The following is a 72,089-nucleotide window of genomic DNA, read 5'->3' as shown; positions in this document are numbered from 1 at the left end:
ATCTATTCTGGATGTGCGACGGCTGTGCTGACTTATTCTCGAATGATAATTTCCGTAGAATGGCTTCGCGTTGTTGCGACATAGTGCCTGACAACAATTCTCTGAAATCTATAAAGAACGACATAGCTGATTTGAAAGATGTCGTCAAAGCTCTCTCGGTTAAAGTTGACTCAAAACCGCTATCCCCAACTATAACGCCTTGGAATCGAATTGCTGAATATAATCCAGTTTCAAACACGCCTAAGCGCAAACGGGAAGATGATTCGCTCAAAACAAAAATTCCAAATATTCGTGGATCCAAAGCTGCGTTTGAAACAATAAAAACAATTTCACCACCTGAGGAGCTGTTATGGGTTTACTTGTCAGCATTCGATCCCAGCACGACGGATGATGAAGTTTCTACCCTTGTGAAAGATTGTCTGGGGGAGAATCTGCAACCGAGAATAGTTCGTCTAGTTCCTAAGGACAAGGATCTCTCAACTTTGAGCTTCATTACTTTCAAAGTTGGCGTTAGCAAATCATACAGGGATAAGGCTCTGTCCAAAGACTCTTGGCCGGAGAACATCTACTTTCGTGAATTTGTGACCAATTCAAAAATCCAACGACCTATCATCAGGATTGCGGCGGAGAAGAATCCATCTGGTGGTGGACAGTAGCGCCAAGCTGTTCCGGATAAACTCATCTGTCCAACTTCTTGTATCCCGGCGAGCGATTTAGGTTTACCTGGCGAATCGGCGACTTCTTCTGTGTCAGGTAAAGCCAAGAAGGGTATATGTCCTTCCGAAGCAATACAAGATGCTGCACGCCCTCAATGTAAATTTCACTTACAGTCTGCTGAACACAACTCTACCGCCGCTGTGAATCTTCAATGTCAAAAACAAAATTTGGATCCCATCGTAACGAGCACGTCTCTTCATGGCACATTCGGCTCTACAACGATCACAGAAGGACTAAGCACTCTATGCTATGCTGGTATGACTCATCGCACCCTGGGACGCACTGCAGCTAGCACTATGGAAGCCCTAGATCCCCCTGCCATAGTCGAGCCATTGCAGCCAGCGTTCACCAGTCGTCCCGGTCCTGTGTGCAGGAGTGGTGAAGGGGTCTTCCAAATCGATACCAACGGCAATCAATCGCGGCATTCAAACCTACAAATATATTACCAGAATGCCGGTGGTATGAATTCAGTAATCGAAGATTATTTGGTAGCAAGTTCGGATGAATGCTTCGACATAATCGCCCTCACAGAGACGTGGCTTAGCGATAGCACTCTGTCAGTGCAAGCATTTGGTGCCAACTACGATGTTTTCCGAACTGATCGCAGCTCACGTAACAGTCTCAAGGCTACCGGCGGCGGGGTACTTGTGGCTATCCATCGTCGATTGAAAGCGCAACTGATTGACGATACTTTGGGGGTCTGTGTCGAGCAGGTGTGGGTGCGATTCAAACTGGCTGGCTACGCACTTTTTCTTTGCTTGGTTTATCTTCCACCGGACCGCACTCGCGATTCGACATTGATTGATTCACATAATGAGTCACTGGAACGGATTTCCGCTCAAGCAAGCCCGGTTGATGAGATCCTGATTGTTGGTGATTTCAATTTCTCCGGATTAAAATGGCGCTCTGCTTCTGACGGATTTATGTTCGCTGATCCCGAATTGTCATCTTTTCATGCTGGTATCACCAGTTTGCTTGACTGCTACAGTCTAAATCTGCTGCGCCAAACGAATAATGTGGTGAACGAGAACAACAGAATCCTTGATCTCTGTTTTTCGAGCAAATCTGACTACGCGCCAAAAGTTACCGCAGCACCGTTCCCCCTGGTAAAGACTGTTAGGCATCACCCTCCCCTGCATATATTGCTTGAAGCGATTCGAGTGAAGCATGACTGCAATGCTTCTGACACCGTCAGCTATAATTTTAGAAAAGCCAACTATAATAGCATTATTGACTTCCTGTCGAATATCCACTGGACTGAAATTCTCGACAATGATGATGTCAACGTTGCAGTGCAGACCTTCTCCAATGTTATGAGCTATGCTATCGATCGCTATGTACCCAAAAGAAGTGGCCTTCAATCTAAGCACCCAGCGTGGCAGACTGCCGAGCTGAGACGGTTAAAAGCGACTAAAAGAGCCGCTCTGAAGAAGTACTCCAAGTTTGGGGGCTACGTGCTGCGACAACACTACGTTCATGTTAACCAAGTCTATAAAAAGACATCGAAGCGTTGCCATGCCGATTACTTGCGAAACGTGCAACGTAAGTTGAAGTCCGAACCTAAAACATTCTGGAAGCATGTAAACGAGCAAAGAAAGGAATCCGGGTTGCCTTCAACGATGAGCTATGGAGGACGTATGAGCTCTAGTTTACAGGAGATCTGCCAACTATTCTCTGAAAAGTTCGCGAGTGTTTTCTCCAACGAGAAACTGACATCGACCCAGGCTTCACGCGCGGCTCTCAATGTACCTCAATCATATCAGTCTTTGAACTCTATCAATATCGACAATAATATGGTACAACTGGCGATTAGCAAAATGAAGGCTTCAACCTCGGCAGGCCCAGATGGTATACCAACTATTATTCTAAAAAAATGCTCTGTCGGTCTAATTGAACCTCTTTGTCATCTGTTTCAATTGTCGCTATCAACCGGAGTATTTCCCGAACTCTGGAAATCCTCCTTCATGTTTCCAGTTCACAAAAAAGGTGATAAAAAGGTAGTTGACAATTACCGTGGTATTACAACGCTAAGCGCAGTTCCTAAGCTGTTTGAAATGGCTGTGTTGGAACCCATCTCCAGCCACTGCAAACAGTATATCTTCGAGACTCAGCATGGATTTATGCCGAAACGTTCAACATCTACGAATCTTCTGTCGTTCACAACATATGTTACAGATGCTATGTCGGACGGCCTTCAAACTGACGTTATCTACACGGATCTTTCCGCTGCTTTTGACAAGATAAATCACGCTATTGCAGTGGCAAAATTGGATAGACTTGGCTTTGGTACTAATATTCTCCGTTGGATGCAATCGTATCTCAGTGATCGTCGTCTAGCAGTCAAGATAGGTGATTGTGTATCCGAAGAGTTCTTTGCTTCATCTGGTATTCCGCAAGGCAGCCATCTCGGTCCATTGATTTTTCTTCTGTATTTCAACGACGTTAACTTTTGTTTAGAAGGACCACGGTTGTCTTTCGCCGACGACCTCAAGTTATACCGTAGAATACGGAATACTGATGATGCAGCTTTCCTTCAACGCCAACTGGAAACCTTTGCGGAATGGTGCGAGATCAACCGAATGACCCTAAACCCCAAGAAATGTACGGTCATTACGTTCTCGAGGAAAAAAACGCCAATTCGATTCAATTACTGTCTAGCTGAATCCACAATTGACAAAGCGAATTGCGTCAAAGATCTTGGAGTTTTTCTCGATGAACAACTGACGTTTAAACAGCATATCAGCTATATTGTCGCAAAGGCATCACGCTGTTTGGGGTTCATAATGAGAATATCTAAGCACTTTTCAGATATTTACTGCTTGAAATCTCTCTACTGCTCACTCGTTCGATCAACTCTGGAATATTGTTCAGTTGTGTGGAACCCTCATTATCTCAACGGTGTCCATCGAATTGAGACAGTACAGCGCAGATTTGTTCGGTTTGCCCTTCGTCGATTGCCTTGGAGCAACCCTCACCAGCTGCCAAGTTATGAAAGCCGGGGTTTGCTTATTGGACTCGATACATTGCAAGTGCGACGGGATCTATTCCGTGCTATGACGATTTCGGATATTTTGCAAGATCGAATTGACTGCCCCGAGCTTCTCAGTGCGATAAATTTGAACGTTCGCCCTCGCGCCCTTCGCAATAATTTATTCCTCCGATTACCTCTTCGCCAGACTAACTATGGAGTAAACGGTGCCATCATTGGTTTGCAGCGGACCTTCAACAGAGTGTCATCCGAGTTCGATCTTCACATTCCACGTAGCAGATTACATGTTGACTTTTTAAATAGATTAAGAAATTATTATTAGGACCATACTGTGTCTGTTGATATTAATTAATTATAAATAAATAAATAAAGTGTGCAAAATTTCATTCAAGTATCTGAAGTAGTTTTTGAAATAAAAGAAATTGAAAAAAAAAAAAAACAATTTTACTGTTTTCAAAAGTATAAAAGCCCATAATTTAAACAAAAAAGCAATTTTGCAAATATATTTATATCAAAAATTACTTTCCATGTCCCCTACACAAAAAAAATATTTTTCATGAAAATCGGTGATTTTGTAGAAATTTCGAGGCCCACTTGACGTGGTTTGACTCTATTAGATAATATGTAGTTCCGAATTCGAATTCATAAAAATTATACGAATAATATTCAACAGTAGCCATGTGAAGATTGAATGCAGCAATTTTGCTTGGAGAACACTTTCTGTGACACTTTTGGACTCATATCAGGCATAAATATTTTTGATTGAGCGCAAGTTTGCAAGCTACGCCCATGACTGACAAGTTGGACAGATGGAGTTCAAGAGCAAATTTTGTTTTTATCCGTAGTTCCCAGTCTTATACGAAGGCGCAATTTGATTTTATCTACGAGCAAATGCCCACGCATTACAACTACCTGAAAAGAACTCAGGGGCAGTCGCTGTTGTTTGGTCGATACACCCTGAAAAGTGTGTGTTCAAAAGAAGTTCAGTTCTTCACTTTCGTCAGTCGAGTATTCACTATTAGCAGTTCCAATTGCACTGACATTTTTTTTTATAAAATAGAGATAGAATATCAAGGTGTTCAGTGGAGTTATTACAAAATGCCTGTTCTACAACTTTGTAGAAGACGCTTAATTTATATCTCTCTCCGTTCAAAAATTAGTGTTTGCGCCCTCTATGTAGTCACACTTGAAACATACATTTTCTAACCAAAACATAATTCGTATTATGTACCAAAACTCTTCTGAACATACCATTGAGCTAAATCTAACCATTATTTCACAAAAATGGATAGTTCATGGGAATGGAGTATTGATACACAACCATGCACAGCTAGTCCCCATGCAAAACTGACTCAGACATAACTTCGTTAAAAGATTAATAACTTCTTTTAACAAAGCCGGATTTTCTAGCAGTCTTTAACAAAGTTGTAGACAATTAAATCATCTTTCTTATTTTCACTTACGGTGATATAGGATGCATACAGTGCCACCTAGCGGCGAAAATACGAGCTAGTGGGTTTTCTCCATGTAGTTTGTCGAAAAATCCCATACAAACTTCAGGTCGTTGGTCCGGTAGCTAGACTTGCCCGATTTGCTTCAAATTCGGAGCAAATACTCCTGGTGGGACTATAAATCGACTCCGGGGTGGGCCGATAGGGGTCATTTTTTGTCACTCTATTGCATAAGTTTCTATATTAAAATGGTTTCTGCAATATTTACGAACAACAAATCCTACAATATTTTTGTTACATTATAATTGTATAGTTAAACACATAACCTAGTTAAAAATATGAGTCTATATTAGTACTTTGAAAACTGTCACTATTACTATAGACGCTGACCAACACTAATAGTTGAACCTATACGAAAATTTGTTATATTAAAAGTATAATAATTATTTACAATTCCGTCATTCACATTAATTTTTGACTCTAACGGATAAAATCAATTATCTATAATATCCTACATACAGATACTGACAACCCAGCTTCTAGTTTGAATTTACACTGAGGGAATATTTTTTAAATCTGCTGCGAATAGGTTTCGTACAGAAAACTTTCGTAAAACAAACGAATTTTTCGCACATATGATGAATCATTCGTAATTCTACGGAAGCACTTTTATTTTTATAACCAGTTTTCGTAAATACCACGGAACGACTTTCGTAGGCTTATTACGAATGTAATTCATTAGCCAAACGAATTGTTTGATGAAATATAGGAAAGCCTTTCTAATATTTACGAGCATCTTTCATAATATAAACAATTTTTTGGAGGAATCCTTAAAATTATTATGCACAAAAAATCTATTCGCTGAACGAATTTATTCGTAAATCTGCTACAAATAGGTCCAACCACGGATCCGAGCATTTTCGTGCATTGTAAATAGTTGGTTTCGTTCATTTCACGAACTAAACATGGTGACTTGAACAACAATTTTTTTGTAATTTTTCGTATTTAGTGTTCGCAGAAAAAATTTGTAGAATGAAAATAGATGTAAAATTAAATCATTCCACAAATACATGTACTTTTTCAACGGATTTTTATATAATTTTACACGTTGATTGAAAATTACAGTTTGATTAACTGAATGACCAATTAATTTTATTTCAATATGATTGAAAAATATGTTACCTGGAATATTATACGGATAAAAGTGAAAAATCACATGTTTTTATGCTTTATTTATGTGCATTGATTTTAATTTGATTTTCAATCATATTTTCGATCAAGCAATATTTGTTTACAACCAAGGCAGTTTACAGGTTGTGTAAATTTCATCATTTTTTGTGTGTATATTACACGAAATTTATCGTCGAAGACGAAACTATTTCTCGTGATTGAAAAAAAAGATGGGTGGGTAATGTCAGAGACATAACCGGAGTGAAGTAGAATACACTTTAGACCGGTAAATTCTGCTCTGGAATAAGCAATTTCTATGCGATTTTGTCGACTTTAGCACATTCATAGTTTATTTTGAGTATTTTTGGAATTATCAAGTTGACAATTTGCAACATTCTTTGAAAATATTGTTGAACTTTTATGAATGAAGGCACGCAAACGAGCGTTTGACCGTCGTCCTACTACCAGCATCAGAGAAGTAGCAGATCAGCATTTTCGCTACATGACCTGTACCAAACAAACCGCTCGTAAGTCCACCGGAGGAAAGGCTCCCCGCAAGCAGTTGGCAACAGCCCCCTTGCAACCCTATACCATCATATGGAGTTTGACAGCGACCGACATATATGGGGCGTTATAAAGCCCCAAACAAAGAATTATGTTCGGCACTATGCTCGATATTCAAGCATTCCACACGACGTTTTGCATCTTGTGGGATGATTTAATATCATATCATTCAGAAAATCGACATTTTGTAACTAAATACAGCTTCTAATCATTCGGTTCAAAATCAATGTTTTGCCTTTCGTGGCAGTGATGCTGGCTGTACAAAGACGTCGTCCTTGACAGGGGGCTGGTTGGCAACGAAGGCCGTGTAAAAGTGCCCCAGTCACGGTTGGCGTTAAGAAGCCTCATCGCTACCGAACAGAAACTGTCGCCCTGCGAAAAATTCACAGCTATCAGAAATCGAGCGGGCTTAAATTGTGACCCAAAATAAACCACATTATTATTATAGTGGAAAATTTAGGTTTGCGCGTTTTTCCCAAGTTTTTTAGCTGTGCTGTTTTCAAGGAAGTTGTAGTTGAATTCAAAATAAAATAGTTTATTTCTATTGTCAGAGATGGACCTTCCAACGAAAACTAGTCTGGCTCGCTTTGAATCGAATTGTATGGACCAACCACTGCTTTCACAAAATCTGTTATTTTCAGTAATTGAACATTCTACACAACTAGTCACAACTATTTCCAATCAGCGCAAAAATCGAAGGTTTTCATTCAGTACAATAGCAGATTTTCACTTTTAGAAAAACAGGCAACATTCTGGCCGAAAATTTTGAAACGGAGCACCTATATCGAAACGTTAGAAAACGTTCGATTTTTGTAAACAACCTGTCTACAAATCACACAAATAACATTTTTTATTTTGTGCCATTCTACTTGAAACCAACGATATTGTTCACAAGTGGCTCACTTACCATCCAACGCTCTTGGCAAGCCACTTTCTGATGCTTGTAATAACAAAACTTCAATTCGATTCTTTGTCGATAAATTGATGGACCTGAAAAGGGCCTGTTGTTTGGGCAGTGTTCGAAATTTACTTGGAGCTGGTGTATATGGTAATAGTTTTGGTGCCATCTGAGACGGCGTGCTTGGCCAACTCTTCTGACAGCAGCAAACGGACGGTGGTTTGAATTTTGCGGGAGATGCTGCAAACGAACTGCTGCATGCTGATGCTGCAAACGAACTGATCGTGAACAACAGCATGCTAAGTTTTTATACCTGACTACAGCACAATGTAAGCTCGTCCTTTTTTGTGTTGTCCTCAATATGTGTTCTTCGTAGCTCCAGCCCTTCGTTGGTCGACCACATATTTTTGATAAAGAACAAAATTGAAATTGTGTTTCCAATACGGAAATTATCGAACACTCATGGTAAAAAGAGTAATGTAATACGGCACCTTGGTAAAATGTTTGAGAATTGAAACTTTTTTTGAATGCGCCTAGTAAAAATGTTTTCCACTTCACTCCAGTTTGTTTCTGACCATATTTGCAATTTGCGTACTGAAATAAATCATAATTTAGGGTTTAACCCAAATTGCTCTCCAGGGAGAAACAGTCCATGAAACAGAAAATGCAAACTTATTCTTTGAAATGATTTTGGCGGCCCTGAAAAGGGCCTTTTTATAATGATACAAGTGAGTTCTACCTTTTCAACTTCCAAATCCATACAAAGTGCGTCCCTGCCGCTTCAGAGTATAGACGACATTCATTGCGGTTTTGCGCTTGGCGTGTTCAGTGTAAGTCACGGCATCTCGGATGACATTTTCCTGCACACCATCAGCATTCGTAGATTAAATCGGAGATGCATTTTACACCACCACGACGAGCCAGACGCCGAATGGCAGATTTGGCGATTCCCTGGATTTTATCACGAAGAACCTTGCGATGACGCTTGGTACGGGAACGTAAACATGATACCGCTCATTGTAGCGTCCGGACGAGCATGTTGCTGATACAAAACAAGCTCGCGTGACCTGTATATATAACATTCCCGTATGTAATGAAACGCTTACATGCTCCTTTTTGACGGCTCTGCGTGGGATATGCTGGCAAATTGCGCATTTTCCTCGCTGTTTCCGAAGGATTTTCTGAAAATCCTTATTTTGGTTTATTTATAGTAATCGCAGTAATTCCGAAATTTAATACGTGCACAAATTTCCGATCAGATAGTGCAAAAATATTGCGATTTCGTCTAGTAGAACGGAAGATATTCGCATTTCAAACCTGGGAAAATTTCTCAACTGAAATTTTTGAAACGGGACCCCATATTGAAACGTTAGAAGTATTCTACTTCAAAATGTCCGATCTCGAAGTCGGTTTGTATACGATACGCGGCCCTCCAGACCAGGATTAGGTTGACGATTTCCAGAGTTATTGCAAAACGTTTCTATATGAGAAAGGCAAAATGATTGTTCCGGCCTATATGGAAGTTTCATATGTAACCGGACGATTCAGTCTATATTTCCGGAACAATATAACCGATCCGTACAAAATTTTGCGGCAGTCTTTGAAGGTATATCATTTGAGATTAATTTTGTGAACATCGGCCCAACCATATTCGAGAAACTGACATGAGTTTGGTAATTTTGAGAAATGGCCTTTTTCCAGGGTCTGCAAGGACCTTTTATAATCGTCAATATGACCAACGAGATTTCGAGATGGAGGTGAAGGTATGACCTGGGGTGCACCAGCCATATTTTATGCTTCTATTTCATGCTTGGTTTGTGATGTGAAAATCGGTTCAACTATCGCCGAATAGCTGGTATGGGTTTAGTTTTGGAATATGCCCGATACCTGGGACTTCCGGAATTGTCGATAGTGGACAATAACTTCAAAGAATCTTTGATTGGCCATCACTGGTCTAGAACTGCAGATCGAAGTTTGTAAAAGTTTGTTTGTAAAAAGTTTGTAAAAATCGATCAATAGGTGTGACATTAACTTGCAAGTAAGCAAGTTCCCTGGGGGCATCAAGAACAGAGCTTAAAAACATTGACCTCCCTGCCTGAACTTGAAACAGAAACGAAATTCAATTCATGCCCGCCGCGATTTCCTTCGTCATTCGTTTTCCCGATACAGCGCATTCTGGTTCGGATATGTCCGGTTTCAGAAGCAAACTGAATTTTGTTTCTATGATAGCGATGAGAGGGATTATATTGAGCAAAAGTGCACCAGATATAGATTACGCAGTTCACTTAGGCTTCGAAAATGTAGAAGATGTCATCTTCTGTCTTCAAACTGTCCACATAATAACAAATAAATGCTTCGGTTTGTTGTATTTCCCTTGCACTCGAGTGTTCGATTTTGCATGAAATTTCAATCAAGTGGAAAGTCAATGAATGAGGGAGGCGGTGAATCTGAATGTTGGTTTCGGTAAATACAAGCAGAATTAGGAAACTGATTTTAAAATTCAGCAGCACTGATCAAGAAGCGTCATAAGTGGTCATTGTGATCAAAGCTACTTCGATTGGTCATTAGGGATGTAGACTCGCAAATTCAAGTAATGTCGCACATATTTTAATGTGTATTACAACGTTTGGACTTCATGGTGGACTCTTTTATATGAGAATATGATGTGTTACAGCTTTCTTCAACCCGTAACCCAGGGACCGCAATTCCGATTCAACACAACCGATCGGAAGGTTGCACTTTTCATTTGTGTGAATAGGTCCAGGCATCTATGAGAATCAAAGGTGACATTATTTTCCTCATGCACACATACATACACATATGGACATTTTCCGATCTCGTCGAACTGAGTTGATAGGTTTATGAGACTCGACCCTCCGGGCCTTTGTTAAAACTTCAGTGTTTAGAGCTATTGTATAAGCTACACGAGAATGGCAAAAATATCACAATCATTCTAGTACTCAATTGTTCTGAGCTATAAAACCGATTTTGTTAGATTGATCTCTTACATATTAAACCTTTTTAAATCCACCTAGTGGTGCAATTGTGCCTTTCTCATATCACCAAACTCTGATTCCATGGCTGGTTATGTTCAATAAAATTGTAGAAATGTCCATTAAATTCTTAGTACACCTTGCACCTATATACAATGGCTCGCCAGCCACGAATTTGATAAACTAAATGTCGACGCTGTAACATTCGAAACAAAAAATATCATAGTTAATTAGCCTAATTAGCATTACCGTCAAACGGGGTAACTTGCAACAGCGGAGCAACATGTTTCTGTTCCGATGGACAGCCCTAGTAACAATTCAATAACAATACCGCAAAGGGTAGTTTTATAGCCACCGATAAAACATAGATTGCATATGTAGCATGCTATAAAACTATAAATGTTACTTGGGAGACAACGCTAATAATAATGTTTACAATTTAGCTCCACTTCAATGGTAAGAGCATATCATTAGTATCCCTTACGTACAGATCGAGTATAAAACAGTAAACGTTACCGTTAGATATATGATTGCTAACCAACTCAAATATACGCAAGATAACGATTTAACTATATAAACGATTCATGTGGGGTAACATGCAACAGTAATTTGCGTTATTACCAATACACCTTGAGTCTGCTGACTGATACAGCGATTAAAATAATCGAATTTATATTGTTGTAAATCACATTTTGAACGTTTAAACTGTAGAACTAGAATAAGGGGCTTACTAACTGCCAAAACTCTCTTAAAGGATTCTATAACATTTTCCCGAAAACCATCTCTCAACAAATACAATTTCGAAGCTTTTTCCTTAGAAATACATTTACCAGAATACATCAATTCCCAGAAAACTAATTTCCAGAAAGTACCAAAGCCCAGAAAATTACTTGACTGAAAATTCAATTTTCTCAACTAAATTTCTAACAAACGTTTCGTTTAGATTTTATTCACTTAAATGCTTATTGTGATTACAAAAGTAATGAGAATTTAAACAAAGTACACACACCTAAATATTTGAATTGTTATTATTCTGTTGATTGAGTTATTTTAAGAATTGTTCAGTTGTCACTTATATATAAATGTGGTGGTTATGTTTTCGCTAATTCTCAATGTGCTATTCAGAAAGAACTTTTCTATGGCTGAATAGTTCCTCGGGTTCGGGGAAAGCGTTTTTTAGTGTAACAACACGTTTCAGATGGTGAATCGGATTATAAATTGTTTGAAACAGTTACATGAAGTAGCAAATTACGTGTTACGACCAAAATTTGGTCCACTTAAACGTGATGCATTTCATTTAAACATTTATTTAAAACCCCTGCGTACCTCTTATCTTGTCATCCATAAATGACGTAGCTTTTTTAGTGAGGAATTTTTAACACTCCCCCCGCCCCCTACCCCATCGTAGCATTTCGTCACAAAATTCTAAATACCCCCTGGTAATTACGTAGCTTGACGGTAACTCTCCCCCCACCCCTTGTCGCCGTAAAAAATAAAAAAAGTAAAGAACGATGTTAGTTAGACGAAACGGGTAAGGTTGTCGTGACATCAGGTTAACACATTCCTCTTTAAAAAAGCTACGTAGCATGACATGACCACCTACCCCCCTGTCGTCACACATCATCACAAAATACAAAACTCTCCCCTCCCCCATATAATGTTAAGTCATTTATGGATGGTTTATAGGAGTGTGCAGAATTTTACCCCTATTCGATTTTACCGTTTGCTCTTCAGTTATAAAAATGGTCTTCAAGCAAGAGGAGCAAAGTTTTGCTCGAGCATTGCGAAAATCCGACCAATTTGCACGAAATTGGGGAGATCGTAAAAGTATACATATGTATCAACAGTCACCAACGTATTCATGTGTTTGAGAAATGTTTGTTGATAGCCAAAATGTGTAGATTGGGGGGAAGTTAGAAATTGCAAACATTTTCAAACAAATGAAATTGTCCAAGATCAATAAGAAATGTCTGGTTTGGCAGCCTATCTGCACCTGTTGTTTGAAAGGCAGCATTTTGATTGCGAGGGCAACCGTCAGCTAGGAATTTCTGGGGAATGAATATCTGGTTATTTGTTAAATTTGGGTAATACTTTTCTGCGAAAGGAAATATTGTTTTCTAAGAATTGGTACTTTCCAGGTAATGGTTTGTTGGAGAATAGTTCTTTCTGCGGAACAACTTCGGTGTTTTAGTTTCTTGATGAAAACTGACTTATAGAATTTCCGGTGCTCTTTCTGCATTAGTACTACAATACTTTGCCGAATTTTTATTCTGATACGACATACTTCAGCGCCATATTTCTATATAGAAAAACCCAGAGCCAATTCGAAGGGTTTTCAATGTTTATTTGTTTACTCTTTTTAATTTGGATAGATCGAGCAAAATTGACAGACAAGTGCAGACTATTGCATACAACTCATTGTTTTTTATTTTTGATGTATTGCCTTCAATTTTACAGATATAAATGTATGATGCGAGAATTCGGTCATCTTACCTATTATCGTATGTGAGGACTTCCACGAAGATCCGTCCGAAAATCTCCAAAATCGTGACGACTATTTTATATTCCGATGAAACTTTACAAGCTTCACAGGCATGGAAGTCTAAACATTTTCAACAACCAATAAGCTTATTTTGACTCAAGCGCAATTTTTTAAAAGGGCGTAGATGTTTCTACGTGCATTAATTTCAAAATTTTTTGTTCAGTTACTCTATTTTATACAGCAAAACGAGTTACAGGGAATGAATACTCCTTCACGAAAAAAATCACACCGAAAAAAAATTGTGTCATTTTTCACAAAACCAGAAAATTATATTAAAAATTTAAAATGCAAAAAACCCATTTTTTAATTTTTTTATATTTTGTCAACAAAAATTTAAAGAGAACAGAAACATTTTGAATGTGATTGCATGATGGAGAACTTTTCAGTGAAAACTTTACACATGTTTTCAAATTTCATACTAATTGCCATAGAAAAAAACTGTAATTTTATTATGCTATATTTCACCCTAAGGAGGAAAATTTGGTAAAAACCAAAATTTCTCACTAGGGTGAAAATTTGTTGGTAAAAACCAGTCTTTGTACAGGAGGGCACAAATCCTTATTTCATACTATGTTGCGTTTCGGCTTCGCCTCTTCAGAAACCGACACTAACGTATTGTCGGAATAGATTAGCGCCGGCTTGACGCAAATCCCTTAAAACTAAAACACACTATGTGTTTCAATCAAACGACTGATCAAACGTGATGTCCCGTTCGAGCAGAAGTTCTGTTTATGCCGATGAGACACAAGTGAAGCCGAAACTTGTCTTGGCTTAGCAGGCCTATGCGAAAGCACTATGCTATATTTCACCCTAAGGAGGAAAATTTGGTAAAAACCAAAATTTCTCACTAGGGTGAAAATTTGTTGGTAAAAACCAGTCTTTGTACAGGAGGGCACAAATCCTTATTTCATACTATGTTGCGTTTCGGCTTCGCCTCTTCAGAAACCGACACTAACGTATTGTCGGAATAGATTAGCGCCGGCTTGACGCAAATCCCTTAAAACTAAAACACACTATGTGTTTCAATCAAACGACTGATCAAACGTGATGTCCCGTTCGAGCAGAAGTTCTGTTTATGCCGATGAGACACAAGTGAAGCCGAAACTTGTCTTGACTTAGCAGGCCTATGCGAAAGCACTATGCTATATTTCACCCTAAGGAGGAAAATTTGGTAAAAACCAAAATTTCTCACTAGGGTGAAAATTTGTTGGTAAAAACCAGTCTTTGTACAGGAGGGCACACATCCTTATTTCATACTATGTTGCGTTTCGGCTTCGCCTCTTCAGAAACCGACACTAACGTATTGTCGGAATAGATTAGCGCCGGCTTGACGCAAATCCCTTAAAACTAAAACACACTATGTGTTTCAATCAAACGACTGATCAAACGTGATGTCCCGTTCGAGCAGAAGTTCTGTTTATGCCGATGAGACACAAGTGAAGCCGAAACTTGTCTTGGCTTAGCAGGCCTATGCGAAAGCACTATGCTATATTTCACCCTAAGGAGAAAAATTTGGTAAAAACCAAAATTTCTCACTAGGGTGAAAATTTGTTGGTAAAAACCAGTCTTTGTACAGGAGGGCACAAATCCTTATTTCATACTATGTTGCGTTTCGGCTTCGCCTCTTCAGAAACCGACACTAACGTATTGTCGGAATAGATTAGCGCCGGCTTGACGCAAATCCCTTAAAACTAAAACACACTATGTGTTTCAATCAAACGACTGATCAAACGTGATGTCCCGTTCGAGCAGAAGTTCTGTTTATGCCGATGAGACACAAGTGAAGCCGAAACTTGTCTTGGCTTAGCAGGCCTATGCGAAAGCACTATGCTATATTTCACCCTAAGGAGGAAAATTTGGTAAAAACCAAAATTTCTCACTAGGGTGAAAATTTGTTGGTAAAAACCAGTCTTTGTACAGGAGGGCACAAATCCTTATTTCATACTATGTTGCGTTTCGGCTTCGCCTCTTCAGAAACCGACACTAACGTATTGTCGGAATAGATTAGCGCCGGCTTGACGCAAATCCCTTAAAACTAAAACACACTATGTGTTTCAATCAAACGACTGATCAAACGTGATGTCCCGTTCGAGCAGAAGTTCTGTTTATGCCGATGAGACACAAGTGAAGCCGAAACTTGTCTTGGCTTAGCAGGCCTATGCGAAAGCACTATGCTATATTTCACCCTAAGGAGGAAAATTTGGTAAAAACCAAAATTTCTCACTAGCTAATCTATTCCGACAATACGTTAGTGTCGGTTTCTGAAGAGGCGAAGCTGAAACGCAACATAGTATGAAATAAGGATTTGTGCCCTCCTGTACAAAGACTGGTTTTTACCAACAAATTTTCACCCTAGTGAGAAATTTTGGTTTTTACCAAATTTTCCTCCTTAGGGTGAAATATAGCATAGTGCTTTCGCATAGGCCTGCTAAGCCAAGACAAGTTTCGGCTTCACTTGTGTCTCATCGGCATAAACAGAACTTCTGCTCGAACGGGACATCACGTTTGATCAGTCGTTTGATTGAAACACATAGTGTGTTTTAGTTTTAAGGGATTTGCGTCAAGCCGGCGCTAATCTATTCCGACAATACGTTAGTGTCGGTTTCTGAAGAGGCGAAGCCGAAACGCAACATAGTATGAAATAAGGATTTGTGCCCTCCTGTACAAAGACTGGTTTTTACCAACAAATTTTCACCCTAGTGAGAAATTTTGGTTTTTACCAAATTTTCCTCCTTAGGGTGAAATATAGCATAGTGCTTTCGCATAGGCCTGCTAAGCCAAGACAAGTTTCGGCTTCACTTGTGTCTCATCGGCATAAACAGAACTTCTGCTCGAACGGGACATCACGTTTGATCAGTCGTTTGATTGAAACACATAGTGTGTTTTAGTTTTAAGGGATTTGCGTCAAGCCGGCGCTAATCTATTCCGACAATACGTTAGTGTCGGTTTCTGAAGAGGCGAAGCCGAAACGCAACATAGTATGAAATAAGGATTTGTGCCCTCCTGTACAAAGACTGGTTTTTACCAACAAATTTTCACCCTAGTGAGAAATTTTGGTTTTTACCAAATTTTCCTCCTTAGGGTGAAATATAGCATAGTGCTTTCGCATAGGCCTGCTAAGCCAAGACAAGTTTCGGCTTCACTTGTGTCTCATCGGCATAAACAGAACTTCTGCTCGAACGGGACATCACGTTTGATCAGTCGTTTGATTGAAACACATAGTGTGTTTTAGTTTTAAGGGATTTGCGTCAAGCCGGCGCTAATCTATTCCGACAATACGTTAGTGTCGGTTTCTGAAGAGGCGAAGCCGAAACGCAACATAGTATGTAATTTTATTACAGAATAATAATTTTTGTCATGAGCTTTTTAATTTAATTTTTTTTTTTCCTATTTAAAAAATTATTTTGGCGGCAAATAGTATGAATTATAAAAATATGTCGAAAGTTTTAGTTAGGAAAACTTTGTTTATTAAAAGCTTCTCCATGATCCAAACACACTGAAATTTTTTTGTTTACGTCTTTAAAACGACAAACATTAGAATGTTGATATTCTAAAAAGGCATAATTACACAAATTTATTGTTTTTGTTGGAGCAAAATTCCAAATATCTCGAAAACTATTCCATTTTGGAAGATTTTTGTTAAATGAATTTTGATTTAAAATGATACTTAGAATTATATTCTGTAATAAAATCACAATTTTGTACGTCAATTAGGACGAAATTTAAATACATGTATAAAGTTATTGTTTGAAAAACTTTTTATCGATAAGTTCTCCTTCATGCAATTACATTCGAAATGTTTATTTTCTCTTTAGGTTTTTGTAGACAAAATTTAAAAAATAGAAAAAAACGTTTTTTTTTGGAATTTAAGTTTTTAATATAAATTTTCGGTTTTGTGAAAAATGACACAACATTTATTTCAGTGCATATTTTTTTCTTATAGAAGTATTCTTTCCCTGTAACTCGTTCTCAGATAGTTTTGTTGTATAAAATAGGGTAATCGACCAAAAAAATTTGGAAGTTATTGCACGTAGAAACGTCTACGCCCTACTCTTGCATCCAAATATTGGAATTGCCAGAAAATGTATGGGGATTCATAAACCGAACACAGCTGTAAAGATGCGTTCGAATCGATTTTGAGGTCGGCCGGTCTCTCATGGAATCCCCCAGGAAGAACCTCATGAAATTTCAGAAATCGAATTCGTATTTTTGATGCCAAACATCTTTGAAATGTATGAAACGTCGAGATTTTATGTTATCTAAAAAAATTGTTTGATGAAAATCGATTTTTTGGGACTTTGCCGATTTCGCACCTTTTGTCTTTCTCTTAAAAAGAAAAGCTATGCAATCAATGTAAAAATCAATTTTTTAAACGAGACCCGGAGGGCTGAGTGTCATTTACCATTCGATTCAGTTCGTCGAGATCGGAAAAGGTCTGTGTGCAGATATATGTGAGTGTGTCATTTGAACTCACACAATTTTCTCAGAGATGGCAGAACCGATTTTCACAAACTTAATTTTATCTTAAAGGTATAATACTCCCATAAGTTGCTATTGAATTTTGAGTTGGTCCGACTTCCGGTTTCGGAGTTACGGGTTGAAGATTGCGGTCACATAACAAATTCCCATATAAACTGGTACAACTATGATGTAAAACATATTAAAGTGGGTTGCGGGTCTGAATCACTATTGATTAATCAAGACAGCTTTGGCCACATTGACCTCCGGTGGAACTCGCCAAGTTCCTAACCCAAGTAACAATTGAAGTTTTATAGCACGCTGCAAGTGCAATCTATATTTTATCAGTGCCTATAAAGCTATCACAAAACTACATTTGTTACTAGGGTAAGCTAATATCACACCTATTTCCCAGCAAATTTTCTACCGATTTTTGCAAATTTATTTTCAAATGAAAGATACAGTAACACCTTTGACAGCAGCTGAGTTTCATTCGGCTGTGATTCTTGGTTCCGAAATTACAGGTTGATTAATAAGGTTACACTGGAATTTCCCATATAATTCGTTACAATCGTAATACCTCAGAGGCTAAAAACTATTGAAATGGTCACCAAATTACTTCGATTCACACGTCTAGGTTAATGATTGGCAATCAAAAATTCTTGGAATATATTGTTCACTGTCGACGACTCCGGAAGTCCCAGATTCCTGGCATATTGCACAATTGAAGTCACTGAAGTGATGACTGAATCGATTTTCTCATACCAAGTCTCAAATGGAAGGCAAAATTTGCAGTTGAGTATTGTTTCGCCATCCATCCTTCCCTCCCCTTGCCCTTACACCTCTCTCCGTCATCACTCCTCTCCCTGTGGACCATCCTCATACGCGAATTTCCTTCGTCCACCCCATATACCGAAATAAGATGAAGGATTTCTGGCGCATCATCCACTCCCACTCTACCAACCCCCTACCTCCATCACTTCCAAACATATTCCATCAACATTTAAGTGGGTCATGCTGATTAAGCTAATTAAATATTATACTTTGTTGTTGCTAAGTATAATAAGAATGTAATACACATTTCCACAATTTTCTTGAACAAAACCAGCTAAGTTTGGATAAATGAGATAGGATCAATCGTACCACTAGGTGGATTAATACAGGTTTTCTTCTAAATTATTCATGTTACCCCATCATAAAAAGTTAATAATCTAATTTTTATCACTTTAAAAGCGTAGAAATTTTGTGTATTCATGGAGAAGCTTTCAATAACAATGTTTTCATAACAACTTTCGACATATTTCTATAATTGATACTATTTGCAGTCAAAAATACAATTTTCTTTTGAATATAATTTTAAACGCCATTTTAAATCAAAATGCCCATAACAAAAATTTTCTGAAATGTAATAGTTCTCGAAATACTTTAAATTTTGTTTAAACAAAACAATTAATTTATTTTATTACGACCTTTTCAAAAGTTATTTGCATTTTTATATCAACAACAATTGGTTTTTCTAAAGGCTTGAAAAATTTCCTGTAACTTTCTCTTTGACATCACAACGATTTTGTAAACCATTTGCAAGTTATAGGAAAACAACCAAAATATTATTCAACTATATAGTTAATGGTTGAAAAATATACTGATTGTTTTCGAATAACTTTCAAATGGTTTACAATATCGCCTTGACGTTGATGAGAAAGTTCTAGGAAATATGATGCATCTTTTTTAAAACTTATTGTTGTAGATGTAGAAACGCAAATAACTTATGAAAAGGTCAAAATTAAATAAAACAACTGTGTTGTTAAAACAAAATTTTAAATATCTCGAGAACTACCACATTTAAAAAAATGTTTGTTATTAAAATTTTGATTTAAAATGACGTATATAATCAAATTCAGAAAGAAAATTGTATTTTTGACTGCAAATAGTATGAATGATAAAAATATGTCAAATGTTGTAAGGAAAACTTTTTTTTATTGATTTACGTTGAGATTTTTTCACCTCAGAAAAATCTCAACGACCTCGGCTGGAATTGAACCCAGGCCAACTGGAATGAGTGGCGGTCACGCTTACCACTCAACCACCGGCGCCGTCAAAAATGACATTGAGAATTGTATTCTGTAAAAAACTACAGTTTTGTATGTCAATTAGTTGAAATTAAAAAAACATGCATAAAGTCATTGTTAGAAAAAAAAAATTACCAATAAGATCTCCATCATGCAATAGCATTCAAAATGTTTCTTAACTCTTTAGATTTTTGTTAGCAAAATATAAAAAATTTAAAAATGGGATGTTTTTGCAATTTAAATTTTTAGTATAAATTTTTGTTTTACTGAAAACTGGCAACATTTTTTCACTGTAATTTTTTTTCGTACAGAAGTATTCATTCCCTGTAACTCGTTCTCAGATTGCTTTGCTGTATAAAATAGAGTAGTCGAATTTCTTTTTGAAACTAATGCACCTAGAAACGTCTACGCCCTATTGAAAAATTGCTCTCGTATCAAAATGCTGCAATTGACAGAGAAAATTATGGAGATTCATAAACCGAACACAACTGCAAAATATCGTTTGAATCGACGAAGATAACATTTTGCGGTCGACTGGTTTCTCATGTCTAGAACACATTAAAATTGCTGAAGGAGTCCGTATAGAACGCGTTCCATGTGTTTTCAATTATACTTAATTCCAATCGACTCCATGCTACTCCTTTCCAGACAACAATGATCAACATTTGCTTGTTCGGACATGCCGTAGACTCAGGTGATTCGCATTTCTAATGCCAAAAGACCCTGACCACTACGGCAGCAGACAAAGGGTTAAGTCGCCGGTGAGCTCTAAGCTTGCATATATGATCCTTCCACGCTTTTCTAAACTTTCTCCTTTCAACACCTTGCTCTCCCTTGAGTACTATGGCTCTAAATATTGAAAAATATACTTCACCTTCCAGTCCCTTGCTAATTAAATGCCGAAAAAAACTGTTGACAAATTAACTCAATAGGTCGTTAACAAAAATGGTTAACAAAAAAATGGTAAAAATAGAACTTACCGTGATGGGGATTCATCGTTGCAGCGTTGGGTGAAAGCTGCCGACACCGTGCAAATCAGCAACACATGTGACCATATTGTCACACACGCTGAGCCAGTCACAATAGTCGATAAAATAAAATCACTCAGGCAGGCAATTGGTGAGGGAACAAACAAAAACTGGCTCATTCAATGAGTTTCAACGTCGCAAATGCTTAGTGTGGAAGTTTACCGTGACTTAACTTTTTGTCGGTTCCGACAGCATGAAGTAACAAGTTACTTTACGCTTGTTCGGACATGCCGTAGACTCAGGTGATTCGCATTTCTAATGCCAAAAGACCCTGACCACTACGGCAGCAGACAAAGGGTTAAGTCGCCGGTGAGCTCTAAGCTTGCATATATGATCCTTCCACGCTTTTCTAAACTTTCTCCTTTCAACACCTTGCTCTCCCTTGAGTACTATGGCTCTAAATATTGAAAAATATACTTCACCTTCCAGTCCCTTGCTAATTAAATGCCGAAAAAAACTGTTGACAAATTAACTCAATAGGTCGTTAACAAAAATGGTTAACAAAAAAATGGTAAAAATAGAACTTACCGTGATGGGGATTCATCGTTGCAGCGTTGGGTGAAAGCTGCCGACACCGTGCAAATCAGCAACACATGTGACCATATTGTCACACACGCTGAGCCAGTCACAATAGTCGATAAAATAAAATCACTCAGGCAGGCAATTGGTGAGGGAACAAACAAAAACTGGCTCATTCAATGAGTTTCAACGTCGCAAATGCTTAGTGTGGAAGTTTACCGTGACTTAACTTTTTGTCGGTTCCGACAGCATGAAGTAACAAGTTACTTTACGCTTGTTCGGACATGCCGTAGACTCAGGTGATTCGCATTTCTAATGCCAAAAGACCCTGACCACTACGGCAGCAGACAAAGGGTTAAGTCGCCGGTGAGCTCTAAGCTTGCATATATGATCCTTCCACGCTTTTCTAAACTTTCTCCTTTCAACACCTTGCTCTCCCTTGAGTACTATGGCTCTAAATATTGAAAAATATACTTCACCTTCCAGTCCCTTGCTAATTAAATGCCGAAAAAAACTGTTGACAAATTAACTCAATAGGTCGTTAACAAAAATGGTTAACAAAAAAATGGTAAAAATAGAACTTACCGTGATGGGGATTCATCGTTGCAGCGTTGGGTGAAAGCTGCCGACACCGTGCAAATCAGCAACACATGTGACCATATTGTCACACACGCTGAGCCAGTCACAATAGTCGATAAAATAAAATCACTCAGGCAGGCAATTGGTGAGGGAACAAACAAAAACTGGCTCATTCAATGAGTTTCAACGTCGCAAATGCTTAGTGTGGAAGTTTACCGTGACTTAACTTTTTGTCGGTTCCGACAGCATGAAGTAACAAGTTACTTTACGCTTGTTCGGACATGCCGTAGACTCAGGTGATTCGCATTTCTAATGCCAAAAGACCCTGACCACTACGGCAGCAGACAAAGGGTTAAGTCGCCGGTGAGCTCTAAGCTTGCATATATGATCCTTCCACGCTTTTCTAAACTTTCTCCTTTCAACACCTTGCTCTCCCTTGAGTACTATGGCTCTAAATATTGAAAAATATACTTCACCTTCCAGTCCCTTGCTAATTAAATGCCGAAAAAAACTGTTGACAAATGATCAACATTCTCAGTTTATTAGTTCTAGGTCATTTATAGTCACGAAATATGCATTTGTTTTAAATGCTTACTCCTATCAGCTTCTGAACCTTGGAGCGAAGTGACCATAATTCAAGATAAATCAAATACTACCGGAATATGGATATGGGTACCAAATTACCTATTTTCGTAAACCTTTATTACTTGTAGTAATAAATAGTAATGTGGGTCGAGACTTCATTCGTGTAATGTCCCGGCATATGTTCAACCGCTACACGTTCGATGAGCATGTGCGACTTATTGGGCTTGCAGAGAATAGTCTGTGCGCTTGTGACGAGGGCTCTCACGACATCGACAATTTAAATGTATTTTCTAGATTCGTTTACTTAATCCAATAATATCTCTTGATAAAATCTGAATTACCAGGTCCAGATAATATATATGGGCCATTTCGCGCGAAGTGATCTTGAAGTCGACCTTCACAGATTTAAACCAATTTTGGAGAAATTATTCATCTAGGGCCAATATATAGAAATCGAAATGTTTGTGTTAATTAAATCACCCCTCGGTCCATGGGAGCTACCCCGTTTTGATAAATAGCTAAAACTCTCGATTTTCTTTTGATTATATCTCCGGTTCTATTTACTCTACAACCGTAAGATGCTTTTAGAAGGAAAGTCTAGGAAAAATATTATTTTAGCAGCAGTACTATGCTATTTTCCAGGTAAAAATTAATAGTTTATTTTACTCGCTATACGGATATTTCAATTTTGAAAATTCTAATTTCATCGTATTCCTCAGATCAATTCTAATATCAATATAATTAAAGTCAATCCCTAGATTCACCGCTTTGAAAGAAATCCGTTACAGGAGGTAGGATCAAATTGAAATTCAATAACAGCCAATGTGAATAATGAAACCGATATAAATGTCCACACATACCCACACACATGCATACACACAGACATTTTACGATTCGAAAAGTATATGCAACTCGGATGGTTTTGTAGCATAACCTTTATATATTGGAAAGGTAAACAAGTTGCAAAGTTCAATAAAAAAAATTTTTTGAGATTACATCAAATCTCAACGTTTCATGGATTTTAAAATCATTTGGCATCCAAAATACAAATTCGATTTTGAAATTTTCCCTTACTCCCCCCTTTGAGAATTTTTCATTTCAGTTTATATAAGAATTTGCTGTGTGGTCGCACTCTTCAACCCGTAATTCCGGGACCAGAAGTCCAATTAACCGAAAATCCAATAGCAGCTGATGGGAAGGTTGTACCTTTTATTTGAGACTAAGTTTGTGTAAATCGATCCAGCCATCTCTGAGAAAAAGAGGTGACATTTTTTTCCTCATACACACATGCAAACATACACACACATGCATACACACACAGACATTTTCCGATCTCGACGAACTGAGTCGAATGGCATATGACAATAGGCCCTCCGCGCCGAGATTGGGTTTGCGATTTTTAGAGCGATTGCATAACCTTTACATATGAGAAAGGCAATATTCCAGCACTGTAATCTACTTGTTTTAATATATTCAAAATGTGAAAAAATAAATTGACACTGTCAAGCTAACGCATTTGAGCCTATAAAATAAGCGAACTGATTAGGAAAAAATAATGATTCAACATTTTTAAATAGAGCATACTTCCGAAATATTTTGAGGAACTATATTGTTCGGCACAAAATGAACATCGTTTACTTTGTACCAATTAATTTTAACACATGCACAAATAGCTTGAATTAAGGTACTATCAACATTTTCCTCTTGAGAATGTGTTTTGCTATGGGAATAAAAGGAGCATCGTCTTATTCGTATTACGGCTAGTCTGACTTGAAGTGCGTCTCGTTGTACACCAAAAACGCAATACATTAGGTGTAAAGCTCTTTAGACGGTTTTGCAGCGTTATTTATTCCGTTTTTACTTGAAGCGAAACTGAGCCAGGTTCTAACCCCAGCTGCTGTCAAAATGTTCGAAATGACAGTGATTGGGGTCGCAACCTGACGCAGGTTCGTGGTCAAGCTAAAGCAGCATTAATTTATCGCCGAGAGGTCCATAAAGTTTAATTGTTATCTGAATGAAATAACCTAAAATATTCATCCTTTTTCATACATATCAAATCAATAAGTTTGAACGATATTAGAAATCGTTCTGTTCCTTTTTAACCATTATCGAAACAACTTAATCACATTTTCTGCCACAATCAACCTCCGGATTTGTGCTGCCGATAACTTTTCACAGATCAACATAAATGTAGCCGGTTTCTCTCCAGCATTCGCACTAGATTTCATTCTGGTCGTGGTTTCTTCCAAAATTCTAATCATTCTACTACATGTTTTCGAATACAGTCGTTAGGAGTATTGACACTAATGATCCGTCCTATCCCAGGTACGAAGGGTGTCTTACCGTTTGCACCACAGGATAAAGAAAATGATTCATACCTATTTATAGCCATGCTAATAATTACGTACAGTCGCAATAATTGATATGATGCAAGACTTTATCATACTATCATATTGGTTTACTTATGCTAACTAATTTGCTAACCTTCGTTTTTATGAAAGAAAGAATAAAAGCCATCATCAATAGAAACATAGCTTTACATTATGATCATCGAAAACGAGCGCTAGACCCACTGCGTACCATTTGTGTAGTGATCATGTAGGATATATGTGTCGGTTTTTCATTTTGCGCTTTGTGCGGAGGTTCGTCACCCCAACTCGGTTGATTTTTTGCGCGCGCTTTTTCGACCTGAATTTCACCTTAATGTAAGCGAATCTTACCGGGTATGTTTTGGGTGCAGATAAGAATTTTTTAACACAATATTTAGAATTTAAAACAGGATTTTTGCCTTTCTGATATAGAAAGGTTATACAATCACTCTAAAAATGGTCAACCTAATCCCGGCTCGGAATTTCATTAAAAGTATAAAATTTCTTAACAAGTTGAAAATTTGAAAATTTTCGGCAGGGTCCGGACCACCCGGATCCTCTTCCTTGATCCGCCGCTGGTTCTAACCGATGTTTCAGTGTCGACACATAGCATCTCAAGATCGTGGCTGTCGATCCATTGTATGTATGTGCAAATCGTACTGAATATGTAATATACATATCCACCGTTGTATTGAACATAACCAGCCATGGAATCGTAGTTTGGACAAATGAGAAAGGCACAATTGAACCACTACCCGAGCAAACGAAAAGCCCATAATACCCCCATGCTCATGGAGTTTGTCATGGGTGTTTGAAATGGGTTCAACCCATGAAAACACCATCACCATGGTCCGGTAGATCCCATATAAAAGACCATATGTTGGTGTATTTATGGGTTACTGAGACCATTTTATGGTGTTTTGATGGTTGTGAATTTTGGCATGGACCATGTTTAAGGTCTTTTCAAGGGGCTATGTGGTGTTTGAACCCATGAGTATTTGCTCGGGTAGGTGGATTAAAACAGGTTTTTTACATGTTCAGCTAATCATTAAGATACGAGGAATACTCATATAATAACATGATAATGGATTTTTTTGAGTTTTGGGATCTATGTTGATCTAGTGGACTTCTACCGTGATCACCGCAAACCTCTTAAATAATAAAAGTTTCGGAAAAAATGCCATAACTCCGCCTATTCTCAATATATTTTTATAAACTAACGCTTGTCCTTTTCACTGAAAAATATTCTCTCAAAATACTATAATTTTGATGTCATCCAAAAACATTTTAGAATGTTCGATCTGTCAGTGAGTCATATGAGGTTATTTTTTTTTTACTTCACAATTGTTTTTATTACTTTTTTTCTTTTTTCTTTTTTTTTAATAGCCCACTTTTTACCCCCACACCAAAAAGCTCTCAAACGGAGCCCCCTGGTAGTGGACACATCAGTTCTCAGTGTACAAAAAAAAGGTCAGCACAACAAAACAAAGTTACGAATCGCGGAAACGCTGAGAACAAAAAAACAATACGAGACCGACAAAACACAAAATTTGACAAGAAGCTACGGCGAGTACACAGCGGTAAAGAATCCTTTTTAGGGGTCCAGGAAGCTTATAAAAATTTAAATTTATTTATTACTTATTGCTAGAAAAAAAATGCATTTATCAATTGTTTTTATTAAAAAAAATGTTAACCAATTATAACTAAAGGAACGTGGTGAACTAAGTTTATATTAAAAATTCTCCTTTTATTTTTTAAAATTAGTTTCTATTTTGCTTGGAAACGAGTGCGACATGTTATTTGCTCTAAATCAGTAGGATGCTAGTTGATTAACTTAGGTCCGATGAAATAAATGCGTCTTTGACCAAGGTTCGTGGATACTCTGGAGTATAATAAATGATTGGCTTGTCTAGTGCTGTGAGCACGAATGCCTGTTGTAAATTCTAGATCATTATGAGCAATAGTATTATGCAAAGCATTGTGGATGTATATTATTGTTTGGTAGTTAGTCAACCCAAGCAAAGGTAAAATATTATGGTCATTATTATTGTATAACAAAATAGTAGGGTACATAATTGTTTTTTTACAAATAATTTTAAGACATCTGTTTTGAAGCGTTTGTAGCTTTTTCAGATTCGAAATACTGGCACGGCCCCACACAGATACAAGGTAGTTTAGCAATGAGTGGATGTGCGCATAATAAAATTTTAGAAGTACATGCTGGGGAACAAAAGAGCATACTTTACGCATAGCCCCACATAACGATGCAACTTTTCTCTTTATAGATGTTATATGATCAATTCAGGAGAGTGTGGGGTCTATGTGAAGTCCTAAATATTTGAAGCAGTTAATTTCCTGAATTACAGACTGTCCCATTCTTGGGTCTGGATGCACACCTATAGCTCTTCTAGATGAACGAAACAGCATATATTTAGTTTTTGATAGGTTCAAGGAAAGAAGGTTTTCGTTGAAATACGTCGTTAGTGTTTTTAAATCCGATTCCATGTCGCGTAAAATATCCAGACAGTTGTTGTTCGGGTAGAACAACGCTGTGTCATCAGCGAAAAGACGAGGAGTCCCTTTTAACCCGAGTCTACCTAGGTCATTGATATACAATAAAAATAATAGTGGCCCAATATTACTGCCTTTGGGCACTCCTATTTCTATTGGTCTATAAGAGCTACACGAGTCTCCAATAGATACGAATTGGTTCCTATACGACAGATAGCTACGAATAATATGATTTGCTAATCCCCTGATACCATAGCATTTTAACTTCTTAAGCAGGATTGAGTGATCTAGCTTTTTTAGGTCCAGAAAAAGGGCACCAACAATTCTTCTTTTGCTATCAATTTGACTAATGGTGGAGTCAATTAGTTCGGTTATTGCAATTAAAGTGCTGCAGCCCTGTCTGAACCCATACTGGTAGTTGTAGATTATGTTGTGTTTGTTCAAAAACTTGAGTAGTCGAGTGATGAGCAATTTCTCAAGAATTTTATTGAAAACGCACAATGTTGAAATTGGTCTACAGTTGCAAGGTTGGTTTGGATCACCAGCTTTGAAAATTGGAATTACTCAGGCTTTTTTTTTAAACAGTCTGGGTACCTGCCGGTTTGAATTATTAAATTAAAAGCTTTGGTTAGGATGTTTGCAAAAGTGGTACAGTTACTCTTAAGAACACTAGCGGGGATCTTATCAGGACCACAACTGTTATTTTTTTCGAGGTCTTTAATCAAAAGGATCACTTCGTTTATGGTTGCAGGACGCAAGAAGATTGTTTCTTGGACGTGTTGTATATTTGTAATAGGATTTGAGTTGGGACTCGTAGGAATATTGTCAGCCAAATTTTTGCCAATACTAGAGAAATATTCGTTGAAAACATTACATACTTCTTTAGTCTCAGTGACTCTGATATCATTGCAAATTAGGCTGATGGGAACATCCGACTTTGAACGACCAAAAATGGTAATAATATTTTTCCAAAGTTTTGAATGAGTTGTGTTGGATAGAAGGTTTTCAAAGTAGGCCTTTTTGCACCGCTTTTTCATTACATTAACTTTTCTAGTTATGTGTTGCAGAAGAGCTTTGAGGTTTTCACCATTCGGGTTATTTTTTACTCGTTTCAGATAATTACTTTTAAAATTACTTTAAAATTACTTTTACTTCACAATTAACCCTCAAGCACTCGCGCTGTTGTACTTTGTACAACACTTTGGAATTTTTCGTTATCATTTAGTTGCAAAGACATTTATCAATGTCAAACCACTATGTATTCCTCAGAAATCATATTTTAGACAAGATACTCATTTTTGTGCACTGATATACCTCAAGTGCAACAATACAATCTGAAATTGTTTGATGAAACCAGACCAACAGAACGCTCGATGTGGGAAGTTCAACCAAACAATATTCTGTTCAATATATCTCGCGATCTCGATCATGTGGAGGGTTACTTCCTTCGGCAAACTTGTTCAGAAGATCAAGAGCTAGTCAGTGGAAGATAAAATAGTTTGATATAAAATTCTGCCGCTAGGTGACGCCAGTGAGCATGTAATTTTCTCAGCTTACTATATCTCAAGATCTAGATTTTTTTAGAAAGTCAGTATCTTCGACGAAGTTGCTAAGCAGATCAAAACCTATGAGGTAGTATAACGACTGCTTGCGGCGCTAGTGAGCTTGTCAGTTGTTCAACCTAATGTATCTCAATTTCCTGATTTTTAGCGAGTAAGTGCATTCGGCAAAGTTGCTCACGAGATTGAAACCTTCGAGGTGGTACATCGAATAATATGGGATTCTTCCACTAGGAGGTGCTAGTGAACTTGAGCATGTAATTTTTTCGAACCACTGTATCTCAGTTTCCTGTCTGAAATTAAGATTTGGAAGTCGTAAAACTCATGTGCACCATTTCTGTAACACCAATCAACCACTCACGATGGTAATCTGTAAAAGAGGCTGCTTATAACATGCACAGAAATAATGACACAACCTTCCCTAGTACAAACAAATGCTAAACAAGCACAATTGTTCTTCAATTTCTTCAATGTACTGATTTGATTCGAAAATAGTATAGTTCACTTATGACATGGATTATACTATCATACTTCTAAATAGTCGCAATCTTGAGATTCAGAAATCATGGATATGCATGCTCACAAGCGCTACCTAGGTGCAGAATCTCAAACTATTCAGTGTTTCGCTTCGTAGGTATTGTGCAACTATATCGAAGATACCGTCCTGCTAACAAATCAAGAGTTCCAGATACAGTAGTCGAAAAATTGTATGACCACTAGCGCCACGTAGTAGCAGAATATCGAACTATTTCGCATACCACCTTGTAGGCTTTGATCATCAGATCAACACATATCTGCTGAAAAATCATGTTAATACGATCATTCGAAAGGCCATTATCTACTGCCCAAGTTTACAGAAGAAAGTGGTGCTCCAAATGATACGGATCACGAGGTATTCTAAAGACTATCTGTGTTGTACAAAGTACAACGCGCGAGTGCTCGTGTTGCAAAATTTGGCGCGAGTGCCGGCGGGTTAAAAATAAGCAATAATTCATTTTTATCTCATATTTTCGAGCGATATTATCAAATTTAAATTTGGCTGCGATGGAAAAATGTGGTTCCACGCAAAGACTTGAAAATATCCTTAGGTTCTTTTAGTCATCTTCAGGTCGCTCAAGAAGCATCAACAAGTTTCAATAAATAACAGGCATGCAATTCTTTTACGGGTTCGTCTCCAATAATCTCTAATTTTAAACAATTCATATTGTTTAATATTAGAGTTTATGTACATACGGAAAGCAAGTAATTTGGTGTAGAAATTGACAAAAAAAATTGTCGATGTTCAGAACCACTTTTCGTATATTATTGCATCGGCAACTTTACGATGAGACGTGTTAGTCAAGTTTCAATGCTTACAAGACAGCTATCATTGGTCGCACCAATTGTTAACTTGGAGTCATCAAACGAACAACAACAGAATTCATTGACATCAATTTATTTAAATCGCTATATTGATCACAGGTTCTATAATTCTGAAATACATTTTTGAAAATCTTTTAAAATTAAATTTTACTCCACAATAATGGTTGTTTTAAATGTTGGTAAGTGTAAGTTTATGCAATTGCGCATGCAACGCACTTCTCGTCATTTTATAAATTACAGTTTGGTAATTTGTGTCAAATTTGGAAGCACGTCAAACATAAAATTCATATTTATGCTGTGTATACGTACGTTACAGTGTCTATGATTTCGATTGCGAGATAATGTCCGACAATTTATGTGCCTCGTACAATCAAATACTGCATAAAGCATATTTGTTTTCGGATCTTATGACGCACCCCTAGTGTGTCTGAGTGTTACAAACTTTTTGAAGAATTCCCGGTACGTACGTTGTAATGTGGGTGTCCTGATGCAGTTCCTATACATCATTATATTCGAAATCTTACAACACAATAACTTTGCATCCTAACATCCAATTGTTTATAAGCATTATAGAATCCCAGACATTATGACGCAGTATCGTTTCGGACTTTGTGAAACAAGAATGATTTCGAATTACATTCTTACTTTCGACTATTATAATACGCTCTTGTGCGTTATAATGTCCAGGACGTTATGATGCTATGATACGGTGCCGCCTCAGTTCTTTGACCCTAGAGAGGACAGTCGATTTACGGAACGCATAATTGTCACATATTCTGCTGGGTTCCTTTCGTACATAGGGAATTATGGAAACAACGCCGGTATATAGGTCTTTGAATACATTTATAAACTTAAGCATTGTGAACAGGATGTGAAAGCGCGTGTAGTAAAACGTAGGAAAATATGAAGTCAAAGGCGCTTCCTCCGTGAAGGATTTCGATGGAGACGCATGGTTGTTAGATGCTATAGATTTTATTTTCGTGAATAATTATCTAACTATTCGCCACCAAACCAAAAAAATCGCCTTTTCGTGACCACTAAACGATTTCCTATCGATCTGAATAGATTTTGTAGCAAGACAATAATGTTTTGCCTTTCTCATATAGAAAGGTTATGCAATCACTCTGAAAAACGACAACCTAATCCCGGCCCGGAGGGCCGAGTGTCATATCCCATTCGACTCAGTTCGTCGAGATCGGAAAAAGTCTGTATGTGTGTGTGTATGTGTGTGTATGTATGTGCGTATGTGTCAAATAATATCACTCATTTTTCTCAGAGATGGCTGGACCGATTTGCCCAAACTTAGTCTCAAATGAAAGGTGCAACCTTCCCATCGGCTGCTATTGAATTTTGGATCGATCGAAATTCTGGTTCCGGAATTACGGGTTTCAGAGTGCGGCCACACAGAAATTTCTCATATAAACTATAGGAAAAATAAAAAATAGAATTTTTATTTTTGATGCTAAATGTGTTCAAGGTGCATGAAACGTCGAGATTTGATGCAAACTCGAAAAATTTTTGACGACGATTCACTTTTTTGGATTTTTGCACATTTTTGCCTTTCTCATATAGAAAGGTTATGCAATCACTCTGAAAAACGTCAACTTAATCCCGGCCATTTTTTTCGACTCGCATAAGGTTTCCGGATTTTAACAGGGGCGTAGTTGATGGTTTACGGAGAGGGGTTACACCCCCTCCCCTCTACTGTTCACTCCCCTCCTTTAAAAATCTCCTTAAATCACCCCTCAGACCACCACCCCATCCAGCCCTCATACCCCTCCCTTTCAACCCCATCATCTTTAAACCACCACTATATCACAAAGCATACCAATTTAAGCTGGGGAGTCGTTCGTTCATGGGACTTTCGCCCTCCTCACATACCCACCCCCGCATGACAAAATGAGTTAGCAAGCAGATAACATTGATCTAATGCTGATTAGGCTAATGGAGCATGATATTTTTTTGTTTCAAGTGTTTCACCGTCGACACGTAGCTCATCAAGTTCGTGGCTGGCATGCCATTGTGTATAAGTGCAAAGTGTACTAAGAATGGAATGGACATTTCCACAATTATGTTGAACATAAAAAGCCTCCGTGCCATAGTATAGAGAAATGAGAAAGGCACAATTGCACCGCTAGGTGGATTAAAACAGGTTTTTATTATTCCGGCCAACTTCATGTTAATTTTTAAATATTTTTTATTAATTAACCGCTGACTATCAAACGTTAAAAACAGACTACCAATCACCACCAAACATCCAGCAATCCACTAAAATTTAGTTCAATAAATTATGCAATTGCATAACCTTTCTATGAGAATGGCAAAAATCGATTGTATCGGAAAATGCTTACCATTTTTTTGGTACTAGAATGGGCCAGTTAATAATTATCGTTAAAACTATTTCCATGGTTGCAATAAGATCATTTGAAGAAAAAATGGGTCGACTCCGAATCTTTTGCGCTAATAGTGTGAATGTTATTCATAATGTAAGATTAAATGGAACACGGTTGTTGACGTTTCACACTAGCACTGATCTCAACACAGCATAGCTGTATGATTGACAGATGAGACGAATGAGCGTGTCGTTCTCACTGGTTAATACATATGTGTATAAACTTAACGAAAGAAGTGAGAGACATTGAAGAGAGGAGAGATGGGGATAAAATGATTAGAGGAGAAATTAATGTTTCGAGAGAAGTCTCTAGCATATGTTTTTTTTGTAACTTTCTGTATGTGGTATGAGTTTAAAATTATCGTCATTCGTAATCAGCCTTCATAGCGATAGGTTCGTCACCGTCCGTAGTGACGTTTGAATATTTGTACTTAGTTTGTAATATCGTGTAGTAAAGTATAGTTCGTAGTGAAATAAACGTGTAAAGTAATAAATGATGAGTAGTGTCAGGAAATAAAGTGTTTGATGTGTTATGTGTGTATTACATAAATTCCGAACTGGCACAGTGACGCTATCTGCGCAAGGGTAGTCCAACTAAATTTACGATTGGACACGAAAAATCGGGTACGGACTAAAACCACAGAGGAACGCTATTTGGTAAGGGTCACAACATTGGTGCCGTGACCAGGATAGTGTTCCAAGGAACCGACGCGGCGTCAGTAACACCATTTTGAGTCCGAGGACAAAGCAGATACCGCCATCGCGCGCAGTCGCCATCATTCTAATTGCGTACAGCCATTGCGACTCAACAGTTCTGGATTCGTTTGACGTCGCCATTGGAGTTTTTCGGATTAGACCAGGGAAGCTAAAATATACAAGGCCTATTGGATAGGCTCACAAGGTGAGTATCTGTCCAATAACTCCATCTAAGCTTTCATCGCTACCGTTTTTTTCTACGTTTATTTCTTGGGTAAATACTTCACTACGCACGGTGTTCATACGGTGGACGAAACACCTTGAACGGAGGGGACTTCCATTCTCTTTCTCGGAAAGCATTTTTGGCATCGGAGGAAGTTTCCTGGATAAACAACAGGACAATCGCTTGGTACGGGGATCGCTGTGCATGGCTTGGGAGGTTACGGAGAACGTCGCTGGTATACTCTGACAAGGTTGTTCATCAGCAACGGGTTGGTAATTCACCGGCGGCCATTTTGGAAGACGGAGTCTACATCCATCGTCAGAAGTGCTGAAATACGGTAGCGAAGCGCTACCACCTGTGGTTCTTCTACACAACGGGAAGAAGGAACGAGTCGCAGTTATAAAGTCGAGTACAAGGCCTGTAGTGACAGGCTCCCAGGTGAGTACCTGTCCTACTCGACATATTGGTTTCGTTTTGTGCTGCGCTTGTGCATATTTACAGTTTTTCAAACAATACTGTTGGCATCATTCGGATCATCGGGTCATCATACGGCTGTCTTGGCTACTGACGTCATTATTGAGGATCTGGAGAAAATTGGTAGCAGCTTTACGAGTTTTTTGGAGAGTTCCTGAGAGACAAAAGATACAAGGCCTATTTGACAGGCTCACCAGGTGAGTACCTGTCCAAATCGATACATCTCTCTTGGAAGGGTTCTTCGCTTGGTATTTTTCTAGGAGACGATTGCTGGTCCAAAACTCTCCAGCTCAACGGATCTGACTATGGGTAAGAAGCTGAAACCCAAGATCCACGTTCGGAATAGCATCGTAGATTTTCTACTGCGGACGGAATTTCTCAACAGTAGCCTAGCAACCGACGAACTCCAAATACAGTTTCGTCTGGAGAAACTCGAGGCGAAGTGGGACGAGTTTGAGGAGGTTCAATGCGATATCGAGGGATCGGAGGAGCATGAAGAGAACACGGAGGCACATCGGCAAGTTCAGGCGGAATTCCAGGAGAAATATTTCGAGGTAAGGGCAGGGTTGGTTGGCAAGTTACCACGGCAGACTCCAGCGCCGACACAAAACGGCGGCCCTATTCTGCGCGGCGAGTGAGGTGACTCGCGGCGAGTCACTTGAGTCGCGCGATTCTGACAGGCGAATGCAGTGAGAGAAGTCACTTCGGATGAACACCGATGAACTCTCACCTTATTCTTGCAGTCGCAACTGAGTGACTAAAGTCGATGCACCGTGACTTTTACAGTCGATACCTGTAAGCCAAGTGACAGATGCGAGGTAGTACGAAAATTCAAATCGTTTGCGTTTCCGGTAATTACGAAAACAAAATCCGGTCGGTTTTCTCGGTTGCGATAGTGCTAAAAGAAGGATGGAGACAAAACGGTGAGTTATTTAAACCATTATCCCTTTTATTACAATTTGAAAAGAGTGTTGAATTCGTTCGCCAGAATTTTTTTTATATGTTTAATCAAATTTCGCGTTTGTCGTAAATTAGATGAGGAAAATTGATGAAACATTTTCCATTCTTTTCAAGGTTGAAAGTTACGAACAGAAAACAGTTCGAGTGCTTAGTGAAGCATATGGAGAAGCAACCTGCAGTGGCTAAGGGTCAAAAATTTGCAGAGGCAGCTTGTTTTTCAAAGGCCAAGTATAATGAGGTGTGGAACCGCATAAGCAGGGAGCTAAACAGCCTCGGTCCACCGACTCGTTCAATGATGGAGTGGCAAAAGGTAAGCATGCATAAATATTTATTGTGTGATACTAATGGTAGTTTTTATTGCAGGTATGGACAGATTTTAAGCTTAAAACGAAACGCAAACTGTCCCACAACCGCATTGAATCGCGAGCCACAGGAGGAGGAAAAAATAAAATGATGCAGTTCTCATCTTGTGAGGAGTCGGTGATCGCTCTTTTGTCATTAGATACTGCTGTGAACACTACAGGTAATTATTACATAAAATTTCATTATAGTGCAATTTGAAGAGTGCTCAATTTTTTATAACAGGCAGCGTATATGGCCTTGAACCGATTGCGAGCACATCGACGTCTTTGGGAAGACCTACGGAACAGAGCACTGTATCACCTGAATCATCCGATGAAGAAAATCTTCCGGTAGTCAACGACCACGATCGAGAGTTTGCATCTCATCCGGATGAAAATGTGATGATTGAAGAGGAAATCGGCGAAGACATCCAGACGCAGGAAACAATAACGCAACGTCGCGAACATAGGACGGATAAGCGAGAAGGATTTTTGAAGGCGCAGACGGAATACTTAAAGGATATTAAAGACAATGTTAAGGATATATCCAGATATTCCAGAAAATGTTATTATTTGGAGGAGAAGTGATTGAAGCTGGAAAAAGAAATTTAATGAAAGAAAAGCAGCACGCGGAGTACATCCAGTACAAAATGGCTGTGCTCGACTATAAAAAGAGGAAATTAGAGTTGATGGAACAAGCGAACATTTGAGGGAAACGCAAATATTAAATAAAAGAAAACGTATGATGAACTTAAAATGAAATAAAAAATATTGAAATAATTTATAAAAACACAAAATTTTGTTTTAAACTTGTGTAAGTTTGAGTCGTAGTGGTGTGTGATTGTATTATGTGTGCGTATACAATCGTGTGTGTGTGATGCATGTGTGCAAATGTGGATGCGTGTGCGTGTTGTGTCAATTCTCTATCTGTGTGTTGGAAGTATGGTTTTCGGGAGCAGTATATGTACGATCGGAAAAGTCATATTTCACACTCCGACACAGATCTAAAAACCTTGTATGCTGTTGATTGATTGATTATTGGTCGTTGGTCGAAGAGTTTTTGATTAATGTTGAATTAATGAATTTACAAATTAGTTCAGACATTTTTCTTTATTTAACTAACTTAATATAAGTTTGGTTATTTGACGGAATACGCAATGACTTTTATATAATCGACATCATAATTGTTCTTCTAATATCATCGGCAGACATGTGACTTTCATCTTCCACTACAGGATCAACATGTTCGTCATTCTCAATGGGCTGCCAATCTTCACCATCTAGTGGCACATTAAATCGAAGCCTCAAATTATGTAATGCACAGCCAGGCATGGGAAAAATCATTTCACGAAACGATCAATTTGAAATCATCCACCAACATGCTCTTACTGTGAAACCCGATCTCGGCAACCCTTCTTGTGCAGAGTTACGCGTTCATGTGAAAGCGAGAAGCAAAACACAAAACTGAAAAAAGTGTCAGCGCCCGGCTATGATTCATTCTCCATCGCATACGTAGTGTTTTGAATGAAAGCAGAAAGGATCGCAAATGAATGCATTCTTTCATTCACAAAGATTCATTTCAAAACATTCACCGGATCGTTCTAATAAAAAAAACTTGTCGTTCTTGTTTATAGACCTATGAAATTTTCACTTGGTGATCTCTTATTGTTGAGAATGTAGTTTGCAATGTGCTGGTGAAAAAAATAACTTCTTAAAACGATTCCGTGCATATCACAATATCAATTTCAAGTGGATTGTAGTGCAATCTACTTCTCAACATTGATTATAGTGTACATTTGCACTATAAAGTTGACCTAACCCAACCAGAGAATACAATGTCACATTCATTTGTGATTTAAAAGTTGATTCACTTGTGAATGTTTACAGTACAATCTTCCGATTCAATCCGCGTATGAAGAACACGATCTTCTTCATTCAACATAGTACGTGTCATTCTTTTACCTGGCTCACATTTTCGGAAGTTCATCTCTACCTACGTTCAGATGTGTTCTTTTGGAGAGTTTTAGTCGGATCGTGAATGAACGACTGGCTGCTGTCAAAGCAATGAACGGATTCGCTAAGAATCATGCGAATGAATGATAATTCCCATCCCTGTGCACAGCACACATTTACAATCTTTGCAGCCTTTTCCGGTTTGTAATGTAACTGTCGAGCACCTAAGCTACATCGAAATACATTTTTCAATACTCCGATTGCTCGTTCGATAGTCATTCTTGCTTTTGAATGTATTTCATTGAATTTAGTCTGATTTTCCGAACTTGGAGTTCTTGTAGTAGATCGAAAAGGGGTGATCAGATAGGGCTTCAACGGATATCCGGCGTCGCCTGTAATCGAAATTTTATTGTGAATTAGTAATTATATATTATACATTAGCGCGTATTTCTACCTAACAGCCAGGTATTTTGTTCGCCGTTTTGGTACATCTCATGCAACATTGTATCCAGAGGACTACTGTTCCATATGAAGGAATCATGATTAGAACCAGGATGGTTTGCATCTACGTAGCGGATTCTCAGTTTATGATCACATACCTTTTCAAATAGGAGTGAACTTTTTATGATTGTTATTTAAAACTTACAAGAACTTACCAGCATAACATTCGAACTATGAAAGCCTTTTCTGTTGTAGTAAAGATGTTGAATGTTCGAGTTAGGCGTAACAATTTTCACATGAGTGCCGTCGACACACCCTATTACTCCTGGAAATCCAGTTTTTTCGTAGAATGCCATTTTAATTTCATTTCTTTCTGCTTCATCCGTGGGAAATTTTATTGCGGTATGACAAATTTCGGTTTCAAATATGTCAATTATAGAAGACAACGATCTTGATAGCGTGGGTTGTGCCATCCCTACGAACATATAGTTTCCCACTCCTTTTTGGTAGCTACCTTCAGCAAAGAACCGCAATGCGGCTGATAACTTGATGATTGCCCGAATAGAAATGTACAGTAACAAAACCATGATTTTCACTGTGACAGTACAGTAATTTTACAATAATTTACAGTAAGTTTTAGTGTTATGCTACAATACAAAAACAATAAACTTTAACGTTTTTACAGTAAATTTCAATGTAAAATAGACTTTTACAGTGAAAAAGGGGGGTGGTTATGTATCTTAACATTAAAAAAATTAATTTTTCTCCATACATTTTTTTCCCGAAAACAGTAAAATTTAATGTGAATGCACTGTATCAGTTTTTTGCTGAACAGTGAAATTTATTGTTACATGAAATTTTATTGTAAATCTACTGTGAGAACTTGGCATAGAACAATGTTGAAACAGTAATAACTATAATATTTTTTGATTTATGATTGTTTGTAGGGTAAATGCTATTGTAAAATTCTATCCGGGTGGTAACACCGAAGCAGATCCAACGGTGCCACCCAATTTGCTTTCAACAATATTTAGCAAGTAGCTAAACAGATCCTTAGAAATCCGGAAATGCTTAATAAAACTGGAATTAATTGGAAAACGAAGGAATGGATATCGACCCTATACGAAAGATTAATAGAGACTTACGCGTCGTGAGGCAAATCTAAAGGATTACTCTTATCTCGTATTTTTCGTCGTTCTAAGCGCACCACTGAACGTTCCAAAGAATCATCATCACTATCTTCATTCTCGTCATCACTGTACAAAAACTCGAAACAACTCATAATTCTGGATTGTATTACGGCAATAAGACCAATCTCGTAGGATATCAAAATTTCAAATTGTCCGATTTTTTCTAATTCAAGAGAAACATTTGAATATGTCCTAACTTCAAAACGTAAACATTGAGAGAATAGAAAATGAAATTCATTTTTATTCTTGTTTGTTTGACACAGCTCCATGCGTTAGCATAACTGAGCCGTGGGTCTTTTAAGATTTTTACAACGCGTGAAAATTAAAATTAACGTTCAACTGTCCATCAAGCCTTGTTGACGCAGCTTGCTGCTGCCTGTTGAGATCATCTTCCTTGGAACAAACATAAGGTGCGTTGTCTGCCGCAACTCGGGGGTCATTCGGTCCGTCTTCTCTGGCATTTTAGTTCACGTCCATGCCAGTTTAGTGGTTTCAAGTAGTTATTCAAAGCAAAAGATTCCGCTTGACTAATGTTTTTGAACATAATCAGTACCGCATGACGTAGATGGTGGAATTGAATAGCATTAATTTCTGCTACGTTGAGCTTCATGTTAATCTTCAACATTTACTCCACTTCATGAATCGATAGTCTTACTGGACATTTCGAGAAGTCAACAGTAACACAGCTTGTCTGCAACGGAGTATACACTGGCTTTGCATTGTCACTTATTGTTTGTTCACGTTTCATACACTAGATAGAAAGAATCAATTTTATCTTTCGTAAGTAGACAAAGCGGTGCGAGGGTAAATTTAATTACTTGCGCAGCTATAGCAGCGAAGCGAGCTCTAGTTTTCTATATATATATATATATATATATATATATATATATATATATATATATATATATATATATATATATATATATATATATATATATATATATATATATATATATATATATATATATATATATATATATATATATATATATATATATATATATATATATATATATATATATATATATATATATATATATATATATATATATATATATATATATATATATATATATATATATGTGTGTGTGTGTGTATAGGGGGACTCGGGGTAATTTGGACCTACTACAAATCGCCCTTCTAGGTGGATATATGTGAAAAAAGTTACCGGTTAAAAGTCATCCCGACTGTTCTTCATGGATTATCTCAAGATATTTCGTCATATTCTCCAATTTCACCAATATCAGCTTCCAAATTTTGTTGAATAGTTGAATAGCGTCGTCGGTCGCAGAGTTCGTTTCATTGTTTTGTATTGTTCATTGTGCCGGTGCGTTTAATTTGTCTGTTTGGTATGGGGGAATGCGGGAAGTGCAGAGGCAATCTATCCGTATCAGACAATGTTGCTTGCTCAATATGCCTTGATCGCTTCCATCAGCGGTGCTCTGGGCTGACAAAATCGATGGTCACTTGGGTTACCGATAATGAAAGTCTTTGCTTTAAATGTGCGAAATGTTTATCGGTCCAATCTTTTGGCGCGCTAGGTGGTGATTCGATCATCAGTGATTTGAGAAAAGAGATGGAACGACTTGCTTCCATTTCTGAATCTTTCGCTGCTGTACGAAATAACATCGATGCGCAGATAAACATCGCAATAGAGAACGGGATGGAAAAACTAATCAGATCTTTCAAAGAGACTCTAGAGAGTAAGGTGGCATGTTTGGAAAACAGTGTTACCAAAAAGTTGGAAGATTTGAAAAGTTGCTTGAATAGAAATGTTTATCACGAAAATGAATTAGCTATGATGAACAGAAAGCGGAATTTTACAGAGAGAAAGGTTCATTCTGAATCTGATGGTAATCCCAGTAGAAAACGAAAAGTAATAGCGAATAGAAACGATAAACCGATACTTATTGAACTTGATGATAAAAATGATGACGAGTTTTCGCTAATAATTCAGTAAAAACTTACGCGAATGTTTTGACGGGAGCTTCTGGGATCAAAAGCCAAACGAAACGTAAGGCTCGTCCGGTCATTGTTATTAAACCAATCGAATCTTCCCAATCGAATGAAGATACGCGAAAAGCATTAAAGGAAAAATTGAATCCAAAAGTACACAAAATTAGTAACTTTAGAAACGGTAAAGATGGCTCGATTATTGTGGAGTGTGCAGCTGGGGATAACATTAACTTGATGAAAGAAAACATTGTAAGCAATCTGGGTGAAAAGTATAATGCTGTTATACCGGCACCCGGTAAACCAAAGTTAAAAATTACAGGAATGAGTGATCGATATTCGCCGGATGACTTCATTGACTTATTGAAAAGTCAGAATGAGGGCATTCCGATTCAAGAGGTTAAAGTAGTTGCCAATTTCCAAAATCCACGCTTCAAATATAACAAATACAATATTATAATTGAAGTTGACAAAGACACTTATAGCGGCCTGATGTCAGCCCGTACGGTGAACATTGGTTGGGATAGGTGTTCTGTTTTAGAGGCCTTTAACGTGCTGCGCTGCTTCAACTGTGGAGAATTTGGTCATAAGAGTACGGGATGCGTAAACAAAGAAACATGCTCCAGATGTAATGGAGCACATAGAACATCTGAATGCTTGTCAACTGATTTTAAATGCGTAAATTGTGTTAAAAAGAATAGTGAACGTAAACTGAATTTGGACGTAAACCATGCGGCATTTAGTAAGCAGTGTTCAGTATATCGGAGACTGCTGGAATTTAAAAAAAGTAACGTTTTGTCAAGTGAATAGCAACTACCAAACGGGAGGCTGTCTGAAATATTGTATTTAAATATAGCCGGGTTGTCTACAAACTTTGTTGCAATGCGACATCTTGTAGAAAACAAACGTCCATTGTTGGTTTTTCTATCAGAAACACATATAGTGGATGCAGATGCATTTGATCAGTATAGTATTCCGGGTTATAAAGTTGTTTTTTGCCTATCGCATTCCAGACACACTGGTGGAGTTGCTATTTACGCCAAAGAATCGATTAAATTCAACGTTCGGTTAAACGAAGCAGTTGATAATAATTGGTTCTTGGGTATATCAGTTGAAAGAGGCATGCAGATGGGAAACTTTGCAGTAGTATACCATTCTCCTAGTTCAAGCGATCGACGGTTTTTAGAAATTTTAGAAAACTGGTGGGAGAATTTCGTTGATTTAAGCAAAGTTAATGTAATTTCGGGCGATTTTAATATTGATTGGCTCAACGATCAAAATTCGAATCAATTGAAGCAGTTGGCTGAGTTTTTCAATTTCAAGCAAACGGTTAGTGAGTGTACAAGGATTTCCAGACACAGCAGAACATTGATAGATCACGTGTATTCCAATTTTGATGAGGTTCATTCGTATGTAGAGGCCAATTGTAAAATTTCAGACCATGAGACGATTTCAATTTTGCTGGAGAATGAGCCTAACCGTGAGGAGGATAAAGTTAAAATTAAGTGCTGGAAAAGATATTCGAAACAAGCCATGTCTCAACTTGTTTCGAGAAGCCTGGATTTTACGGAATTAAATGGAAATTTGGATAACAAGGCAGCTATTCTAACTAACGCGTTAAAAGAGTGTACAAATAGTTTAGTTTCTCAAAAATATGTTAACTTAAATAACTCGAACAGCTGGTACTCTTTAGATCTTTTGCGCCTGAAACGTAAAAGGGATAAAAAGTACAAGAAATTTTGCAGAACTAATAATGAACATCTTTGGAATGGGTATACACACGCGCGAAACATGTATTCACGAGCTTTGAAAAAGACCAAATGTGAGTATATTCAAAGGAAGATCGATCAACATCAAAACAACAGCAAAGAGTTATGGAAAATTCTAAAGAATTTAATTAAACCTAAATCTAGTTCCTCGCAGTCCATAACTTTCAACGGGGTAAAAGAGCAATCTGAACAAACAATAGCTGAAAAATTGAACAATTATTTCGTTAACAGCGTGCAACTGATCAATCAAAGTATTGAGCTGGTCGGTGAACCTGTGGAAATAACACAGCCGATTAATGTTAACTGTAGATTTGATGGATTTCACCCAATCACTTTTGAACAGTTGAAGGATATTTGTTTTTCTTTGGGAAAATCGGCTGGTATCGATAATGTCAACGCAAAAGTGATACAGGATTGCTTTCATGTCATCGGACACGATCTGCTGGACCTTGTAAATGAATCGCTACAAACTGGGCACGTGCCGAAAGTTTGGAAGGAATCACTAGTGATTCCTATTCCCAAAGTTACTGGGACGGATAAAGCCGAAGAGTACCGCCCTATTAACATGTTGCACACATTAGAGAAAATTTTAGAACTTGCTATTAAGGGCCAGCTGATGAAATATTTGAATAGTAATGATTTGCTAATTCCGGAGCAATCGGGATACCGAGAGGGACACTCTTGCGAAACCGCTTTGAATCTAGTGTTAGCAAAATGGAAAGAAAAAATCGAGATTAAGGAGACTATCTTTGCTGTATTTTTGGATCTAAAACGCGCTTTTGAAACAATTTCGAGACCTTTACTTTTGCAAACTTTAGAACGATTTGGTATCGGAGGGATAGCACATAAATGGTTTGAAAACTATTTATGTGATAGAACTCAGAAAACTAGTTTTAACGATTTTGTATCTAGTCCTCTCGGCAATCCTCTTGGGGTGCCGCAAGGTAGTGTTTTGGGTCCTATTTTGTTTATTATGTATATAAATGACATGAGGCGGGTTTTGCGATTTTGTGATTTAAATTTGTTTGCTGACGACACTGTTCTGTTCATCGCAGCTAAAGATATAAATGAAGCCGTGGCACATTTGAACGAAGACTTACATTCTCTAGCGCATTGGTTAAAGTTCAAACAATTAAAGTTAAATGTTGCTAAAACTAAATATATGATTATCTCTTCGGCTAATACTAGGACCGACGTTAACGTGGAAATAAATGGTGAGACTATTGATCGCGTTAGTGAATTAAGATATCTTGGAATAATCATTGATGACAAGTTAACCTTTAAGTCTCACATCGACAATGTCATCAAAAAGATTTCTAAAAAGTATGGTATATTGTGTCGTCTGAAAAATGATTTAACAATTAGTAGTAAAATTTTATTATATAAATCTATTGTTTCACCACATATTGACTTCTGCCCATCCATTTTGTTTCTTGCCAATCAAACACAAATATTGAGGTTACAGCGACTGCAAAATAGAATCATGCGATTAATTTTAAAATGTAACAGGTACACTTCCTCTTATTTCATGTTGGACGCATTACAATGGCTCTCTGTGAAGCAAAGGATTTATTATTTGACAATGGTGTTCATTTTTAAAATTATGAATGGAATGCTGCCTCGATATTTGTGTGATCGAATTGAAAGAGGAAGTGATGTGCATAGGTACAACACTAGAAACGCGTCTGATGCAAGAACACCGAATTTTTTATTCAGTAGATCACAGAACTCTTTGTTGTACAAAGGAATAAGTTTTTTCAATTCGATGCCAAGACAAATTAAACGTGCAGTAACATTGATGCAGTTCAAAACATTATGTATTTCACACGTAAAATCTGTTTTGTAGTCAGATTTTTATGATTTACATTTATTTGAAAAATATGTAAAATCATGAAGATTGTTTTTTTTATTCCTTTTTAGGCGTACTAAGTTATTATGTTCTCTATGATGATGATGGATTTTGTTATTTGTTTCTTAACTTAAAAAAAATATAATGAGATGTCTACAAAAGTCTGAGCCACGCGCGCGTAAATCAGATAGAGACCATCCTGAAATTGACGTAGCGACCAGAACAAATAGCTTATCGGGTTGAATATAAGCTTTTGGACATTTGTAGTAATCGGGGTCTGGAGTAGATGATGGAGCTGTTTGGGCTTTGCTCGACAATATGGCTAATTTTGGCATCGCTGCGATGGTGGTAATACCGGAGTTAGTTCGTTGGGAGTGGCCTTGATGATTCTTTCTTATATGACAAGACTTCGGGTTCACTTCCCGATCAATCTAGGATATTCCCAGTTGGGAGTTTCTCTTGACTGCCTTGGGTTAGTGGTAGATTAGTTTGAGGTCTGACGTTGATGATATAAATCGGCTAGGCTCTGCACTGCCACCATACTCGATACTTTCCATCTTTGTATGTGGTAGTAGCGATATCTTGGTCAGGCGGGAGGAGTCTTGCTTGTTATTGTCGAAAATTTCGGATATTGGGTTCAATTCCCGATTCCATCAAGCATCTTCCCGGGATGGAAATTTGCTTGATGGACTCTGGTTGTTTGCGAAATATTTGAAGCCTATCTGGTTGCGGTCTTTTGAAGGAAAATCTATGTCTGAACTGTTAACCAGTCCGTATTTGTTTTGTTCACTGGTTTAGTCATGTGTAAAAATATCAATTATCTATTAGATAAATCGTCCAGCTCACACCTTTGTAGGGGTATGAGGTGGGACCATCATCATCATCATGAATAGTGTAGCAAGAACAGCGTGTGTGTTAATCCGATGTATTGCTCAGTGATCTCATTCTCACGACTGGGGTTTTACTGGTTCGATATTGTCACCATGGTTCTTGATCATCAAGAATACGTCAGACCAAGGAGCTTTTATTCTCAGGTGATACGATCCTCGAAATCGCCGATCAGCCATGTTGGTTCTAGAAACGACAGCTAACAACATTGTTTACTACATCCCCATGCATGTTTGCTTGGATTTTAGTATGTAAAGTTGTTCGCCGTCATTTTTCTACTCTGCAGCTTCCTGCACGCTTACCTCACTCCTCACCTAGTTACTGCCAATGACGAATCACCTTATAACTCTAAGCACTTTGCGTCAGACAACCACAATTCACCCCTCGATACCAATTTGCTCTTACCAAGCCCTAACGCGAGTGGTGTCGTGAAAATTCCAAGTGTATATGATCCAAGACTACATATCTTGGATCCGTCCTCCAGACTAGTCTGCATCCCGTACATAACTAGACTCACTGTACTCTATTCACCCATACGCGGAATGAAAAACCATCCTATTAAACTGAAACTATCTTAATTAATGTTCATCCTCAATCAAATAGCTTTGTGCCTCTCTCAAGTGAAAACTAAGATTATCCAGACTGACTGAATATTCGATGTAATTCGTTCCTACTATATTTAGCAATTTTTTTATTTCATTATATTAATTAATATCAAACTACAAAAAAATGGAAAGTGTTATAGTAAAGAATGGTAGCTAACACCCTTATCATAACAAAGAATTTCTAGATTTAAGTTAAAGATCACTCATAAAATCGATGCCATTTGAAATCGTCTAAAACCATGTCGGTAATCGCTAAGCATACAGATAACACAGTAACTTTACGAATTCTATACCACATTACAGATGAAATAATAGTTCTATTAATCAACCGAGCCCTTCTACCAATTCTTAGCAAAAACGCCAATTTAGTGACCATTAAGCACATGTTGCGTATTTTGCGTCTGTTGGTTCCCGTAGTACAGGAACAACCTATTTTAATCCCTACGACAATCGCGTCATTATCTATATACACGATCATAATCTATCTCATGAATTAACTCATATTCAAACTCGGATTAATATGAGGTTCATCTAATGAAAGTATTTTTGATCCAAGTAATTCTAAAAACTTTGATATCATATGGTTTTACCAGAATCGCAAACACAATGTAAGAACAACGGCATTATAAATTTATCAATTCTAAGCTCAGGGCATAATGTTAGCACTGATATGGTGTTTAATCAGGGAATATCTGTAGTAGGAACTGTTTTGAATCCTCTGTTGCAAGGTTACGTAGGACAGGATCGATTTTTTAATCATCGACAAGATACGACAGGGGTTGTAAACGTAGTCCGGTTTGCCGTGGCATCCGCAGCTCTTCGTTAAAAGAGAAATAAATATCGGTTTGCCTATCACCAAATAACTGCTACCTACCAGTGAGCTGACTGCGAAATCAATGCTACCATAGGGCAAATTTTTGTCTTCTGTATTGCTTATATGTACCTAGTTTTTTCAACCTACAACTTGAGAGGCATGCTTCCTGTTTTTTTGAGTTTTTCCCAAAAACATGATAAATGATAGTGTATAATGCTGGACCAAGTTTCTATATTTTCAAGAAAAAAAAATAAAATGTGTCGAAAAAATTATATAACATTGCTATCATTGTCAACTAGATCCAAGATCCGTTCGATCGTTTAGATCAGTAGCCAAGTAAAATTTAACAGTTGATGATTGATTACACTGGAGCATCGAAAATGTGTGAAGTGGTGACTTTATGACTTTGCCACTGACGTATCGTCAGACTTAATTTAATAATTTGCAGCTCCTCGAACAGCGCCTCTTCGTTAGACGCCTGAATAGTACATGGTTACAATATTCCACACCGGACGACGCTCTATTAGAATTTTCCCAAACTAGTCGAGTTCCATCGCACACAAATCGCACAAAGAATTTTCTAATCAACGATGTATAGTTTTAATTGGAATAGTCCATCTGCCGTCAGAACAAGTTCTTCGCACTTTCTAGATTCCACAAAACAAAGCTGTGTTCGGAAAAGCTTTAAAGAAACTTTTTCCATGCAACAACCAGCTCAAACAACCTACTGTTTGTAAAATCAATTTAGATGTGGGCCTGGAATGTTTAAAATAGACAGCCAATCTTATATAATGATCGAATGTTGTCAAATAAATTTACCTCATTGGTACCACTCTAGTCTGTTTCGTTCTAAATCCAAAATAAAGCGCTTCCATCAACCGTAATACCGTTTTTTGCCCTGGCAATCGATAAAATAAAATCAAATTTAACTTACGTTAGAGAAAATGCAAATATTTTTCTTAGAAAAAAAGAAAAACACACTTCTGACAGTTCGCAAAATGAACACCAAGTCACTTGTGATTCATTTTGTCACTCACCCTGAAATGAACCTCTCACGTCACCCGACTCGACTCGTAGAATAGGGTGACAAGAGTCACGTGACAGTGAAGTGAGTTTTGGCGTCTCACCTCACTCGCCGCGCAGAATAGGGCCGCGGATCTAATTCCGAACCGGCCGGTGTACACACTTATGTGCGACTACCACAAATATATCTACCGGAATTTGATGGTAGTTTCGAAAAATGGTTGCCTTTTCATGACACATTTCGAGCCTTGATCGATTCTTCACCGGAACTCAGTGGTATTCAAAAATTCCACTATCTGCGGGCGTCTCTTAGGGGTGATGCGTTAAAGTTAGTCGATTCGTACCCAATGAGCGAGGCGAATTACAGGGTTTCTTGGAATGGTTTGGTTTCACGGTTCTCTAATGGATATCTTCTCAAGAAGCGGCATTTGAATGCGATGTTCGAGTTCCCGAAAATTCGGAAAGAGTCAGCAGCGGGGATTCATGACGTCATCGACTGTTTCGAACGTAACACCAAAATCTTGGATCAATTGGGTGAGAAGACTAGTGGCTGGGGAGCAATGCTTACTCATCTATTGGTATCTAAGCTCGACGACGTCACACAAAAACATTGGGAGGAAAGCGTTTCTAATGAGGTCGAACCTTTGTTTACAATACTGGTGGATTTTCTCAAAAAACAAACACGAGATTTAGATGCAGTTTCGGTGGACCAATGGATGACTACGTCAAGCAGTCAAGCTGCATCAACTGGGTTCAAATCTCGTCCTGCAAAGATTTCGGTCAACTCGGCGACCGGAAACAAAGGTCCTAGCTGCGCATCCTGTGGTGATCAGCATTCTATCGCTCAATGTACGGCATTCAGCAAACTTCCGGTGGACCAACGGCTACAGCTAACAAATTCGAAGCGTCTTTGCAGCAATTGTTTGGGGCGAAATCATATGGCGAGAGACTGTCCTTCCAAATTTCGGTGCAGAACTTGCTCTAAAAAGCACCATTCTCTTCTTCATCCTGGATTTCCTGGTTCTGGTACTGCTCCCACCTCCAATGCCTCTTCTTCAGCCACACAAAGCATACAAGCTACAGCTCCATCAACCCCTGGTGGTGCATCGAACTCCGGTGGTACAGTAACAAGTTCGGTTGCATCAATTTCCTCCAATATGGCTATGGAGCTTTCTGGAACACATGTATTTTTGTTAACGGCGGTGTTGAAAATAAAGGACATCTGGGGTAGAACGCATCTCGCTAGGGCATTGTTGGATTCCGGTTCTCAAGCGAATCTGATGTCGGAGAATTTGTCTCATCTACTCAAACTACCTAGACGAAATAAAAGAGTAGAAATCAACGGTATTGGGTGCTCAAAGAAAAGTATAGCTCACGAAGTTTCTGCTGTTGTTTCGTCACGGGTTTTGGAGTTTTCTTTGTCAATGGACTTTCTGGTTTTGAGGCAGGTAACAAGCGACCAGCCGTCAACTTCTTTACCATTGGCAGATTGGAAACCACCAAACGGCATGGAGCTAGCCGATCCGGAATTCTTCGTGTCTGGTCCGATCGATTTGGTGCTTGGGTCTCAATTCTTCTATGATTTTCATCTACTCGATGGTGGCCGGATACAAATTTGCAAACTCGGATCTCCGTTGCCGACATTCGTCAACACGGTATTTGGTTGGGTAGCTGCGGGCGAGTCGGAGTGGTCTACAACAAAAGCTACTGTTAGTTGTCACGTAGCGATAGCTGAACCGCTGGATAAGATCATCGAGAAGTTCTGGGCAATTGAGGAGATGTCAGAGAAGCCACTTCGGTCACGAGAAGGACTGCAAACAACACTTTCAAAGCACGTTCACCCGTGACGAATCGGGACGCTATCTAGTACAGTACCCAAAACGGAATGGGTTCCACGACAAAATCGGCGATTCGAAGGGTGCGGCCTTAGGACGATTTCGGCAGCTAGAAAGGCGTTTGGAAAGGGATTCAGATTTACGTGACCATTACAACGAATTCCTACAAGAATACCTTGCAATGGGGCATATGCAACTGGTCGGAGAAATTGAGGATATACTGGATGAAGGGCGCACTACTTACTATTTGCCCCATCATCCTCGGCCCTATTCTGCGCGGCGAGTGAGGTGAGACGCCAAAACTCACTTCACTGTCACATGACTTTTGTCACCCTATTCTACGAGTCGAGTCGGGTGACGTGAGTGGTTCATTTCATGGTGAGTGACACAGTGAACCTCAAGTGACTCGGCGTTCATTTTGCGAAATGTCAAACGTTCGCCATGTTTTGAATTCTCGATTTTGTTTTACTCTTGCATTGCAACAACTATTTTGTGCAATTGTAATATTATATTATATTATACTGAAGGGAGATTAATTTGTCACATGTAAGTATATTTCAAGTGTGTCAAGACTGTTGCTTTCGTGTTTTAATTCTCTCACAGTATTAAAGAAATCCTATCGCTATTTTCAGGAACTTGCCTGTTCGACAATGGGAGGTGCAGAATCGGCACACAATCGTGACAATCATCAATCCAAACGGCCTTGGAGTGGAAGTACGGTAAACACATTCAAATATATCGCCAGAAATTATAAAAAAAATTAAAACCCGCCTTACCGTGTAGTGATTGTTTTGTGTCAGGTCGGCAGTATTTTGGCGACGAGTGCCGAAACGAAACGGTCAATTGCGTATCATCACGGACCTCAAGGATAATCAAAACAAGTGGAACAAGCTGAGCAATTTGATTTGGTGTATGCACCGGAAAATTGGCTGTATGTGATTCTCTCAGAAACAAGGCACGCAAGACAGAATAAATCAGAGTGCATAAGATACATCCCCATGTTCCGCCACCAAATTGCCAGAAATCGTTTTTCTAATGTGAAATTTGCGTTTATTTCTTTTCGAGTTGCTGTGCAACTGTTGGATACTGTAAAGATGCGCAATTATATCAGCAAATGAATTACGGACACTTCTCCATAGCTCTGGGATTCAGGAGGGATCACATGTAGATTCATATATTGTCGGATCATTAGGATTAAGACAGGAAGCAGCTATTGATATGCATATTTGGTGTTACCTTGTAGAGAATCGAGAATGCTTACCGCAATATGTTGCAGATAAACTTGTCCTTAATGGTGAGCAACCAATAACTACTATCGACGGACGATATTTCATGGTGGAAAATGTTCTCTTGCAGACCATACTCTTTGTTTAATGAGATTATCTGCTGCAGTCACGATGCGAAAATTGGTTAGTGTTAGGTATTTTGGGATATCGGGATAGAGAAGGCAGCCACGATTACATTTAAATGTTTTATTGTTTGAATGTCGACCGTATTAAAAATACTGAACGGATTAAAAATCACGGGGAAAATACGTTTTTGCTTCTGAACTTCTTTTTTTTATAACTGAAGAAGAGTGTTGCCAGAAAACTAAATTTACATATACAACATTTCCTCCCTCCTTTCAAAATGAACCATCTACGGTGAATACTTGCGAGGAGGATGACGGATTCGTGTCGAACGGCGAACGATGATCGAAGGAGGATCTCGAGGAACGGGGCTGTCCACTGGGCTTGCAGATGGAGTGTAGAACTCTGGTGATCCTTGGTCAGTAGGAGCACTTCTAAAGTTGATTGGAGTTGAAGGTGCATTATGAAGCGTGCTGTCGTTGCCGTAAAAATGAACGTGCCTTGATGCAGCTTGTTGGCTTGATTCTTCTACGTCCGATGCTTCAATCGCCTGATGATCTTGAGGGCCGAATCTCGAACGAATTTGGTCGATGTGGCGCTTGAATCGTTTACCAGAATATTCGATTTCATAGTGTAAATCTCCCAGTCGAACGGCGATCACACCAGGAATCCATTTTTCCATACGAAGGTTACCGGAGAGGAAATACACGTTCTGACCCGAACTGAATTCACGGAAAGATGGCTTAAAGTTGATTTCTTGCTTCATCGATACTTTCTGGCGAACGTCTTCGGGCTTTAGCAGGTCTAGGTGTGTCCTAATGTTCCGTCCCATAAACAGCTTGGATGGCGATTCTCCAGTGGTAGCATGAGGAGCTATGCGATATCTCTGCAGAAAGTTGTTCAAGTTGGACTGCAACGTCGATGCAGTAGTTCCCATTGCCTTCAGAGCGTCTTTTGTTGTCTGCACGTAACGTTCTGCTTGGCCATTCGTTGCAGGGTGATAGGGGGCCGAGAGTTTGTGGAACTTGACGCCGCTATTCTGCAAAAACTCCTTAAATTCCGCAGAGGTAAATTGCGGCCCATTATCTGACACAATGGTAACAGGTGCTCCATAACGAGAAAATAACTCATCAATAATGCCAATCGTTGCTGCTGTTGTCATTGAATTTGTGACTTTCACCTCTAACCACTTACTGTACGCGTCAACTATAATCAGCAACATTGAACCTGCCACTGGACCAGCATAGTCTATGTGTATCCTTTCCCACGGGCCATTGGGGTACTGCCAGTGGTGTTCACTAAACTTGGAGGGAGCATGTGCCTGACGAGCACACTCTGCACAAGATTTCGCTGTCTTCTCAATGTCTGTGTCGATTCCCGGCCAGTAAACAAACGAACGAGCTATTCCTTTCATTTTCACAATTCCGAGGTGTGACACATGAAGATCATTTAACACGGACTGACGAAGAACGGGTGGTATCACTACACGGTGCTCAAACAGTAAACATGTAGCAGAAAGAGTATATTTGACTTCTGGTGCTTTATAGTCGAATCGTGTCAAATCGGCTCCAGCTTCCAACAGTTGTACGATTTTACCAAGAATAGGATCTTTGCGCGTCTCACGTCCGATATGTTCAGCACGGACAGGTAGTTGTGCGATTTGATGTAAAACAAACACTTCAAACCCGTCACCTTCACTCTCTCCTCCCCACGCGAACGGAAAGTTTGTTTACGTCGATGTTCCGTGGAGTGCGAGCAATTCGAGAGCAGTAATCTGCATTAACGTTTTCCTTCGTCGATTTGTACACAACATCAAAGTTGAAGTGCGACAAATAATCGGCATAGTTAGCCATTCTGCTGATACAGAGAATTGGTAGCGATTTGGTTGGATGCAATATTTGAGTCAACGGTTTGTGATCGGTGATCAAAGTAAATCGGCGAGCATAAAGGTAGTTGAAAAATGTCTTGACTGCCCATACGATGGCGAGAGCTTCTTTGTCAATCTGCGGATAACGTTGTTCGGTAGCAGACATAGAGCAGCTGGCGTACGCTATTGGGCGCTCTCGACCGTTTTCTAGACGATGCGAGAGAACAGCTCCCAACCCAAATTTACTCGCGTCCGTGGCTAATATCAAAGGAAGGTTCGGATCATACGGCATCAGTACCTGCGGTGAAATGAGAGCTAATTTGATTTCTTCGTATGCATACGCTCTCTCGGCATTCCACTCGAAAGATTCCTCCTGCAACATGTCACGCAGGCAACGAGACCGCATTGAGAGAGAGGGAATAAAAGCATTGTAGTATGTGGCTTTCCCCAAAAATAATCTAAGCTCTTCTGGATTCGATGGGCGAGGTGCGTCTCGTATGGCTTCTATGTGTTGGTCGGATTTGTGTAAACCGTCTGCATCGATCTTGTGACCCAGGCATTCGAGAACCGGGTGGCGAAAACACATTTCGAACGGTTCAATCGTAAACCGTGATTCTTTAGCCTATCGAAAACTGCTGAAAGGACAATTAGTAGATTTTCGAAACTGTCTGCAAAGACTATAATATCGTCGAAGAAGTTAACCACATTAGGTAAACCTTTTAGCACTGTTTCCATACGACGTTGCCAAATCGCAGGGATGTTTGCGGCTCCATATACTGCTCTTGTCGGTCGAATCAACCCGTGTGTTGGTATATTGAGCGTGAGAACATGTCGAAATTCTGCATCTATTTGGAGGTGTGAGTAAGCATCTGTCATATCCAGGTGACAGAACAGACTGGCTCCTTTCATTTGATTGAAGATGGATTCGATCTTGGGGATCGGGTGTTCGTCAATAATCATCCTGGGGTTTACAGTAGGCTTGTAATTACCGGTGATACGAAGATTTCCATTCTTCTTCACCACAATGTGGGTGGTGGACGCCCATTCCGAGTAGTCGACTCGCTCGTAGAAACCTGCCGCAAGTTTCTTGTCAATTTCCTGCGCGTACTTACTCTTCAATGCTAATGGTACGTCTCGAGCTTTTGCAAACACCGGGGTTGTACCTGGTTTGAGATGCACCGATGCTGGGGGTCCCTTAAGCATTCCCGCCGTGTCACCGAAAACGTCATCATAGTTGGCCAACAACTGTGACAATGCCTGTTGCTGATCCATTGAGATCTTGGAAGATGTAGACGTCAGCGAGTGTACCGTATTGCTTTGGGTGAAAAGCTCGTTCAAATTCACTTCGGTCGCAAATTGAGAGATCCACTCCCTACCGAAAAGTGTATCGTAATCTTCGGCAACAACGTACAAGTTGAGCTTACGTGTGGTGGAACCAATAGAAACATTCACTGGAAGACGACCTAAACACCGAATACGATGCCCGGTGTAACTGGAAAATTGACGGTCAGATTTTAACAGTGTGAAAATCGGTTTGATAACACGGAGTTTTTTTCACTGATTATACCACAAGGAGCACCGGTGTCTACTTCCATGTCCATGCTGTGTCCGTCAATGGTGACATGGATAACTTGCTTCCCACATGTGTTGATGGAGTGAATTTTACTCAATGGCTGGATCATGTCGACTGGAGAAGCTAGTATCGCATCCGAATGGATCTGGGCGGTGGATCGATCCTGCGGATTCTGTGTGCTGGATCTGCACACTTTGGAAATGTAACCTTTTCGCTCACAATTGAAGCATTTTGCATCACGAAATTTGCACTGACTTCTATTATGATTGCCACCACATCCACCGCAAACCCTCTGCTCGGATGACTGTTGGTCACTCCATTGTTGTTTTTGATTGTTCTGTGTGTGTGAGGGAAGGTTTGTTTTGCGCGTCCTCGGCCTTTCATAACCTAACTTATTAGTCGCCTCAGCTAACAACGATGGTCTTGCCGTTCGAACTTCTTTGGCTGTATTGCGGGTGGCTTCCAAAGTGTGTGCGACCTCGAATGCTACTTTGAACGTTGCCGGTTTCTTGGCAATAATTTCGTCACACATGTCACGCGATTCAAGCCCGTGCAAAAGCTGCTCAATCAGCATCCTGTCGAGAAAATCTCCGTACTCACAGTTTGCGGCACCCTGCCGGAGTCGTAGAGCAAAACTGGATACAGGTTCGCCATTTTGTTGCACGATTTCGCGGAACTTGATGCTTTCTACGTACTTATCTCTTGCTTGGTCAAAGTGGCCAACTAACGTCGTACGAAGTTCATCGTACGTTAGGTCTTCTGGATCACGGGGACTCACCAAGAACTTTATGGCATTATTTAGCTCCGTACCCATATGCACTAGAGCATAATGTGCGTATTGCGAAGCCGGGATGTTGCTCAATTGCAATGCCCACTCGAATCGTTTGAAATAATCCGAAACGGAGGTGTTTTCCGAAGAACGATATTCGGAGATTGAGAACGATGGTGGCTTGGCTTGATGTGCTGTAGCAGCCCTAACGGCATCCGAATGTCCCACAGCTACTGTTTCAATGGAGGATCGTAGGGCATTGGCTAACATCTGCGCGAGAGATGCCATTAGCTCTTCGTTAGCCATCTTGATTTTTTTTCGCGAAACCGAAACGAACGCGTCACTCTCGACCGGAAAACTTATGCCTCTAAATCCCACTTCTGACACCAAAATGTTAGGTATTTTGGGATATCGGGATAGAGAAGGCAGCCACGATTACATTTAAATGTTTTATTGTTTGAATGTCGACCGTATTAAAAATACTGAACGGATTAAAAATCACGGGGAAAATACGTTTTTGCTTCTGAACTTCTTTTTTTTATAACTGAAGAAGAGTGTTGCCAGAAAACTAAATTTACATATACAACAGTTAGATGATGAAACCCGATGTTAGCTTTACTAGTGGTGGTGACACTGTACTTTCGTGCATATGTTGTGACGATGGACCAATAGGGGCTCCTGCTAAGTTACTATTCATTTGTGAATAAAATACAAATCTTTTTAAAAGCAATGATTTTTTTAGTTTGTGTGACACAGTTTTACGATAAAAATCCAAAGCACCATTTATTTTTGTCTATTGTGGAGCTGGCGGTTTCCAGCAGAAGGGCTTTGAATGTCTGTTCGCGTTTTCGCTGATGAGATGAGATCTTTCTACGAAGGAGTTAATGTGCGGTTTACTAGATAGTCATGAATTTGTTCTGATTACAAACTATTGCTGATCCAGGCAATTTAATTACTTGGTTAAATTAGATTCTCGTACATACGTCCCTTGCTGCACATTTTATTTTTCATGTAAAAGAAAATCTATGCAATTGTAGCCTTGTATGTTTCCATGGATCAGAAAACGTTAATGATTTTTACCATAGATGATTGAATTCAAGATTTTATGCACTGATCTTGTCTTACGCAGGTTGATTGCTTTCCTGAGCTCTGCAACTCACAAATTTTTCTAAACTTTGTCATAAACATCGTGAACTATCATATCGCAAACATTTTTACTTGGGTTAAGGCTTGCGATTACAGACAGTATATACTTCGCAAACAATCCTTAATGGACATGCTGGAATGTATCGTAGCGTTTTTTTTATCGAAACATCAACTGAGCAGCACAGAAAATATAAAACAGGGCTCTGCACCAATAATATCCGGATTACGACATGGACCATTAGAATTGAGCTTTCTAGGAAATAGGTAATATAAAAACCTGTTTTAATCCACCTAGTGGTGCAATTGTGCCTTTCTCATTTATGCAAGCTATTTTTCCTTATCTGTTTTTTCCTCTTTTTTATTAATGACTTAGAGTGAGTAAATCTTTTGTCCTTTTCTATATTGTAACGATATTTAATTAGTAAGGGACTGAAAGGTGCGAAATATTTTTCAATATTTCGAACCATAGTACTGAAGGAAGAGCGAGGAGTTGAAGGAAGAAAGTTTAGAAAAGCGTGGAATAAGGTCATATGAGTAAGCTTGGAGTTTCCTGATTCCTACACCATAAGTCATTAAGTGACTTTACGCTTATCCGGACATGCCGCAAACTCAGGTCATTCGCGTTCGCACCCCTGTGTTGCAGAAGACAAAAGGTTAAATCACCAGGAAACTTTAAGCTTGCACATATGACCCTATTCAACGCTTTACTAAACTTTCTTCCTTCAACTTCTTGCTCTTCCTTGAGTACTATAGCTCTTAATATTGACAAATATTTCACACCTTCCTGTCCCTTGCTAATTAGCTGAGATTGTTCAATATAATTGTGAAAATGTCTATTACATTCTTATTATACGTAGCACGTATCCCACGAAAGTTGACACCAAATCACTTCAAACAAAAAAGTATGATATTTAATTGACTTCCTCAGCCTGAGTTCAATGTTATATTCATGTGATCAGATTTTGAAATATTGGGGGAATGGGTTTGGAAACGGAGGGGGTTTAGTGGTTTGAGAATGAAGGGTGCGTCAGAAACCCTTTATATTTTTCGGTATACGGGGTGGATGGAGGGAATGCAGGTATGAGGGTGGTCCAGGGGGAGAGGGTGATGAAGGGAAAAGGTGTAAGGGGAAGGGGAGGGGGGACGGAACTACATCCAACTACATATTATATCTTCCATTTTAGAGTTGGTTTGAGAAAATCGGCTCAATCATCACCTAAGAATCGATGTGACTTCCATTGTGGAATATGCGCGGAATCCGGAACTTCCGGGATTGTCGATAGTGGACAATATATTTAAAGATTCTTAGATTGGAAGTCAGTGATCTAGACCTGCGAGTCGAAGTAATTTGTTGACCATTTCAATAGATTTTTAGCCTATTAGGTATTACGATTGCAACGGTTTATATAAGAAATTCCAGTGTAACCTTACTAACCAACCTGTAACTCCGGAACCGAGAGTCAGAACCGAATGAAATTCAGCAGCAGTCAATGGAATTACTGTATCTTTCATTTGAAATCAAGTAGAGAATTCGCTGGAAAATAGGTATGACATTAGTTTAGGAACTTGGTTACTTCTCCGGGGGCATCAATATGACACTCGGCCCTCCGGGCCTCGGTTGAAATGTCGATTTTTTCAGTGATTGCATAGCCTTTCTTTATATGTGAAAGGCAAAAAGATAGGAAAGACCCAAGTCTCAATTTATTGCAACAATGACAAAAAAGCGAATTCAGAAGAAGAAAATAAAAACATATATTACATATGAACGACCGAAAATAAAAGTTGCAAGGAGAGAACATGCTTCGCAAAACCCGTTTCAAGCATATTTGAAATATATAGAAGTCAATGTTTGTATGTATATGATTTATGGACTCCCAAACTTTCGTTGAAAGTCGCAGCAACGCGCGATTGGTATTAGCTAGTTGAACATAAATAACGGAAATAAACTTCAAGCATAAAATCGGACAGAAATCCTTCAGTATAAGCACAGACATAAGTATCGCTTAAAAAGTTTTAACCCGTAAAACTCGGCAAAGAGAACCTTCAGTATACAAATCGGTTAAAAATAAATAAATCGCTCCTAGATGAATCCCTAAAGTCAGCTAACAAAAACTACTTTGTAAGAATTGGAATTTTTTCTTTCATTTTAACCTTAGGGTCATTCGCCTCTTTTCGGATTAGAGAAATCTCTCTTGAAAAAATCTCTAGCCCTATGTGCGGAGTTAGGACTCGAACTTAGGTGAGCTGCGTACAAGGCAACTGATTTACCAACTACGCTATGCCCGTCCCTATCGGATATATTTTTTCCGGTTTTTTACTGAAGATTGTTTATTTATTTATATTTATTTACGCGAAGATACAAAATCCGTTGTTTCATGCATTTCTAAGACATTTGCAATAGAAAATAAATTTAAATCAGCATTCTCAAACCCCAGTATAAACTGAAATCCAGAAGGATCTAAGCTCCATAAAGGCTATCTTAAAAAATCAGAGTGGCAGTAGATCTCGACGTTGCATTACATCCTAAACCAGTTATTGCTTGTGGTACTAAAAACTGGATTCTAACCGCACTGCGCACTTACCATTCTTCCATTAAATTCTTCTCATAGACCGGTTAGTTTGACTGGTCTGTCTATAAAAGTACCATCTCTATCACTTGAAATACATGTTTTTTGACAGCTCGCAGTTTTGAGATCACTCGCACTTTAAAAGTGCGGAGTCCAGGTTGGTGGGAAGTGCGCAATAGCATCAAAAATACGAATTCAATCGTTAAATCGGCCCTTTTATGTTTTTTCACGGGTGAAAAATTTTGCGCTTTGGCCGTCTTGAGCAACCTTTTAATCTTGTCCGATTGAGCTAAACTTTTGCAAAGAGACTTTTTGGAGGTGCGTCCGGTTATTAAATTTAATGATCACCTGTTTCCCATACATGCCAGTTTTGTGAATAAATGCTCGGATGCTCCCTCTGTCGCCATCAACTGATTTTATAAATATACTATAAAAGTTTTGTAACCTGAATTCACATTTGTTTTTACCAGAAACGTAAGATTGTTTCACATATAGAATATTTTAATCTGAAAAGTTTTAAACTCATCCGAAACAAAACTAATATTTTGACAACATTGGTCGGGAAGGGTATATCATTTCAACAGGGGTTAGCAAAATATAAGAGGTGAGAAAAGAAGCCAGCTGGCAGATCCTGTCCTAGGAAAATAGTCCTTAAAGGGGTCTGACAGTGCAAAATAAAAAATTTTTTTTTTGCTTATTTCGGATCTCTAAGATAAGAAAACTATGCTCAAGAAAGGATTTATTCGAGTAAATCGGTTCTTCACGTATCTATGGAAGATAGATATTAAAATTCAAAATTCAATGGAAAATTCCACAGTGATTTTGCATAGTTTAAAACCTAGCTTGTAGCTTTGTTGAAGGATGCATATTAATTGGATGTCACCTAACAAAGTCATTTAACTTCTAAGGTTAAAAGAAAAAAAATCCGATTACAAGCATGTGCTAGAGATGCATGCAACATATAACTTTATAATAGAATATTTTTCACTACAAACTCGCATCAGTTTGCTGAATTTTTTGCATCCATTGCCGATTTCTCTTGGTTTTGAAATTTTTTGTGAGTATAATAATCTATTAGGATAAAAACATAAATGAGAGTCCACGTGTTCGTTCCATGAACCCCCACCAACTCTTTCAATGGACTTTTTCGTACCCCCTGTCATCCCCTAGATTGTCCAAGCGATATATGGAAGGTTCGTAATGTCATTGAAACGATTGGGGTAGTGGGAGCTATGACATACTGTACTACTCTAACATGACCAGACGCCAGGATTTAAGACTTGTCCGGCATAACCAGACGTATCGGAAAGTATCCAATATTTTACAGCATGCTGACGTTTATTCCTCAGGAGCCTCAGGAGTAATCATTTTCTACAAAATATTCAAGAATTTTTTGAGTCCTTATACCAACAGCATTAAGACGAATTGGTTTTTCGAAACAATTTAGTTCGATCCAATGGTACCCTCATGTGATTTTCATGTCGTCACTAAGAAGGAAAATCTCAATCGTTCGAAAAAGCATAACATAATACATAATAATAGAGAATGGGGCTGCAAATCCTCGAATAATGTGAAGAACGTGTAAATTGAGCCAAATTATTCTGATTCACACGGTACTTATATCGATAACTAGTACGATTCGGCTCCTGCTGTTGTTTCACAGTCTTACACAAGGGAAATGTACATCTGTAATATCGAGATCGATCCGATAATTGTTTTCCCTTTTTGTTTTCTTTAGACACATTTGTCAACATCACCGATATTTTTGGTAATATTTGGAATTCTCTGCAACTTCTCATTTACTCCACTGAAAGAATATTTGAAATTTCAGAGTTATTTAATTGCAAAACGTTTTAAAAATACCTACATGAAATATCAAAAATTCGATCTCGCACTTCTGTCACTTGAATCAAAGGTATCGACTCGAAAAGTCACGGCGCATCGACTAAACTCACTCAGTTGCGACTGTGAGAATTAGGTGAGAGTTCATCGGTGTTCATCCGAAGTGACTTTTCTCACTGCATTCGTCTGTCAGAATCGCGCGACTCAAGTGACTCGCCGCGAGTCACCTCACTCGCCGCGCAGAATAGGGCCGCCTGTGTTTAAAGAGTCTAGCTCAACGACCAAGGTACGGGTAGTGTTCGATGGATCAGCGAAAACCACCACAAATCACTCGCTCAACGACACTCTACTTACGGGTCCAGTAATTCAGGACGATCTGCTGGACATCATGATCTGTTTTCGCAAGCGCGCCGTCGCGTTAGTTGCAGATGTGGCCAAAATGTATAGGCAGGACACGTCGCTTCAACGGATCCTGTGGCGCTTCGATCAGGCTGAACCGATCAAGGTGTACGAGCTACAGACGGTCACTTACGGTTTAGCGCCTTCATCTTTCCTTGTCACTCGCGTACTAAAACAGCTGGTCCTGCTGTAAAGAAAGATTTTTATATGGACGATTTTCTTTCTGGAGCGGAATCGATTTCGAAGGCGAAACGTTTGCGAAGCGAAGTTCAATCCCTTATGGCTGAAGGCGGATTCGACTTGCGGAAGTGGAGCTCTAATCAACCGGAGGCTTTAGCCGACTTACCTTCCTCAGCTCTAGAGGAGCAATCCACGCTACATTTCGATGCAGAAACAAAGGTGAAGACGCTAGGAGTAGTGTGGGAGACAGGAACGGACCAACTGTGTGTTGAGATACGAGCAACGGAATATGACGATCAATGGACAAAAAGGAAGATATTTTCGGAGATTGAGCAATTGTACGACCCGCTTGGTATCGTGTCACCTGTGGTTGCTTGGGCAAAAATTCGGATGCAACACCTCTGGTTGGTTAACGTCGACTGGGATGATCCGATTCCGCGCGAGATCGAATCTAAATGGAATGATTTCCATTCACAGCTGCCCCTACTAAAGCAATACAAAGTTCCCCGTTATATATTTACACCGGAAGCTACAATGGTTCAGTTTCATGTTTTCTGCGATGCATCGGAAGTAGGCTATGGAGCATGCACTTACGCTCGCTCAGCCAGCAAGGAAGGTAAAGCTCGAATCCAGCTCATTGCGGCAAAATCAAGAGTCGCGCCAATCAAACGTCTTAGTTTACCGTGCCTTGAAGCTGTGTGCTGCATTATTGGGTGCCAAACTCTATACTAGAGTATCCGCAGCGCTGGGGATGGAGGGAAATCCTTGCTGGTTCTGGTCGGATTCGACGGTCACGTTGCACTGGATCGCAGCACACCAAACACTTGGCAAACGTTTATGGGCAATCGCACATCGGAAATCCTGCTGACACACGGACACCCCTGGTACCACAGGAAGGGTACGGATAATCCGGCGGATCACGTTTCGCGTGGTATGTTGCCGGCAGATTTCATCGTCAACGTTCTTTGGAGGAGTGGTCCCGGATGGCTAGCAGACGAAGTAGATAAATGGCCAAAACATGCAAACCCTCTTCTTCCAAACGAGGACATCCTGGAACGAAAGAAAACGGTTTTAGTGGTTCAGTCAACGTCGCAGGAAAACCCGTTATTTGAGCGCTATTCTTCATTCGGGCGTCTAGTTCGAATCACTGCTTACCTTCGTCGATTCATTACACGCTGCCGCTCTAAACATGCATATGCATATGAAGCATTCCTTTCGACGGTGGAGCTGCAAGAAGCAAAGCAAACCTTAGTAAAGGTGGTTCAACAAGAAGTGTTCCCAGAAGAGTTGATTCAGTTGAAGCAAAAACGTCCGGTTCCCTCGAAATCACCCCTGAAAAATCGATATCCTTTCCTAGACGAGAATGGCATAATACGTGTCGGCGGACGGCTGAATTTCTCCAACGAAACCTACCAAACCAAGCGCCCTATGGCTCTTCCCAACAAGCACCCCCTATCTCGTATAATTGCAGCGCATTTCCACTCGCAATGTTTTCATTCTGGCCCCCGAATGACCCTGGCAACAATGCGCCGAGAATTCTGGCCGGTTCGCGGAAAAACTCTTGCCAATTATGTGTGTCGCAAATGTACAATTTGTTTTCGCCACAACCCTGTCCCTGTAGCCCAACCTCAAGGACAGCTTCCCAAGGCACGCATTGTCCCTAGTCGACCATTCTCAATCACCGGTGTCGACTACTGTGGCCCTATATACCTAAAACCTGTTCATCGACGAGCGGCCCGCGACGGTTTTCATTGCTGTGTTTGTTTGCTTCGCTACCAAGGCCACTCACCTGGAACTCGTGTGCGATTTGTCAACGGACGCATTCATTGCCGCACTTCGACGCGTTATTGCCCGGCGCGGCTTGCCAACGGAAATCCATTCTGATAATGGTACAAACTTCAAAGGAGTAAAAACCACACTCACGGAAATGCATCGTCTATTTAGCATCAAACACAATAAGGAAAAATTAATCAATGAATGCAGCAGCAAAGGAATCACTTGGCGGTTCATTCCACCTCGAGCACCAAATTTCGGCGGCCTTTGGGAAGCGGCTGTTAAGACAGCAAAGTCCTCTCTGGTAAAAACAATCGGCTGCCGAAAACTTTCCTACGAGGACATGGTCACTGTCCTCTACCAGATCGAGGCAAACATGAACACTCGCCCACTAACGCCACTATCCGATGACCCGACCGAATTAGACGCACTAACACCCGGCCATTTCCTGACTGGCGGTCCACTTTTAACCCTCCCGGACCCTCAGTACACCGAAATACCAACAAACCGATTGCGGCACTATCAGCAGTTGCAACAATTCATTCAACATCACTGGCAACGTTGGCGGAAGGAATATCTTACCGAGCTCAATCAGCAGTGGCAGAAATCCAGTTCTCCGGTGGACATCCGTGTTGGCCAAATGGTATTGCTGCAGGAGGATGGAAAACCTTCCGTCGCTTGGCCACTAGCAAGGATCGAAGCACTTCAACCCGGCGATGATGACATCGTGTTGCAACCATCAAAACAAGAAGTGGAACATACATACGACCGATTCGCAGATTGTTCCCATTTCCTTTCGACCAGCAATTGGCGATGCAGCAACAGCAACGAGCAGCAACTGAAATTGAAGAAAAGTTGTTAGAAAATTAATCATACCTGTTTTTTCGATGATCCAATATATGTAAATTAGACTTAGCTAATTTAGGTGGCCGGTAATGTTGACGTTTCACACTAGCACTGATCTCAACACAGCATAGCTGTATGATTGACAGATGAGACGAATGAGCGTGTCGTTCTCACTGGTTAATGCATATGTGTATAAACTTAACGAAAGAAGTGAGAGACATTGAAGAGAGGAGAGATGGGGATAAAATGATGAGAGGAGAAATTAATGTTTCGAGAGAAGTCTCTAGCATGTTTTTTTGTAACTTTCTGTATGTGGTATGAGTTTAAAATTATCGTCATTCGTAATCAGCCTTCATAGCGATAGGTTCGTCACCGTCCGTAGTGACGTTTGAATATTTGTACTTAGTTTGTAATATCGTGTAGTAAAGTATAGTTCGTAGTGAAATAAACGTGTAAAGTAATAAATGTTGAGTAGTGTCAGGAAATGAAGTGTTTGATGTGTAATGTGTTATGTGTGTATTACATAAGTTCCGAACTGGTACAGTGACGCTATCTGCGCAAGGGTAGTCCAACTAAATTTACGATTGGACACGAAAAATCGGGTACGGACTAAAACCACGGAGGAACGCTATTTGGTAAGGGTCACAACAACGGTTATATTTCGTCACTTCGTGAATTACGTTTTGCTAAATTGTGTCATGTTTGAAATTACGTCAACGATAAGATTCATAATTTTTTGAAGTGTAACATTGAAATTTATCAATCGATTTGCAATAACTAATGTTTTCTTGAAAGCTTGACCGATTACGCACACTATCCCCTCAAACGGTTTTTTGCGATCTCGTATCAGGTCCGAATTTGACTAACGCATATTCTACAATTCACACACCGATTAAGCAAACATAGTTGATAGTCTCACTTAAAGAATGATGAAAGATACTATACAGCGGATCCATGAAAATGATAAATTTACTTGTTTTAATTAAGTGTTATTACTAACAAAAATCTAATTATTTGGAATACATTTGTTTTTCAAAATAGCGCTCCCTAGCACAATATTAGAAACTTTCTCAAATATTCCATCAAAAAAATCGTTCGATTAATAAGCCCGATTCGTACTAAGCTTCCCAAAGTCGTTTCGTGGTATTTATAAAATACTCGCAATTAAAATAGAAACTTCACCTGGAAAATTGCTTATATTTGTGTTTGAACGAAACCTATACGTGCCAGATTTACGAATATAGTCACTCAGTGTAACCCTGATATATACGATCATAAAAAATGATATAGTTTAACGATTGATTTAATTTACCATATCGCTTTATTTCTAAAATCTCACAGTTTTACTTTAAATGAAAATAATTGGAATTTTATGCAACTGCGCATGTAAGTCTCGTCATTTTGTGAATAATGGTTTGGTAATTTGTATCAAGTTTGGAATGACGTCTAACATAAAATTCATATTTATTGCTGTGTAAAAGTACGATACAGTGTCCAGGATTTTGATAACGAAATATGATCCTTAAATCATATGTGTCATACAGTCCAGTACTTCATGACGCATATTCGTTTTCATAACGTCACAAACTTTATGAAACATCCCCATGTTATTACGCAGTTCTTATGCAACATTACATTCGAAACTATGAGTTTGCCATTTATTCCCAGACCTTGCAACACAATAACTTTACATCATACAACACAATAACTTTACATCATAACATTCATATGCATTATAGGATCCCAGAAATACTGACGCTTTATCGTTTCGGACTTGCAACAAGAACGATTTCGGATCTTTTGACACATTCTTACTTTCGGATATTATAATACATACTTGCGCGTCATAATGTCCCGTACGTTGCGACGCACTCCATTCGGACGTTATAACCGCGGATGCAATAACACGACTCAGTCCTTTGACCCTCGCGTAGACAGTCAATTTACGGAACGCATGATTAACACATATTCTATGATATTGAGACGGAACGAATATGCAAACAACGGCGGTATATATGCTTTTGAATATAAAGAAAATTTAGCATTACAAACAGTTTGTGAAAGCACGTGTTGTAAAACTTTGAAAATACGAAACACCATGCGCTTCCTCCGATAAGGATTTCAATGGAGATGCTTGGTTGTTAGTTTCACTTTGTTGTGTTTGCTAATAACTAACTAACTATTCACCACCAAACCAAAAAAATTGCATATTCATGACCACCAAACGATTTCCTATCGATCTGAATAGATTTGGTAGTGAAATAATGATGTTTCATTTTATTCCGGCCAACTTCACGTTAATTTTTTAATATTTTTTTAATTACCCGCCCACCATCAAACGTTAAAAATCGACTACCAATCACCACCAAACGACCACCAAACGAATAAAATTTAGATCATCGAATTTCCGCGAATTTTCCGGCCAACTTCACAGAGGTCACCAAATTAGCATATTCACGAAAGAAAAACATGTTTTCCACTTACAGGGGGAAAGTAGCTAAAGTAAACAATTACCGTGCTTTTTAACACTCATAACAATGACATACTGCCATAACAAGTAAACTTATGGAGTGGACCTGGTGTGACTTCGGCTCAGATCCTGCACTCGCTGGCAATGTGTGATCAAGGAAAATGACGTTCAAAGATACTTGAGAATGGTGGCTCAAGACAAAATACATTCGGTCATGCTTCGGATCAATCGAGTAGTTCGGCCATGACATTGATTATGATGATCGCCAATTAATATGGGTCGGTTGCATACTGAAAAATAACAATTATAAAAATAAGTTACAGGCATTTGTGGTGCGACAAAATGTAACATTTGGGGCATATGAAGGAGGGGGAACAAGTTTAACATCATGAAACATGTTTTAAAGATGGAATTTTTTTAACATAGGCAAATTTTAATAAGAATTTAGGGCTATCTACAAGTATATCTAAGCGAAACTTTGATCACTATTGGTCTCTTTGTTGGGTAGTTTGTTCATCGATTATTTATTTATTTCAGCCTCTATTTTGCCTAAATTACACATTTGCACGCGTCCCATACGGATTTTTACATTCTAACTTAGCGCAACCATGAAATCATTTTTGAGTTCTGTGCACAACGCTGATTGTTTTAAAATAATTGATCGTTTTTTAGCGAGTTTAAATTTCTTTTTAATATGTTTAGAAATGTTTTGCTCCGATTCAACTTCCTTATCGATAAGATCAAGCAGGTCCTTGATGTTATTTACAGGTTTTGTACTGACTTTCTTTTTTGAAGACCGAATACTATCGATGTTAGTATAAACATTGTGAAATTCGGAATATTGACCTCTATCGTTAGATTCGTTTATATCTGCGAAGTCACGAAAATTTGAAAATGGATCCGATGAGTCAGTGGGATAATGGGATTTCTGCGATGCGAATGGTCGTTGATGGCCGTTATGGCTTTTCAGGTTGAATCCGTAAAAATCGTGAAACAATCTGAGTGGACGATCACTTTCTTGGTAAAAGGTTCCTCCTTTAAGAACACCGAAATCACCTGACCCTAGTATTGATTGTTCACTATATTTCATTCGTCCTGTTGCAGTTGGCCTAAATCGATCAATTTCAGAAGGTTGGAAATAGTGGTGCGAGTTGCGTAAAAATGTTGGGTAGAAACTTTCCACGGCAGCGGCAGATTTATCTTCTGTGGGTAAAAGTTCAACTCTATCGCGCCTTGTTGCAGCAATATATTTAAAAGGATTCTGGGCAGTACTAATTGATGTCGAACGCCTAAAAGCGGGTTGTCTTACAAAATCAACATGTAGCTGATTGGAGTCCATTACTGATCCGTCCTGTGTGGTGTTGAAAGCTGAAAACAGACAAAGAATAATTGCGTTACATAGATTGCTTTCCTAGGTATACTGAGCACAATAAGGATGGATATATATATATATATATATATATATATATATATATATATATATATATATATATATATATATATATATATATATATATATATATATATATATATATATATATATATATATATATATATATATATATATATATATATATATATATATATATATATATATATATATATATATATATATATATATATATATATATATATATATATATATATATATATATATATATATATATATATATATATATATATATATATATATATATATATATATATATATATATATATATATATATATATATATATATATATATATATATATATATATATATATATATATATATATATATATATATATATATATATATATATATATATATATATATATATATATATATATATATATATATATATATATATATATATATACCCTTTTTTGCGTATACACTCCATAGAGTGTATTGTTTACGTAAAATTATGCTCACCGCTGTTCGGTACCGTTCACATTTAGTTGTAAATTTTTGTTCATTTTCGCGTTTGTGAACGGTTTTATTCGTACAGATAGGTTAGATAATTTTTGTTTTATGTTTGTGAATTAGTAACATAGGGCTTAGGTAGGCTACCGCTCTCCTCTTGCGAAAATTCGTGTGCACTGGTTATGCTGCTCATCGTTGACAGCTGCGACAAGGCGGTTGGCAGTTTGTTTTGGTTGAGTGAGGAAGGCGGCCATCGGGAAAAAGCAGAAAGCGACGAACCACGGTAGTATTCAGACGTCCATAAGATTATTGTTTTTTTCTTCGGGACAGTTTCCCCCCACCGTAACGAAAAAGTTTAGTGCGCGTGTGCGACGGTAGATTCCCGTTGAAAGTGCCGGCCCGTGGTTCAGGCGCGTAAGTTTGTGGTGTTGGGTCGCCGGAGATGGGAAGCTAATTGCAAAGGAGCCACTCGCTTCCCCCGGCTAACTACAAAGGACCCAGTGATACCACGCCTCCCTCACTGTGGAGGATCAGCCGAACGAGCATTGCTCTTCTCCACAGTTAATCGCAAAGGAGGGCTAAGCAGGTAGGACAACGGATCCACCAGAGGTAGTTTACTGCGGTATGTACCAGGGTCATTCACGGGAAGTGAGTGGACCCGGCGATTAGTCGCCCTGTCGCTAGGGAGGTTCCAACAAAAGAGCCTTGCTCACCTCACTAGCTAATCGAAAAGGACCGCTGCCGGAGCAGCCGACTGAAACAATCCCGATACACGGCCGTTGTTGTCCCGGCCGGAGGGAACCCCCAGTAGAAGCAGCAGTTTGCCGAGCAGCGTGCAGCGCACAGTGCAGCAAAGGAGAATTGGAGGAATAAAAGTTGGTAAATTTAGTTTATTTGTTTACTTTTTTTTGTTGTGTTACGGAAATCCGAAATTCCGGTAGGAGCACCTAGGCCGCCCTGAAAAGATGGGTTCGCCGGGCAAACAAGAACCCAAGTAGTGGGCAAACTCCTACTTGCAATATATATATGCGAATTTACTGGCGTCAGTATGCACTTCGGTGTCACAATTAGGTCGAAAGATTCGCAACACAGGATAACTTGCCAACACATCCTTGGATCCTCCTTGGATAACGACCGTTACGAGGTACGGAAACTTGACGAAGATGCAGAAGGACCAAGAACAACATCTACTGCTGGCGATCGTATTAAACCGTGGACACTTCCGGGCCGGAAGTAATGTCAGGAAAGGCCGTGTGGGACGGTTGTGAGACCCCTTGGAGAAATGTGAAAGAATAAGCAGTTTTGAATTGCCCATTGCACAGAGCGCATCGCGTCTTCGTGTTATATTGAATTCGGTTTAATAAAGTTATGTTTAAAGTATTTCCTCTGCAATCTACCCTTTCCTTTTTACACACACACATATATATATATATATATATATATATATATATATATATATATATATATATATATATATATATATATATATATATATATATATATATATATATATATATATATATATATATATATATATATATATATATATATATATATATATATATATATATATATATATATATATGTATATGTATATATATATATACGCTATACGCTATTCTGAAACATTGAAATTTTGAGAACTGAAGTTGATTCTTTGTTCTTGTTAGAAAGGAGATAGGGTGATGAGCCTATTTTCACCATACTTAGCAAGGTGCTTCACTAATTCGGTAATTTCTTGCCTTACAATCAATGGAATGCGTAAAAATTGACATGAACCGCTTTGCTTCGTTGTTAAGAACCAATATAATAACACAAATGCGTTGAAAACAGTAAAATTCACGTGTTTGAGCACAATGAAAACTCGAATCGAGTGCCCCTATTGTTGCGCTACCATTTGACTCAATGCGTTGAACAAAGATGGCAGACACTGCTCTAACCAACGGCTTCAAATGGGTAGGGTGATAATAGAAACATGGTGCAAATAGGCTCATCACCCTACAACGTTTTTCGTTGTTTTGCCACTCTTAAAACAAAAATCATTATAATAGAAAATCGTGATTAAAGCAACAAATAAAAGTGTAAAAATAAAAGGTAAGTGTTTTGGAAAGCTTGAGGCTCCTATTTTATGGAATGATTTTTGTTTGTACGGTTTTTTTTTGTTTTAGTGTTTCGGATTCTCCTCGTCAGTAACTAGCACCAACTGGGTGTCTAGTTAGACGATGTATCTAAGCTAGTACCCAAATTAGCACTAGTTAGACACTAAAAACCAAAAAGTCACACGTCTTGTGTGAACACTAAACAACTGGCTTATACCGAGTGATGTCTCGATAGTAAGCACAGAAGTTCTGTTTGCCGACGAAGAATATGAACCGAAACTGTCTTGTGGTTTGAAGACCCAAACGCCTGAAATTATGCAAATTCCCAAATGGGAAAATTTTGGACGATGCCAAATTTTTTGTGCATAAGGGCACATACCTTACATAAAGTACGGTTTTCTGTTTTAGTGTTTCGGATTCTCCTCGTCAGTAACTAGCACCAACTGGGTGTCTAGTTAGACGATGTATCTAAGCTAGTACCCAAATTAACACTAGTTAGACACTAAAATCCAAAAAGTATATATATACCAATTCCATAAAAAGTTATACGATCTCTCAGAATTCTGTAATATTTGGAAGAATCGTTCATTACCGGAAAAATATTAGATACGCATTTTTTTTATTTCGTCATTAGGTGTCCCTTTCCACGTTAGACACGTTGATTTTTTAAAAGTTGTTTTTTTTAAAATTCATAACTTTTAAACCGCTGAACCGATTTTTATCGGTTATAGGTCAAATGAAAGGTATTTAAGTGCAGTTTCAAGAAAAAATGGTGAACTTTGAAAAATATTGGGTTTTGTATGAACAAATTACGTATTAATTGGTTTTTCTTGATTTTCACTGTGTACTCCATACTTTTATATTTATATTTATTCAATATTCAATTCTACACAACATCTCCAAACATATTTTTGAGTCAGATCTAGAGGTTTCGAAGATATATTTTTTTGAAAATGAAAAAAGATGGATGGGTAATGTCGGAGACATAACCGGAGTGTAGTAGAATACACTTTAGGCTGTTAATACATATGCTTCTGATAGGTTGTATTAAAACCAGTTATTTCTTTATTTCTAATGGAAATACCGAAATATCGATACACGTACATCGAAATCTAAAATATTCGAACATATTTATCCTCATATGGTAACACTGAAAAGAGCATTTAATGAAAGTGAAACAATTCATTTGGCAACAGTAGAGAATCGGATATACTTCTACCGTTATTTCGCTATTTCCTTTAGAAATACCGAGATAACTTATTCAATTAAACTTTCAAAAACTATTAAAATTTGCGGCATTCGTATTAACAACGTAAAGTGCATGCTACTTCATTACGGTAATGTCTCTGACGTTACGTACCCATTTTTCTAATCTAAAACAGAAAAATCGTTCTGAAAACCTAATAAATACATAACCTAAGGCGATTTAAAGCTACACTTTTGTGAAATCTCGACAGAAAACAAAACTATGTGTTTGTCCAACGAGCTTTCTGTCCCGTTGATGTAGTAGTGAATTATGCCCCCTTGTTTATC

At 38.6% G+C, this 72,089-nt stretch overlaps 5 protein-coding genes and 2 long non-coding RNA genes across 7 annotated transcripts; 3 read left to right on the top strand and 4 right to left on the bottom strand.

The window, feature by feature from the left end:
* The first annotated feature begins 35,057 nt into the window (after positions 1 to 35,057).
* LOC131675891 (uncharacterized) lies at positions 35,058 to 36,037 on the top strand. The gene is made up of 4 exons (XM_058955025.1): positions 35,058 to 35,071; positions 35,223 to 35,418; positions 35,472 to 35,631; positions 35,694 to 36,037. The coding sequence occupies exons 1-4, from the start codon at positions 35,058 to 35,060 to the stop codon at positions 36,035 to 36,037; spliced, it is 714 nt and encodes a 237-aa protein (XP_058811008.1).
* Positions 36,038 to 36,599: 562 nt separating this feature from the next.
* Positions 36,600 to 39,206, bottom strand: LOC131685043 (putative nuclease HARBI1). The gene is made up of 4 exons (XM_058968467.1): positions 38,989 to 39,206; positions 38,059 to 38,923; positions 37,857 to 38,001; positions 36,600 to 37,794 (listed from the first exon to the last, which is right to left on the bottom strand). Exons 2-4 carry the CDS (start codon positions 38,428 to 38,430, stop codon positions 37,439 to 37,441), a joined length of 873 nt encoding a protein of 290 aa, XP_058824450.1. The 5' UTR covers positions 38,431 to 38,923; positions 38,989 to 39,206; the 3' UTR covers positions 36,600 to 37,438.
* Positions 39,207 to 47,122: 7,916 nt separating this feature from the next.
* On the bottom strand, positions 47,123 to 47,936 carry LOC131685232 (uncharacterized). The gene is made up of 2 exons (XR_009304764.1): positions 47,731 to 47,936; positions 47,123 to 47,667 (listed from the first exon to the last, which is right to left on the bottom strand). It is a non-coding gene; the product is annotated as an uncharacterized LOC131685232 (long non-coding RNA).
* A 2,269-nt stretch (positions 47,937 to 50,205) lies between these two features.
* LOC131685284 (uncharacterized) lies at positions 50,206 to 51,009 on the top strand. Its single transcript, XR_009304775.1, has 3 exons — positions 50,206 to 50,315; positions 50,402 to 50,488; positions 50,553 to 51,009. It is a non-coding gene; the product is annotated as an uncharacterized LOC131685284 (long non-coding RNA).
* A 398-nt stretch (positions 51,010 to 51,407) lies between these two features.
* Positions 51,408 to 52,532, bottom strand: LOC131675890 (uncharacterized protein K02A2.6-like). The gene has a single exon (XM_058955024.1). It carries the CDS (start codon positions 52,530 to 52,532, stop codon positions 51,408 to 51,410), a length of 1,125 nt encoding a protein of 374 aa, XP_058811007.1.
* A 957-nt stretch (positions 52,533 to 53,489) lies between these two features.
* Positions 53,490 to 55,633, bottom strand: LOC131675889 (uncharacterized protein K02A2.6-like). The gene is made up of 2 exons (XM_058955023.1): positions 54,528 to 55,633; positions 53,490 to 54,477 (listed from the first exon to the last, which is right to left on the bottom strand). The coding sequence occupies exons 1-2, from the start codon at positions 55,631 to 55,633 to the stop codon at positions 53,490 to 53,492; spliced, it is 2,094 nt and encodes a 697-aa protein (XP_058811006.1).
* Positions 55,634 to 63,388: 7,755 nt separating this feature from the next.
* LOC131675888 (uncharacterized) lies at positions 63,389 to 64,096 on the top strand. The gene has a single exon (XM_058955021.1). It carries the CDS (start codon positions 63,389 to 63,391, stop codon positions 64,094 to 64,096), a length of 708 nt encoding a protein of 235 aa, XP_058811004.1.
* The last annotated feature ends 7,993 nt before the right edge of the window (positions 64,097 to 72,089 follow it).

This window comes from Topomyia yanbarensis, chromosome 1 (genome assembly GCF_030247195.1).
Source record: "Topomyia yanbarensis strain Yona2022 chromosome 1, ASM3024719v1, whole genome shotgun sequence".
NCBI classification, from domain to species: domain Eukaryota; kingdom Metazoa; phylum Arthropoda; class Insecta; order Diptera; family Culicidae; genus Topomyia; species Topomyia yanbarensis.
This window is presented reverse-complemented; position numbering and strand designations above follow the sequence as displayed.

Excerpts from the sequence above, each read along its gene's own strand:
- LOC131685043 (XM_058968467.1), bottom strand. The coding sequence starts at position 38,430 with ATGGTTTTGTTACTGTACATTTCTATTCGGGCAATCATCAAGTTATCA. Across the intron at positions 38,002-38,058 it reads ATAGTTCGAATGTTATGCTG|GTATGTGATCATAAACTGAG; the intron begins GTAAGTTCTTGT and ends CTATTTGAAAAG. Across the intron at positions 37,795-37,856 it reads ACAAAATACCTGGCTGTTAG|GCGACGCCGGATATCCGTTG; the intron begins GTAGAAATACGC and ends TTTCGATTACAG.
- LOC131675888 (XM_058955021.1), top strand. The coding sequence starts at position 63,389 with ATGCATCGTCTATTTAGCATCAAACACAATAAGGAAAAATTAATCAAT.
- LOC131675890 (XM_058955024.1), bottom strand. The coding sequence starts at position 52,532 with ATGAAAGGAATAGCTCGTTCGTTTGTTTACTGGCCGGGAATCGACACA.
- LOC131675891 (XM_058955025.1), top strand. Across the intron at positions 35,419-35,471 it reads CAATGATGGAGTGGCAAAAG|GTATGGACAGATTTTAAGCT; the intron begins GTAAGCATGCAT and ends TTTTTATTGCAG. Across the intron at positions 35,632-35,693 it reads TACTGCTGTGAACACTACAG|GCAGCGTATATGGCCTTGAA; the intron begins GTAATTATTACA and ends TTTTTATAACAG.
- LOC131675889 (XM_058955023.1), bottom strand. The coding sequence starts at position 55,633 with ATGGCTAACGAAGAGCTAATGGCATCTCTCGCGCAGATGTTAGCCAAT. Across the intron at positions 54,478-54,527 it reads ATCAGTGAAAAAAACTCCGT|TTACACCGGGCATCGTATTC; the intron begins GTTATCAAACCG and ends TCAATTTTCCAG.